Here is a 72,089-nt window from a genome sequence, read left to right as displayed (position 1 = left end):
TAAGAAATGAAGGAAACAAAACAAGAAGAGTGCTGATTTTAGAGTTCTGGCACCTTTTGGATATAAATTATAGTTCAACAACCACTTTTGTATGAGCTGTTTGTTTGTTTGTTTGTTGTTTATTTTAAGAGTTGCAAAGGGTTGTTGTAAAAATTAGAGATAATGTAATAGATGTTCCAGTATTTATAGAAATGAACAGAACTGGATCTGGTTAAGATGACAAGTTCTGGCAGCATAAAAATAAGAATTTCAGATAAATTTGTTGGAGGAGGCAAGAAGACCCAGAGGTATACAAGGAGAGGGCATCCAGGAGGTAAACAGGGCAGGGATTAACAGGAAGAACATAAAGTTAGGGGATTAATATTAGGTGGATATCATTGTAAGAAACAGGTCTAGTGAGTCCATTAGCAGGGAGAAAAAAAAAAAAAAAGACAGAGAAGAAATTGAGATCAGAAGTTTAATAGAACAGAAAATGGCACCCAGTCTCAGCAAATGGAGTTTCCAGGGCACAACTTAAGTATGAGGGTAAGACAATATGAAATCTAGCAACAAGATTCAGCTGATCCCAAGCCCCTAATGTATGAATAAATGTACCTTTGATTTTCTTTACTTAGGAGCCAGATCTGCTTCAGAGCCCAGCGATGGTAGAATCTACAGAGTAATCACATCTGGAATAAATAATATCACCCTGGGAGTGATATTTGGACTAGAGTAGATATAGGGATCCGATCTAGACTTCTATGTAATTTTCTCATTAAATTTGAACAGGACACACTAAGGTTTGTTAATGGTTTGGGGTTTATAATTATTCTTCTTATCCATGAAAGAGACTTCATATTCTATGTAGAGTCAAAAAGTCATATATATTCTCAAATATGGCACTATAAAGCAGTGGTCTATAGGGAAGAAGATAAATGTGTATCTAAGCTTCTAAACTTCATATCAGTAATGGAAATAAACACACACTCTTCTCCCTTCTCCACAATTAAGAAGATTTAGACCAAACTTATTTAACAAAATGCTTATTATCATCTGGGAACTTTTATTAACTCCATTTTACAGATGGGGGAACTAAGCAAAAAAATTTAAGTAACTTACTTTAGGTTGTACTGATAGAAAGTGGTATAGATAGGATTTGAACTTGGCAAGTTTGGCTTTAAGACTCCATATATTTTTTTAAGATTTTTAAATTTATTTTAGAGAGATAGTGAGTGAGTGGAGATGGAGAGCGAGAGAGAGAGACTCCCTAAGCAAACCCCCCATTGAGTGCTGAGCCTGATCCGGGGCTTGATCTTACAACCCAGGAGATCATGACATGAGCCGAAATCAAGAGTCTGATGCTTAACTGACTGAGTTATGCAGGCACCCCTAAGATTTCATATTTTTTAATCAGTATGCCATCTTGGTTGGTTCTATGGTAGTTAATGATTAAATAGTGCCCATCAGAAGAAAAACAAGATACCACTGAAAGCTTAATAAAAATAACTCCAAATGTATGTACTTTAGTTTTGTTAATATAATATGTATCATTTGTATAAAAAACCACCTCAAAACTTAGAAGACCTAGAACAACTACTTATTTTCTCATGATTCTGTGTGTCAGCTGCGTCTGGATCAGTTCAGCTGATCTCTATGGAGTACTCTCAGCTAGATGGTCTAGATTATCCACACTCACAGATCTGGCAACTGACAGGCTCTTGGCCAGAATATCTTCATTCTCTTTCACATGGTTTCACATCCTACAACAGGTTAGCTCAGGTTTACTCACAGTGTAGTTTAAGGATTCCAGCATGAATCCAGGATTGTGACATGAGAGAGCAAACACCAAAATGAAAGTTTTATCATACTATATAAGTGGTTCTCAATCCAAGGACAATTCCTCCTACCTGAAGGAGATATTCCACAATGTCTAGAGAGACATTTTTGAATGACATAGTCAAACGGTTGCTGTTGGCATCTAGTGGGAAAAGGGCAGAGATATTATTTAAATATCCTACAGTGAACCAAATGACCCCCCATCAACAAAGTATCATCCGGCCTAAAATGTCAAAAATGCCAGTTCAAAAAACCCTGATTAACTTGACTCACATTTGTTAACATTCCATTAGCCAAAGAAACTCAAGTGGCCTACCCAATTTCAAGGAGTTAAACAAACAAACAAACAAACAAACAACAACCAAAAAAACCCCAGCTCTTGATGAAAAGAAAAGAATTTTAGACATTTTGCAATCTGTCATTGCAATAATAATGTAGGCAATTCAAGAAGAAGAAAAGAAGGCAAAACAGCACAGCAGCAGCAGTAGCAACAGAACCTCAAGGAACAGATTGGGAGGGGACAAGAGGGTTAAAAATACATTCAGCCGGACAGCAGGAGGTTAGTCTTTTAATACTTTGCTTTTGTTTAATCAGACTTTATTCACTCATATATGATTATGTATGATCTTTGCATAGACTTAAAGAGATGTCTGTCTTTCAAATTTGGTTTTACATATTAAAAACACTAAAATAATCTACAACAATAAGATATAAGCCTATAAATATTGTGTGTGTGTGTATATGTGTATTACATATACACACATATATATACTATATATATATATATATATAATATATATACGTGTGTAGAGTATTTAAAATCTTGGTAAGAAAAACAACTATAATTGACAGATAGGTCTGTCCATGATAATAACTGAGACTTTCATATAGTTCATTAGTGATATATCCATTATTATATTTTTCTCTCTCCATAAATGAAATTATTCCTAAAGGATAAATTAAAATCAACATGTCTTACTAAAAGGTCAATATGTCTGACTATATCATAAATAGAGTCTTTCCTGAGGGAATTATTCCATTACATCCATTATCTTTTGAAAGAATTCCTTAAATCTTATTTTTTTATTTTTTTGTTTTTAAGAAGACATAGAGAAAGAATAAGGATAATTAACTACTTCAACTATCTACTACTCTTTCAGACACTTTGAGCACAAAATTTCGGTAATTGGATTTTTAAAAAATTTTCACATTTAATGATTTAGTTATATTATGTAAGATACCTGGCAATAGTGACTTAATATTTTGTCAATCTGAATGTCAATATATGTGAATTTTTATGCCAATTTTGTGAAAATTATGATAATTGATCCATATCATTATTAACATAAGTAATATAGAGTTTACCTAAAAACAACTAAAATTACAAAAATGGACAAGCTATATAAAATTATATAAAAGCTATATAATATTAAATAAATATATTTAAAAGCTATATAATATTAAATAAATATAAAAGCTATATAAAATTATTGATAATTTAACCATTTTATGTCTGTACAAATTACAATAATATATGGTTCAAATTAACATCACTAATTCAAGATAATCTGTATAATTTTAAAAATGTCTGGCAAATCTAAACATATTGCCTTAAAAATCTTGCTTCGTGATTTGGAGATCTTAAAATAACAGCTTTTTAAAATCTTTATCATGCCAAACATATGTGAACATGTCCCATGCAAATTAAGATTTAAAAAAAAAAAGCTAGACAGATATGACCAGAAAATTAAAAGTTAAAAAGCAGCTGTGGGAAACGTCTCTATTTTTTTAGCTCATAAATTGAATACCATGGGTTCATAATCTGTACATGCCTGTAATTCATCAACAACATGTGCAAATATGCCATTTTAATAAAGGATGAATTTGCTCATAGAAGTGTAAATATTACTTTTCTAGAAGAGATACAAGTTCCTCCTCAGAACATCTTTGACTCCAAATCTTAGTAAAAAGCTGTGCAGTGGGAAAAGGAGAGCCTCTGGGGCCACAAAGACAGACCTGACTTTTCATCTTTGTCCTGCTATTTATTAGCACTTGTCTAGACTCTGAATATTGATGAGTAAGTTCTCGGAGGCCGAGCTTACCATTTGTAAAATGGGATGATACTACTGTCTTGCATGCTGGTTATAAAGGATGAAGAATATGGTGTGTATAAAGCAACTTTCACTGTGATAACTTCTCATATTTGTTCAATTAATACAATTACTTCATTAGTTTCTATTATTTTTGCAAACATTTTTGCATTAGATGTCAATATATTTAAGTTGATTACATGGTGCTTTATCTCAGCTCTTTTCTAGCTCCCAAGATTTCAAATTTTTTACTGAAAGTAGAAAGCAAGAAAAGTATTCTGGGCTTCACGGACTTTGATTTGCCTAATTATGCTCACTCCTTTTGTTTTTCTCATCACCAACTTTTGTCTGCTCTAGATCTTCTTCCTGACTTTCCTATGCACATAACATACACTTTGATTAAAAATCCTAAACGTTAGACAAGAATTCAATATCTTTAACTTATACCTTTAAAATGAAATGTTTAAGTTAGACAGTGGAAACCAGATCAGGAAAATTTATCTGGATCGCCAAGCAGCCTGAGTTCCTGACTGAAATCTCATTCTGTATTTTGAGCACTTATGCCTGAAAAACAGCACAGCTTTGGCCAGCGCTTGGAAAATACTTTCTCTGTTTCCCCAATGTCAGAGTAATTTTTAACTTTTCTCAGATGTGAGAGATAACCAAAATGATCTTAAATAAAATGCCATGTTCATTAATTCTGTCCCTAAGGAAAATATGATGCATAGCCAATATTCCTTTCATTGATTACTTATAGTGTGTTAAATAGTCACATTATAAAACTTGAAGGACAGAATTATAGATACTTGCAGACTACAAATAACTCCAAAATAAAATATTTCTGCACAAATCTTTGGTGACTGGCTATGGCAAGAAGGCAATATGAATTGATGGGCTCATTTATCTCCACCTCTTCGGAGACCACTTCATATTTTTCACCGACTACATTAATACATTCTGCATGTTTGACTATGAATAGTCACTGCTATGAGATACCTTTCAACAGCCCAGAACAGTTTAATATTATCAAGGTTACAGCTGTACTTGTTCATAAATAATTCATTTAAAATGCATTTTTTAATTAAAAAAATAGGTCATATGATTCATTTTGAAGTCCTGTGGGTCGTTGGAAGATCATCTGGGGATGATTCATTAATACCTTCTCTAGAATCTGCAGTCTGCTATCCCACATTTGTTCATAAATGAACTGAGTAATATGCCTGTGATTCCCAGGCTTTCACTGCAAAATTCACAGAGGCACCTTTGACTAGCACCTCCATGGATTTAAAAACAATATGGGTTCATCATATTCCAATATACAAATACCAGCCATGTGGTACTTGGAAACCTTTGCCCATTTGTCAGGCTAAATTGTAGCTCAGATTTGGCAGCAAAGAAAATAGGGCATCATATTTTTACTTGCATATAACATTACTGGTAACTGTAAACTGACACAATAAAATAGAAAATAGTTTAGGATATCTGTGGTTATACATATCTATTCCCACACTTGAGGTCTTTGGGAGACATGATTTTAAAATGGAGCAGTTATTGAAAACCCTATATTCAGCTCTGTTTTGAAGGATCACTGGCTGAATAATGGTCAATAACCTGGCAGGTGAATGCAATTCTCCTAAATTTTGGCATTTGAGTACACACATAAACTATTTAGGAATCACTATAGTTCCACATAGCTCACTGCAGGACCAGTGGTATTCTAGTGACATCGATGGTTGATGCACTTTGAGAGCACAAGCCACTGGAGGAATTAGTTCACCTGCCAGCAATGCTGAAGCCATGGGTTTGATCCCTATAAAAGCTCCTTTCCTTGCAGAGAAAGAGAGAGAGAAGCTTAGTTCAAGCCGATAGATACACACACAAATTTATCTTGCAAGGTAACCTGGCTTGGGTAATACGGTTTATGCTATTTCACATGCATTTTCAAACTCTCCATTTTTACTGTTTTCTTTCTGTCTCAATATAGAAATATCTCCAAGAGTTGTTCATCTTGAAAATTTTAATTATAAAAATACAAATTCTCTTTTGACTTTATGTATACTAACTATGCGATTATCCTTTCTTCTTAAGATAACACAAGATGGTCTCCACTTCCTTACTCTTCAGCTTAGAGCAGTCAAACATCCATACCACATTGCTCCAAAGCACACTAAGGTCAATGACTGGTTTCACTGAACACTTGGTGGCATGGTCCCACTGTCAGTATTTGACACTATGATACATATCCTTTTCTGCTTGTGTGACACCATTATCTCCTTCTACTTAAATGTCTGTGTTCCCAACACTTAGATTATTTTCCCTAGTTACTGTGTATCCAAGACAGATATCCATATTCAACTTTCTTCAGAAATAAAGAGTTGTTAAATCCCAAATATTCATTTCCAAACCATAAACTATGCTAAGATATCAATCCATTGATCCAATTGCTTACTTGCAGATCTCTACTTAGAAGCTGGATATACCTCAAACTCAATGCTTAAAGTAGACAGCATCATCATTTCCTTAATCTATTCTTCCTCCTCTCTAAGTAAATGCCATTATCCCTCATGTTTTCCTGAACTACAGAGAAAGTGGAGCCATGTCTAGCTATTATCTGACCACAGACTACTTTCAGCCCTTACTAAATACAGATGAGTTAATTTCTCCTCCCAACAGTCCTTCTAAGTGACGAGGAATAGCACCCTCTTCTCGAGGCTCATGAGTGGCTTGTAAAGTTAAGATTATGGGGAAAATTCCACAAGAGATAAACTTGATGGGGCCAAGAAATAATTTCATTTAATGAAGAACTATAGATTGGCCCACTTCTGCTGGGTGGACATTAATCTGAGAGCTAACTCCTGATCAAGGGAAGACTCCATCAGGTACCTATGACCAGAACAGCTAATACAGGTCTGGGCACAGGGTGAACAGTTCCAAATGATGTTTCAGTTTCCAAATCGCTTTGACAACTGAAACAGGACTCTTCAAAGAGATCATTTACCAAGATGTTGTCTGTATAACCCATCACTTCTAGCCTTGTCTCTAAGGACAATGAAACATGCTCATCCCCTTTTCTCTTTTCTCTCTCTCCTCATCATAGTGTAAAACCAAAGCCAGGCAAAATGTGAACTTCCTTATGTTATCCTTCATTTTCCTTGTCTGATATGTGTATATAGAACTGGATATCTACTATAATTAGAGAAATGAGAAGAGCAGGAGGAAGAAAATCAGATAATATTTCAAAAGTAATTTTCTGCCACACTAGCAACGAGAATTACCCTAGCCTTTCTACTCCATATGCAATTGTTATTTCCTCCTTTTCTCTGCTGAGTGGTCATGATCTACCAACTTCTAGATCCCTCTGTCATCACTAACAACAGTTTGCACCCAAATGTCATTATCCATCTTACCCTTAACTCTTAATTTTATCGCAGGCAATTTCATTGTCCCCATAAATAGCTAATCCTAGGAAATTTTCTAATCCAAGACACAAGTGCAACTAAGAGAAATAATCCAGTATAAGGAATGGTCAGGGACATCTCCAAGAGGGAAGGCCTCATGAGGTCCAGAATTCATTAATTCTCTGCTCTTGAAATTGGCAACTCCAATCAGACCAGGGAGTTCTATCTGTGCTAACAGGTTGCCCCAGGTGCTACTTCACCCATTCAGACTATAGAATGGAATAGGCAAAACCTTTGTTGATATAACACTTAGTAAGATTGAAAATAGTATCATGTATTGCTAACATTCACATACAGGAAATGTTGTTTTACTAAGGCTCTTGTGATTTCTATCTCCACTTAGATTTCTATCACCAGCATATTTCTTTCATACGGCCATGGTCATTTTATTTTAGCAGAAACTCTTCTTCAATCTCCATTCACAATAGTCACTCACCACCATCACTCTTTGACCTTCTCAAATCTCAAATGATATCATGATGTATCATAGTCTCTCCTCTGTTTCTCAAAATGAGTTGGTGGGTTTTTTAATTTATTTTTGTTTTTCAAATCTTTGCCAGTTTGCTTATACTTGTCAACAACCTCACCAACAATGAATTGGCAATCATGGAATATATCAACCAGGTATTTGAAGATACTTCTGTAATGATATCCATGAAGTAGAAGGAAATGGTTTACCTCACCTCAAGAAGACTTTATAACTCAGTACATTTACACCACAACTTTGGTTTATATCTTTGCTACCTCTTTCTCAAAATGATACTCAGCAGAAACACAACCTGAAGAAATTACTAGCTACCAAAGGAGAATTTTAGGCACATTTCAGATCGCCAAGGACCAGATCATAGACTCTATTAAACACCCCAAGCATGGTAAAACAAACCAGAAACATTTCATTATTCTGCTTCAAATTCATATAAATTGCCCATCCATAAAGAAGGACAGAGGAATTCAACTTTTCTGAACTAAGATACTAGTTGCATGACCTTATGACTCCAATTCTCCTCCATCATACACTGCGCTCTACCATGTCTAAACCACTGAAAACACATAAATCCAATTCAAGATTAACAAAACAAAAAGTCTAGTAAGTTATACAGTTGAGCTAAGCAGTGCCACCTCCATCTCTGGTGCCTGTTCCATTGACTGACATACACAGGTTATAACAAACTTTCAAGAATCTATCTTTCAACCAAGGAATATGTAGGGACATACTTGTTTAAAAAAAAAAAAATTAGAGAGGAAAAAATTAACTTTCAGAGGTGAAAGCCCCCAAAAGAGGATTTAGTGTCAAGTCTAAAATGATCACTTGAAGCCCTGAGGCTATAAGCCATCGGTAGCTAAGGAATCACTTAAAGGGCCAGTCAGAAAATGACACTGGGATTCACCGCCTTCTCTCCACTCCTACAGTCTTTGTCTCTGCTCTGATTTCACCAGTCTTTGTAACTTTGCCTTCTTGCCTATAATTTTCCTTTTTATTTATATTACTCTTTGTTTGATGACTTGTTTGGAAAGTCTGCTTAGGTTGTGTTTTTGTATTTTTCTAGTATTGCTTCTTGAATTAGAGCCAATCTGGCTAATGAGCAGGATGCTCCATCTTCTCTCATTGTTCTAAGTGCATCTGCACATTTATCCACACAAGAAAAGACTCCACAATAGAGGACTATAGTTAAAGTTATTCAAATACCATGTTTCCTGACTAGATTTGAAAATTGAGTCCCTCACATTAAGCGATTGGCCCATGATCACAACATATAAAAAAAAAAAAGACAAGAAAAGAAAAGAAATAGAAAAGGTACAGCTAGTATCATTCATAGAGCACACTGATCTAAGGTTCTAAAGTTCAGAAAATATACTTATAAACTATGAGTAATGTACAAATCTGTCCACTACTGTCCTGTCTGATAAAAATTTCAATATGGGACTTGAGGATGATTATCAGATGGAAATAAACATGGACACATGTTAAATTTGAGTTTTAATCAAAACAGATAACTAGCAGAAATATCAGGAGGAAAAAGAATATCATTCCAAGAACTCAGAGAGTTTGACTTAAAAAGTCAATATTACTGTAAAATCTAAAATATTTCCAAAACAAAACAAGAAAAGACCTAATGTATGTAATAAGGAAAACTTAACTGTCAAAGCTACACTGCTATCATTGGCACAGTTTAGAGAGGCATCACTTGGTGGTGTAGTAGTACTCACTACTTCACACAGGAGAGAATCTGGGACACAGGACAATCTTATTAACCTGGAAGATAAACTCTATTACTGAGCAGGGATTGCTCATTATACTTCTCCTTGACTTGGATGAAATAGATATTAGAACCTTCCTCCAACCTGTCCTCTGAATCTAAATTCATGAGTAAACTTTCTGATATCTACTCCACTGTCATTCATATCAAAACACCAATAAAGTGGGTGACTTCATTAGAAGGTAGACATAGTTGCACCTTCTAAATTTCTTTAAAAAAAAAAATGTATGATTCATTGGACACACAGAAAATGTCATTCCCAAGGTCATGCTTTGTATGTTATACCAGTCTTTGGAATTTAATAAATATGTGAGTCCAACCAATTCTATGGCACTGAAAATATTACTTTTCTCAATATGCCAAGTGGAATACTAGAGATCTAAAACTGAAGTAACTTTTCTGAGAGGTTTTACTGCCTAGGGTAATGTAATTTGGTTTGCTTTTCTTAACAAACATGCCAATTTTGGGGCACACCTTTTCAACTACAATATAGCAGACCTAGATTCAGTGGAATTCATTTGAAAAAAAAAAATCTACCAAGTTAGTCAGTAATGGAACATTAATTGGTGAGTTCTAAAATAAATATCGAATCACAAGAAAAAAATATAACAGTCATAGGAAAGAATACATCTGGAAGCTGGTATGGGATTCTAAAGTTATTAGTGTAACATTTAAAAGATAATTCAAGTTACTCTGATAGTTGTTTATGAATATAGCAGGGTCATCAATTGCTAAAGGGTTTTAATTTGCTCTATGGCAATCTAAAGAGACAAAGCCAAGAGTCATTAGAAAAGTAAATGGGGAATAGATTTTCCCTGTTTCAATGACATGGGCTGCCCTATAGGATGATGAGTTTCCAAGATGTGAGCCAGAATGAAAGGCCGCCTTCACAGATATTTTAAGGAATTCCTATATTGAATGAAAGTTGGACTACATGACTTCCAAGTGACATTCCAACTTGGAAGATTCTATACTTAATGTGCTTAGTGGAAGATCAGTTAAGGATCCTACATATTAGGATTCCTAGTCCAACCTTCTCTCTATTATGTTTTCTTCTTGTCATCAGCAGTTGTAGGTTTTTTTTTTTTTTTTTTTTTTTTTTTTTTTTTTTTTAGACTATGGAGCCAATCCTCATTTACCGGCTTGTTATATATTCTTTTACATAATTGTGTTCTGATTTGAGGTGCATGAAAAAAAAGAAAAGAAAAGAAAAGGAGGACCTTCAATCAGGATTGAAAAAGAGCACCTTCAATCAACATCAAATTGTTATTACCCACACAAAACAATCACTTGCATGCCAGATAAGGAAAATGCCTCCTGAGTATATCTTCTTTTCTTACTTCTATGCAGTAGTGTTCGATGGCTGGTAATTGCATGTTTGAAAATTAACTCACACAAAATATTAGATCGGCAATACTAACGGTTCATTCAAGGATTTTTTTATTAATCTGCCACAAGCAACTCCATTCCCTATATGACAATTAGGGGATAAGGGGATAATTCATTAATCACACACTCTGGAGAAAACAGCTTATGTAGTCTGTTTTTGTATCGAACAAAGCAGCAAACACAAAAATGTTTACTGTAAAGTACACTTCCTCAAGAGAATGAAGAAAATGAGACATAAACTTAGCATTTTAATTTCTGTGGAATCCTCTTATATTTGAAACTGTCTTTATATTATCATCACTTCATGAAACACAAATCTTGAGTTCCCAAGTGATGGACTAATAGAGAGGGGGCACTAATCATGGAGGCACAGGCTATCAAAGAGTGAAAGCCAGGGTTGATGTGAACAAGTTAGCTGAAGTGAGTCATGCTAGTACTACATATCCAACACAATCCAGAAAATGGAGAGCAGGAATAAAATCACAAAAATGTTTATGTGATCTGTGCATTTGTTAACAAATTACATCAGAATAAACCTTTCTTTTTAATAGGCAAGTGTGACATTTAACTGTTTGATTCTAATGAAGAAAACATTTTTTGGTCTCTAAAGGTTATATGTATGTCTTGCCTTATAATTCAGTAGCTTTACACTATTTTTTAATGTTTATTTTAATCTCTATTTCATTAGGTTAATTTATACCATTGTGCTGGTGCCTGTGTTATTTTAAAATTCAAAAATAACATGCATTTTTTTAAATAGTATAATAAGGATTTCCTAAATTCCTTTTGATTTTGGATTAAAAATATCATTTATCGAAGTCTTATTTTGGTTAACATTTTATTATTATTATTATTAGTTTCAATTTTCCAACATATAGTACATTGTTAGTTTTTGATGTAGTGTTCAATGACTCATTAGTTGCATATAACACCCAGTGCTCATCATAACATGTAACAATTTTATTTTCATATCCATGCTATCCCTCAAGTTTGGGAAAATGCATTAATTACTTGACTTTAACATTCAAAAACCTTTAGGGGCACCTGGTGGCTCTGTGGGTTAAGCCTCTGCCTTCAGCTCAGGTCATGGTCTCAGGGTCATGGGATCGAGCCCTGCACCAGGCTCTCTGCTCAGTGGGAAGCCTGCTTCTCCTTCTCTCTTTGCCTGCCTCTTTGCCTACTTGTGATCTCTCTCTCTCTCTGTGTCAAATAAATAAATTAAATCTTAAAAAAAAACCCTATATATTAAGTAATTAGTTCTGCTGTTGTCAGAAGAACACACATATACACATGAGCTCACTAAAAGCAAAGAGCAGAATCTCCTAACTGAGCAATAATGACCACAGCTTCTGGGCTACTACAAAATTTATAAAATAGGATTTATAATTGTTTCCTCTATACTATTTTAGATAACCCAACAGTGTTCCTTGTACTGTTTTGTCCTTCTTTTCACATTCCACTTCCAGCTTTGGAAAACGGAAACAACCTACCTCCTCCATTACAAGTGTCCACTTCCAGTTCCACAGCCACTGCCCCAGCCTCTGCTCCTACACCACTGAAGGCCAGGATGGACAGTCCCTGGACACAGTTTTGAGCTTTACTCTCCTCTCCCTGACTCCAGCCCTCTCCTGCCACCCACTTCTGGTATTGGAGACCACCCAAGGCACACACCATCTCATTAATGTTCGGGTGTAGAGTAGCAAGGTGGCAAGACTGAAATGACAAATGTGATTGTGAATTGCACACTTTATCCTGTAGACTTCAAGGATCTATTGATCACTTTAAAGCAAGTGAGTTCATGATAAAAGTGGTATTTGGAAGGATGGAATGCAGGAGGGATTGGCTGTGAAGGTGAACGTGTATCGGCAGAGATGATAGCCCACAATAAACCAATGCTGTGTGGAAAAGATATAGCCGGATAATGTGCTCTGCACTGAAGTAGCTTATAATCATATCTGGAAGGCAGAACTAAGGCATGTGAAATCAGGAGTTACCTGGACACTGTCACTATGAAATAGTAGTTCATTTATCATATGACAAAAATAAGAACAATATACACACATGTTAATATTCTGAAGTGTGTGAATGAGAAGAATGCAACCTTGCTGAATGTTGGCTCTTTACCATAGATGCCAAATACATTGCAAAATAAACAAAACCAAAGAACAAAAGACAGTAAAGCCTTTGAACAATCCTGAAGCTCCATTATGGAATATTAGCCCTTTTACAAACCCAGGCATTTGTCTGGTGATTTCCTTCTGCATGCATTTGTTTAGGAGAAAGAAATGGGAAGCAGTTAGAGTTTAGGGTTACAAAAACAAGGCAAGGGGTTGATGGCAGAAGAGCCCATGTTGGATGGCGCTTCTGCTGACAGTGTTGTTGTCAGAATGTAAAGGGATAACAGAGAAAATCAGCATGAGAAAAGCAGTCTTGTCCACAATGCTTTTATAGAAGAATAGCCCAGGTTTGTGAATAAATGCTCTTTGTGTTTCTGTCTCAGCTATGCCTTGTCTGCTACCTAATTCAGCCCACATTTTACCTGCTGGCTGCCACCTTTTTCATACAGGCAAGTACTATTCCTTGGCAGTGCTCAGCTATGTAGCATTACCTAAGGCACCATTACAGTGTCAGTTTAGATGGTTAGAACAAAATGCTCAATAATCTAAAGTCACAGAGGGGTGGTTTAATCAGGCTGCTTGGCTTTGTACAGAAAACCTCTCCCCTGCAAGGCCTGGGGCTGTCCTTCATACCCCGGTCCCTTAGGGACAGTGGAATTATGCTCACACACCATCACTGCCTGGAAAGCCATTGAAAGAACCTGCTGTGACAAAAGGGTCATTTTAAGGATGTCATCCTGTGGGAAGCCCATATTATTTTTGCACTAGTCAAGTTGTTTGGAGGTTTGTTTGTCTTTGTTCCCAATGCTTAGCTGTAGCCTGTGTCCTACAATTTGAACAACTATTTGAATAATCTATTATAATATGCCTGCTTCACACATAGAGAACATTGAAAACCTCTGTAGCAGGTATATGCAATCACACCTGGTCCTGACCTTGTTTGGGATCCAGTATTTTTAGGTAAGGTCAAAGGTAATATTCTTAATGGCACTCTACAGGTGGCCAAAAAGCTCTATATGAGTGTTGCCCTATTTCTCAGTGCCCTAAAGAATAAAAAGGTTTGCTACTAACATCCTTTATAGACCCTTAGATTGGTTTAAAACTTGATGTTTGATTGACATCACACCCTGACTTGTACATTTCCACATGCAGGGACAGAAACACTGGATTGCTTCTTCGAATCTGAGGTGTTCACAATTTGCACCAATGTAGTTTGCCAATATGGAGGCATGTGGAAAAACCATTTTTCTATGAAAAGTCAATGGTAAATTTTAATTATTTATGTGGCATATTTATATACTATGTTTTGAAACACAGAGCCTTTTTATAAACACATTAATCATGTGTATAAACTAATTATGAAATTAAAAGCTCATAGAATTCTACCTATTTTATTGAAGAAAAACAGAGTTTCAGATATATTTGAACTCAACTATAATGGTAATACAAGGCAGGCAAATAGAGTCTGCTATTTTAAACCAGATTTCATTGAATAAACACCACTTAATCTTAGAACAAAGCTAATAATCCTAGTGGATAAAAATGTAAAATATATGGAGATAAATTAGGCTATGAATTATTATTCATTTTTGTAATCAGAGAACATTGTATATAGACTGTCCTGTGCATTGTCGTACCTTAATATGAAAGACCATATAGCCTACAATACTGGAATATATAACAAATATTTTTTAAATGCATGGTTGAGTTTGAAAAATATGTTAGGGAAATCATCAGGAAACAGGAACTGCAATAAAACTCTAAGGAAGTTAGAGAAAGGATTGTTAGTGTCAATACACTAAGATAAGAGTTGTTATCACAGAACCAGATAAAGGGGTGAGGGCTTAGGCAAGCAGAGTGAATTAGATCTAAAATCCACAAAAGAAGTTAAGAGTAACTGAGGGTCACTTCTGTAGAAACTTGTGGAGTAGAAAAGGGAAAAAAAAGAAAAGGAAAGAAGAAGAAGAAGGAGGAGGAGGAGGAGGAGGAGGAGGAGGAGGAGGGGAAAAAGAAGGCCAGCAGCAGAAGGAAATTTGTCTCTCTTGGGTTGGTCCTGCCATCATTCAAACCTACCTTCAGACCTGCTCTCATACAGGACTTTATTGTTGAAATACCTTTGTGGTTAGACCAAGAGTGGAAAGAGAAAAACCTTTGGAGGAGCTCTGAATTTGTTTCTGCCCAGTGTCCAAATACATTTATTCATCAACTCTCGATTACTATTACTGTATTTTTTCAGGCTGGGGTTAAGAAATTAGAAAATACATGAGCAATTTACCTTGAGCAAGTCAATTGAAACAGCTACCACAATATCATGGAAATTTAGTTTAATAGAATATTCATATAGAGACTTTAAAATAAGACAGTATGGGGGTGTCCAGTGGGGTTGGTCAAAAGAGTACACAGCTCAATTTCTTGTGAGCTGAAGCTCCATGTTGGGCATGGAGCTTGCTTAAAAATAAAATCTTTTAAAAAAATAAAAATAGAAAAGTAAGACAGTAAAAGTAAGAACAGTCAGCTTCGAAAAAGTCCAATGAATCTTTAGTCTTTGAAATTAAACACTCAATAGGTGAGTCAAAGAGCAGATTGGACGCAGTTGAAGAAAGTTTTAGTAAACGGTAGAGAATTTATTTAGAAAACACAGAGATAAAAATGGGAATCTATGAAAAGTAGATTGTAAGTCATGAAAAATAAAATGACAAATTCCAGTAAACTTCTCCCAGAAACCCAATAGAAGCAAATAGAAAATAGGGAAGAGGTAATACTTACAGTTATATTTCAGAATTGATGAAAGACCAGATTTCAGGATGAGTAAGTCCCAGTCAGATTAGATACACTTGAACACAGAATAATGACACTGAAGGACACTAAAAACAAAACAAGTTTGTAAGGGCAACATGCAAGAAAAATAATGTGGATTATCTATAGGAGAAGATGATAGAATGGGTAAAAGCTAGAATAATATATTCAAATGACATATGAGCAAAGACTTAAACAGATGTGTGACTTAGACACTTGAATTTCAGAGGGCAAGGTTAGGAGAACATTTTGGGTCAAGGCTAAGTCTCTAAGACGAGGGTCTGCCTTGTTTGCTCATGGAAAGGGTGAGAGTGGCCAGAGCATGTAAAGACAGATGAAGAAGGTAAAATCAAAGAAGAAAGAGGCTCAGGTTATTTGGGGCCCTGTAGGCTAAGTAAAAACTTTCTCTTTACTTTTAGTGAAGTTCGAGCTATGGCAAGCCTTTGAGCAAAGAAGTGACATGATCTGATTTACCCCCTTAAAATAACTACAGTGAGAGTTTTGAGAACAGTCTGTTACAAAACAAGGGTATAGTTAGGGAAACCAGGTAAGAGACTGTTGGAGCAATCCAGGCTTGGACTTTGGTATTGAAACAATGGAAGTGGTAAAATGTGTTTGAATTCTGGGGCCATTTTGAAAGTGGAGTCAATAGGATTTCCTGACTGATCAGATACAGAGTGTGGCTAAAAGAGAGGAGTCAAGGATAACTCAATGATTTGGGGCTTGAGGAGCTTAAAATATAAAATTGGCTTCAACTGTGATAAAGAGGCTGCAAGAGAAGCTCATTTGGACAGAGAGTACTAGTTTGGTTTTAAGCGTGTTCTGTTTGATAAGGTAGAATGGGATGCTTCACCAGCTCTTTCTATCACTTAACCCTGATCCCGCTTTTGTGAAGCCCCTTTCATGAAAATCTTTTCAGTTACCTTATCTGATAGTTTTGTTTCCTATTTCAATTGTGAATGATATAATCATAAAGTGAAAAACTGATTAATGTAACACAAACTCCTCCACCTGCTTGGGTCCTTAACGCCAGAATCTTTTAAAGTGTATATTTTGGAATAAATGAATTTTCAGTATTATAAAAAAAATTGACTAGATTTAATTAGCAGTATGCTACATGCATTTATCTTATATAAATTTCAAATAATGAAGATAACACTTTAATGAAATTACTTTCATGAAACTTTCACAAATAGTAAATGACTGAAGTTTCACATTTTTAATTCACAAGTCATGATCTACTATTTTAAGAACAATTATGAATAAACTATATGTATATTGGGGATGTTTTGCTTTACTTTGTTTCTTTCCCAGACTGAAAGCCAACAATGGCATATCCTTGCAGTTTAGGAATGTTATTGATCACATATCTAAAAAAAGACAAAGGCTAATGTACACAAGACCATGTCCAAAATTATAATTAACTGACAAGGAGATATTTTCACAACAGGAAGCATTGGATATTTGGGGAGAAATGGATGCAAAAATGTAGAATTTATCAACCATCTCTACAAAAATGAGAAACAAAACACGCTTAATCCTAATGGATGAGTAGACTCTTCCGAGAGATAAAGTACAACTTTATCTTCTTTTTAAATAAAAGTACAACTTTTATCTTCTTTTTAAAATTTTACCTGTGTACTAGTACCCACCTTCTGAGTTTCATCTTCCTCTCTCCTGTGTATGGGACAAAGTGTGAAAGGGCAAGGAGAGTGCCCTGCCACATCACTGTTCTTCTAAACAAACCGATGCAGCTCATGTTCTCACACCTACTCAAGCGATGCCCCTTGTAGGTGTCATGCTCCATAACACATTTGCCTTCTAAAACTCAGAATAAATTAAAGAGAGAAAGAAATAAAAGCCATACATTTTAGAACTATGTTTATATTGAAATTTAAATGCCCAACTGAAAGAGATTTACATAAAGGAATATGACCTACATAATATAATGTACATGAGTGAAAATTGCCTCTCAGTTCTTCATAAAATTTTAGCTTGACTGGCAGGTACAACGTAAAATCAATATACATTCTCTGCTTTCATTTACATTTTCACTCTCCCATGTCACATTGGATTATAAATTTTTTTTAGTGTTTTATCACAGCAATAATCACATCAAAGCATATTAGTGCTGTGTCCTTATGTGATATAAACAAATATGTGCCAGAACACCAAATTCTTGCTTTAACCCTTGATCTAACATGGTTTAACATAATGATATTTTTCCCTCATTCATATGAAGAATGTAAAATAGTGGTTTTGCACAGCACATAAACACACACACACACACACCATATCACATAATGACAACTATTCACATAGAGTAAGTCAATAATTCAATCTCTAAGAATTGGGAACTAGTGTCTTTACTTAACAATATACATTTAATTCTAATATGTGAACTTATAAATATTTACTAAGCGCCTAAAACATACTGACAGGAACTAAATAGAGGATAGCTTTTTTAAAGTACAGTTGGAAAGAAAAATACATAAATCATGAATGAGATATTTCCATATAGCATGTTAAGTGTTAAAATAGGTATAGACAGAGTGTGATAGAGAGGAGGCCTGCTTAGGTAAATCTGAAACTTCAAAGTAAGTCTCCTGAAAGAGATGATTTGATATTTTTTGCCAAACTGTCACACAAAATATACCTACGGTACTTTGGAACCCCCAAAATAACACTTTCTATTCTAGAATGTAGTTTCCCAGTTTATAAAATTTGAATAGTTTATTAAGTCTGATTCTTCATGAAAATTTATTCTTTCTTGAAAATAATAACCTTAGAATTAATGTGTAGAATTATTTTCAATGATTTATAACATAAACTGCTTTACCTTTGTATTATTTTAGTGATGAGATACATTTTTTATGGCTAAAAGTGGATATGGTAATTTATGGTATATTTTGCTATTAGAATTGGGTACTTCAGCAAGGATTTCTATAAGGGCTATTAGAAAAACTAAGGTGAGAAAACTGGTAAGCCTCAAACTAGGGCAGTAAATGTAAATGGACAACCTGACTGAAGTAATCATTTGTGTTTACGTGGGGGTGTGAGGTGCAGGACCCTGGTGTGACTCCCATGATTCTGGCATGGTGAATAAAGCATGTGGAAGTGAGTAATGTGGATGAAAGAGTAGCTTGGGGCATGTTGAAGTGAAAGTCAAGTTGGGCTATCTAAATCATCATATGTCCTAAAGCTCAGAAAAAATCAGAGCTCAAGGAATATTTAAGGTTGGGGCACCTGGGTAGCTCAGTCATTAAGCATCTGCCTTTGGCTCAGGTCCTGATCCTAGGGTCCTGGGATCGAGCCCCACATCGGGCTCCCTACTCAGCAGGAAGCCTGCTTCTCCTCCTCCCACTCCCCCTGGTTAGTTCCCTTTCTCGTTGTGTCTCTCTCTGTCAAATCAATGAATAAAATCTTAAAAATATATATATTGAAAGTTATCTACATGCATGGGGAGCCTGTGTGGTTCAGGAGGTTAAGTGTCTGACTCTTGATTTCAGATCAGGTCATGATCTCAGTATTTTGAGATCAAGCCAGCTCCAAGGCCAGTGCAGAGCCTGCTTAAAGATTGTCTTTCTCCCTCACCCTCTACTCCTCCACTCTCTTTCTTTTTTTCTTAAAAAAAGTTATCTATATCCAGATAGGTAATAATTAAAACTATGAGGGACATGAAACCATCTATAGGGGATACACAGAAGCAATGCAAAAAGCCAAGGCAGAAACCTAAAGAATTAACAATATTTAAAGAGCAAGCGGAAAGGAGAGTATGTGTTCACAATGAGCAGAGAGAACAAGAGGAAAATAGTACAGAGACACAAGGAAAACCTGGAGAAAACAATGCCATGGAAGTCAAACGAATAGAGTTTTCAGAAGAAAATCAGCACTATCCATTGCAGCAGAGATAACCAGCAACATTAAAGACAAGAAGGGACTATAAAATATCCCCTGAAATCCCCTGGGTAATGCAGCCCAGACTCCTGCTGCAGAGAATCAAAAAATAAAAATAAAAAGTTGGACTAAATGAAACAAAATGAAGTCATTGGAAATTTGATGATACAGTGAAGATACAGACAGTAAATAGAATGGTTAATTTTAGTCACTAATTTTGCCTACTTTCAATGCACTGTAAACAAATAGATACAAGTAACAAGATTTCTTATGGAAGAATTAATATCTTCTAAAGAAGCATGAGAGAATTTGAGGATTGAGGAAAACTTGCACTGATAATGTGCCATGAAAATTGTGAAATACTAGCACAGTTCAGTGTACTTCTTAGGTATTGCTCCGTTCTTTGTTTCTCTGAAGATAGGTATTGCTCCATTCTTTGTTTCTCTGAAGATAAGTGTGGTTAGCCTAGCTCTCACACATTACCACCAGTTTGAGAAACTGTTTTTTAAATCTAAAAATCTGAAAAAGGTAGCTTCAGAAAAAAAAAAATCTCAAGGAAGGAAAAATCCCATTGTTTATTATCATTGATGGTTGTAGACAACATCAACTCTTTAAATTGTTTTCAAACATTTTGCTCTTCTTTGTTGTTTTTCTCGATCAATAGAATTACCTTTCCAAGGGGACTATTTAAAAGATTGAATGCAAGGACCAAATAGAACATGTGTAGAAAGGCTAGTGCTGAGTGTAATATAGTGAACAAGCTTCCATGTTGGATAAATATAAAAGTGTTATTGTTCCATTTGATTTTGGGACATGAAATTCAGTGTTATTAAAAATGTTATTTTGTTACCTTAAGTAATGTTTTTCTAGACGCCTTAAGGCTTCTCCAATTTAGTTTGTTTTACAACAAATGGAATTATTAGTTAGGAGCAATGAATTTTAATATCCTTAAAAAGTAGCATTTTTTAGAATAAGATCAAGTTGGTTGTGATGCCATAATTCCCCTCCAAGAGCTGGTACTAATGTATATAGAACATGAATTTACATAGGAAACAAATTACATGAAAGAAGAAATAAATCAGTTTAACATTAAAAAAAAAAAAAAGCACCCCTACTTGGAGGGCTATGGAAAGATATGAGGGAATACAAGTATTTATACAATAGCAAGTATAAATAATAGGAAGTAAAAAGCAGAGGGGAAAAAAAGATGTCTATAAAATCTCATTGATAATTCAGAGACTTTTTAACTGGTATAATCCATTTATAATACATAGCATAAATGGTACACAGTTAAATGAAGAGATAAAAACATACGCCCTTTTTTTACTCCAGTTAATCCCTACTGATGGCTTAAATAACCATTTAATTGCCAACAACTCTCAAACCTACATTCTCTATTCTCTACCTCCCCTTGGCCAGTTAACTCCTCTACTTGCCTGTCTCAAAGGTACTTCAGACTTCATCTAATATCAAACTCATGATCCTTTTGCATAAAACTGACTCTTGTATAAAAGCTCCCATTTTCATGAATGGCATAACCATTTAATCTAGTTCAGCAAGATAGAAGTCTGGGGTCATCTTTAACATCCTTCTTCCCTTTTCTATTATTATAAAGTATTATAGTTAAATGGGTATTTTATTTCAAAAGTTATTAATGTTCTGCATTTGTTTTTGATATACCCAAATAATCATTAGTAAATTCTATTTCAATAGTTTCACGGCTCACAGCCAAGCCTAAATTTCGCCATTCTCAGTCTCTCTCTGTTCCATCTCTCCCTCACTTCACCCTACTTTCCTTCTAAATTCTTTTCATCCTCTCTTTCTTTCTTCTTTTTTAAATCTTTGTGGTGGCTGGAATCTTTTTAGCAGTTACATTTTTTAATGGATGGTTTATGGATCCATTCATTAATTTGTACATTCATTCAATACCTAAGTATTATGCACCTATTTTGTAGATTGTGTTATGCTAGGGAATTCATGTCTCAACATAAATTACAATTCCCCAACATAATTAATTTCCAGTAATTGTGTGAGACCTTATTTTAAAATAACGATTGGACTGCCTTTCCAAAGATGTGGATTCATTCATTCAACAGCCATAACGATAACAATTATGTGACCAATCCTGTATTGGGACTAGAATACAAAGATGAATACAACACAATTTATACTTACACTATAATACAGAGAAGCAAAACAATAAAAAAAAATGAAGAAACTTGGATGCTTAACTATACTGTGATAAAATGGACAATGCAAATAGGAGTCATAAATTCCCTGGAGAGTGAGTGGAAACACTTCATGGAAAAAAAAAAAAAAATGTTTTTCTCCGAAAGACTTGAATAGTTATTCAGAAGATTTTTCCCTCTCTGGAATACAATCGCAATACTCTTCTTTTCAGAACTAACTGAGCATTCTATTCTGAAACCAGTAATTTAGGATAGGTACAAAGTGTTGTTGGAAGTCTCTCTTACATTATCTGGTGAGTCAGTTGAAACAAAGGTTTTTACCTGGTTACTGAAAGAGCTATGGTGATTCAGAAAATGGATGCTAAATTTAACCTGTTGTGAACATTTTCTGTGACCATTACTACCAGTATTGGTAATGGTATTAGTAGTAGTAATGTCATTATTGTTACCCAGAATTGGAATTACCCAAGGATAGAACTTGGTTGTTGTTGTTGTTTTCCCCCCTCTTCTAAGCCATTGTAGAAATGGGGGAAATTGTCAAATTATCATTATGGTCAGAAATATGGAAGTCATATTGGGATAGGGAAAACATACCAAGAAAGCAAACTGAAGAGGGAAAACAAGGACCAAGGTAAGTGGGTCTGGATATGAAGCCAATGTTGGACCCATGTGAGAATGGATACAGGCTGTGGAAACCAAGATTAGAATATCCAAGACCAGTGTTGAGAAGGGCAGGGAAGTCACTCTAGATCTGAATGGTAGATTCAAAAGAAAACCACAAATTATTCATCAAAATAGAGGAAACACCTAAGCAACTTTTTCCCTAACTTTATATAGTGGTTCATCATTGTGGAAGAAAAGCCATTTTCATACCATCAGGTCTCAATAGGTCTTCTCCTAAAATCAAATTAAATACTTCTGCTAGTCACAGTACTTCATAAAGTAGTTTGATATAACTAGACCAATTTTCAATTTTAGACGTATAAACAATAAAAATTATATATGATAGATCTAAATATTTACTTTTAAGTTAAAAATTCAGTATTTTGAATACCCATCAATAGTGTTGATATTTGTGAGTGGTTAAACTGGGGAGCAATATTAAAGGTCAGCCCATTCCCTTATTTTACTAATTGTATAACCTAGATTCAGAAAGGTTAAGTGCCATGTGGGGGTCAACATGTAGCTAGTGTTGAGACCAGGATTAAAACCTCAGTTCTGTATCTTCTATGTTTTTCTAATAAATTCTTTACACATGAGTGTTTTAAGTGCTTGTGGACACAAGCATACTAACTACAGTAATATATGAATAACTGTGCTAAAAAGTAATTATAACAATGATTAAAATTAGTTTTAATTAATCTGTGTTAAAAAAATAAGTGTCATTTCATACTTTGCATGTACCACAAAACCCGAGTGGGAATATGCATGCAAAAATGTAAGCTTTCATTCAATGACCATTCCAGAAACGATAATATTGCTTAATTCCATCTTAAACATTGCTTCAAACTATATATTTGTTTTATACAAACACCTCCCGAGAAATACCCTTAAACAATAAAAGTAAATAATTTTTCCATGATACAAAATTTAAAAAAAAAAAGACTAGGAAATGATGATGAAGAAGAAAGATCAAGCTACCAAAGGAAAGCATTGTGTCCCTCAGTTACTCTGAGTCTGAAGGGAAGGAATGAATAAGTACAGAGGCATTACAAAGGAACCTCATCTCTTACCTCGCTGTCATCTCACACCTTCCTAAGATGGGACCCCCTCAGCTGCCAGCAGCTCTCGTGAAGGCAGACAAAGAGGGCAAAAGGATCAGCACCGCAGTGCTCCTCCTTGACAGGTGAATGTAAGTGGCACTTCTAATGCTGTTACTAATTTATTAAGTATTCCAAAGTTAGAATTTAATCAGAATATTTTTGTCACATTATCCATCACTAACTTAGAAGAGATGGAATTTTCTTAAACAGCCGCGTAGTGCAGCGCCTTAGGCAGGCTTTTAGTCATTTCAGTTTGTCACAATGGACTAGTTCCATTTTAATGATTTAGTTAATTGTGTGACAAGCTATGAAAAATGGGAGTGACCCAATGCCTAGTCCAAAGAATATGCCAAGGTCTAGCGGCTAAGTTACTGAGAACCACTCTTCGTTTGCAAACGAGAAAAAGGAAAGAAAAGTTTCTACTTTTCCCTTTTTCCTTTATAAATTTCAGATTTCATTTGTGAAGCCTTAGTCAAGTTAGAGAATAGCTGTTCATTTATATAAAGACAAGATGAACATAAAAAAGTCACATTAGCACTTTAAATGATCAAATTAAATAAGACACAATTTAGGTGAAAAGATAATTAAGTGTTGAAAATGTAATGATCCACTTGACAGTGAGAGAATATAGATGCAGAGAATTCCAAATACAACCTCCCAATTTAAATATCACACTTAGCATTCCTCACAAGAGAATATATGCATCTGATAGTACTGTGTTAACTTAATACTCAACCTATCACTTAATTAAGGCACACTGACATTCCATAAAATATATACTTTCTAATCAGGGTAGAGTAAGGGACAAGGATTTTTTTATAAAAATCATGCATCATAGAAACATCAATACAAAATATTAATAATAACTGTTTTTTCTTTACTGTGCTTTGATTTTGGACTGTCCTGTTAATTCTTTTTCTCAAAGCACTTAAAATTTTCACTCCATCTTGGCAGGAAAAGAGCAAAAAAGAAATGACTCTAGAAATAACTCAAAACATATTTGATAAAATCTTCACATTCAAATCTAAATATCGTATTAATCTCTATGGCATTTTGAAAATAAGACATTCTGTAGAGTCAAAAGATCTAGGTTCAAATAATTGATTGAAGCAGCTTGTGAAATCTCCCTGAGTTGTGGTTTCTGCATCTGTCAAGTTGGACTAATATTATTTACCGTATGTGGTTATTGTGAAGGAAAAATGTTAATTTATGTAAAAGCATTGATATGGGTCTATATTAGTAAGGCTAGATGTTATGCTGGCAAAGGCCAGGAAGTTAAACAGGCTAAAGGCAACCTGTCTGGCATATCAAAGGAGAGCAGCAGACAACCAAACATCACAAATACTGTATCGTAATTCATTCCAGGTAGGTATTATGAACTATGGAGTGACCATCGAATGATTCATTGAAGATACTATTGCACCATTCGGGGGAAAAAATAGCACTCATCCTACAGAAACTTCAAACTATTACATATTTTAAATAAAAACAAATTATAAGATACATTATTGAACCAGCAGGTAAATGGATTTGGTGAAATATCACATTTTTTGCTTCTCTATTTTTATAATGTTGAGACAGTCTCTGTATCCTCCCAGCACTTGATCACCATGCTCTAAAGACTTTTAAGTGGAATGAAGGTGCATTGAAATTCAATGCTAAAATATAGAGAGTGACCTGGTCACAAAAAACCAAATACATAACAATTCTATGACAGCCCACACATCATCAGTTTGCACTGTATATTGTGCTCACAAATTGTAGTGTTGTCTAAAAGGCAAAAACAAAAACAAAAACAAAAAACGAACAAGTCATATAATATTCTTTACTAGTACTAATGCTCTTTAATCAAATGATTTATATGAAAAGTAAAGTGGATGATGATATTTATTTATAGTTCCTTCTCTTTTTTATAATTAAAGCATTTATTCAAGTTATCAAATTTCATATACAAAATTTTTCTCTTAAAGAAAGCATAAAAATCACTATAGGAGACCGGACCCTCATTGTTTGACATTAAGCAATGTGGTTAGGCTAAAAAATATTTGAAGCTGTATTGCAAAGTGAATGTGCTCTAAAAAACAGATGTGGGCAACATCATTTTTATTTTTACAGTTTACAGGGTACTTCTCATAGAATGAATTTAGCTGTGTACACATAATAAATTAATTCGTTAGAATATCCACATCTGCATGCATGCAGTTTTCCTGAGTGCTTACAAAGTCTCCAGCTCCACTATAAAAATTATGTTGAAAAGTAACTCATTAATTACTCTTAATATTTAAGCATTCTCCTTATAATCTATTTACAGCTGACTTCTCTTCCAAATTAATTCAAATGGCCAAGTGTGATCCATTACTTATTATCAATCAATCAACCTACTATATATCCAGAACCTTCCAGATGTGCTTGTTTATGCCTCATTTATACCTACTGACCAGGAATCGTGTGTTCATGTACCAATTGGAGCATTAATATATAATTATTAATGATATCTCTGGTTACTACTGCTTAAGCCCTGACATCTACTGAGGATTTCAGTCACCTTTAATGATAAATTTATGGAATTTAGAGAAAGAAGTTTCTCTGTGGAGGATTTTGCATTTCAACTTTATTTTTTAGGTAGACCATTAAGCTACTGGATAAAACATTTCCTTTAGTATTTGTTTCTGGGAACCATAACTAAGCTGTTCTCATGTTATACTATTGATCTGTGTTCATCTTTTAGATGAGAGATCAGAGTAGGTAACATCCAAAACCTTCCCAGTTCAAAATATTTGACACTTAATCTGGGAGCAACCATCAAAGATCAAGTGAACAGAAACTCTTCCCCAAATTCTAAAGGCCTAGATTCCTACTTCATCTCTCTCCTCTTCTTCAATCCTTATTATTACAAAACACTGACAGAGTGTTTGGAATCCACAAACACCCAGAGATAGTTTCTCACTTGGTATCCCAGCTGACAGAATGAATTGTTTGGTAAAGGGAATGGCTATAAGAAAAGAATTGAAGAAATTACGTAGGCCATCTGTTTCTTTTCCCTTAGTGACATGGCATCAAAGGAAGAGGTGGTAAATGACACTGCCAACACCATGATAGAATTTCACCCCTCCGGTATGTTAGTTTGCTTCACTATGACTGCACTTTATGTCCCCAGTTCTGACTCACAAAACAATGTTTCACAGAAAGAAAATTAAAACAAATAAAAATAATTAAAACTTTCAGGACTCAAAACTTGATAGTGTATAGAATCAGCTCTGCAGATTGGAAAAAAAAAAAAAAGGCATTCTAACATACAGCCTAAATTCTATTTTTTTTCTGGGACAATGGAGAAAAATCAGAAAACTGTCAACAAGATGGAAATATAAGGAAGCTGTGAGTATCATATTGAGCAACTATCCCTTTTCCATATTACTATACACCCTCCTAAATGTTTTTAAGCCCCCACCGTCAGTCCTTACTCTTTTCCTCCACCTTGAGTCCCTTCGCCATACAGTTACCTAGTCACTTGTGTACTCAAAATTCCTGTCTTTCTCTCCCTCGCTCTCTTTCCTCCCCTTCTCTCTCTCTGTCCTCTCAGAATCTCCCTTCAAAACTACTTAGGGATTATTCATTTGCAGGATCTAGCTCTTTTTTTTTTTAAGATTTTTTTATTTATTAATTTGACAGACAGAGATCACAAGTAGGCATAGAGGCAGGCAGCGAGAGAGAGAGAGAGAGAGAGGGTGAAGCAGGCTTCCCGCTGAGCAGAGAGCCCGATGCAGGGCTCGATCCCAGGACCCTGGGATCATGACCTGAGCCGAAGGCAGAGGCTTAACCCACTGAGCCACCCAGGCGCCCCATATCTAACTCTTCTTAACTCATATCCATGAATGGATGACCTCATCCTTCCCTCGCCATAAATACAAATTTCTCCCTTTCTCATGGTTTCAGAATTTTCACGTCTCTTGTGCTGATGTGCTGAAGAGGTGGAGTTTTTCTCCACAATAGTTAGAGAAATATTTAGGCTGAGCATTTCCCTGAAGAATGGAACAACATTATACCAATATTTCATGTATCTCATAGCCACCATCACCACCAATACACAGGTGTGCATTCCCCTTCATGAAATTTTTTCATCTCTTCAATGTTTTAAGTATTTAGTAGAAAAATTTGCATTTTCTTCAGTGTCTTTTGTGGCAATGAATGGGAAGATAGAAAGTACATACTTTCTTTCTAGTTCACAATGTACCAAAAAAGTGAGAAACCTTCATGGAAACGTCAAGAAGTTGGTGGTGAAAATAGTGTATAAAGGCCAAACCCCAGAAAATCCAAATTAAAAAAAAAAGAAGAAAGAAAGAAAAAAAAAAGAAAAAGAAAAGAAAAAAATATGATCTCATAAGCTAAAAAAACTAGTTTCAGATCCTCTGCAGCTCACTGCTATGGCTTCCACATTCCTTTTCCATATTCTGCCAGCACCCTGGATCAGTCCTTCTCCAAATTCTCCTATGATGTGGTTAGAGATGAGGACTGGGTAGTTTTGAATACGGATTTCCAAACTCTGTTGCCAGGAAGTCAACAGAGGAATATGTGTTTCCAGAATCCCCAGTTGGAATTTCTGATTCATAATCCTGCAGACCCATCATGAAACAGACCAGGTGATCCGTGTAGCATCACGCATATAGAACTATACTCCAGTCACACATGTGGTTAGGCACATTTAGGCTGTGCTGAGATCCAAACTCAGTATTTTGTCTCTGGGTTCCAAACAACCAACATCCAAATGACTTTTGAGAATTCAATTCATTGACAAACTTGGAAATTTTTCTCTGCCTGTATTCATTATAAAATTATCAAGAAGACTAATGAGGTAGTATATTTGGAAGAACTTTGAGAACCTACTTAAGAAAGCATTACATAAGTGCAAAATATTGTAAAGAAGCAATGGTGGGAAATGTGTTGGCTGAGGAAATAATTGGCAATGGGGAGAGGCAACAATTCTTGCAGCTGGACAGAAAATGTTGTGAGGCAATACTGAGCCAGGTGAATGGGAAAAGGATTTAGTTTTATTGCAGGAGGATAACAAGTGCCAGCAACTTGGAAAGAAGTGGAAAATAGATTTGATTGTTTGGAAAACATTCTTTGAGAGTACCTGATGACATTTCCAGATTGTCAACTGAACACTGACCCTAACTTTCCCAAATGCCAACTCTTTGCCCTTGAATTTGAGTAGATATATGTTATTAAGGGGTATGCAAGTAGGTATTTACATTTTATGTGCATGTGTAAATTATTTATAAAAGCTAGAATCAGAATCATTTTTAAAATATCCAAAAAAGATGCAGAGTTCACAAAAAATAATGCTGAGAAACCAATAAACATTAGACTAAATAAAACTGAAAATTTTGATTAATTTGAATTGAATTTTCTTACTAATTAAAATTATATTGAATGGGTTTTCTTTTCTTAGACTTTTTAAAGGTTTAAATTGTTTAAAGCTGGTAACATAAATTGCTAATTGAAGCTTTATCTGCACCTGTGATATCATACTTTTAATTAACAATGATATATCAACCACTGCAATATTCAGGTATCAAAGAAGGATATGGTCCATGGTCAGTAAGTACAGATGAGAAGATTTCTCTCAGAAAATATAAAACACATAAAAAAATGTGGGCTTATTGGTAAAAATTGGAATGATGAGATATATTCATTTGCCAATTTAATTTGTATTTATATGAAATAATATTACTCTCAGAATTTTTAAAAATTCCATTTTATAACAACACATCAAAAGTTTTTTTAAGTTTCAATATTTGAGGATGGCATGGGAATGGAAACATTCTTCCTCATGCCCACTATCTCCCGGCTCCCATAAAGCTTATAGTACTAACCTGCACAGTAGTCCAGCTGTCTTCCTAAAACTACCCTTGCATAGAAATTTCCTTTGTTTCTGTGCTGTGCTGGACAATCTCCTTTATTCTACATTATTCTCTGTTTTAACTGTTCACCTCATATCAATGAAATAAAACTTGTGCAACCTCCTGGAAAAAGATGTATAAAATGTTAAAATATTAAGAATTTGTATGCATGGAATGTCTTTCTGCCATCACTCTTATTTCATCTTTTGGCATAATATAGAATTTTAAGTGAGAAATTTTTCTTAAAAGTTGAAAGCATAATTCTTTTTTTTCCAGATTTCAGTATTATATTTCATATATCTGATGCTCCTGTTTCCCAAATTTTTGCCTTCCCCACTTTTTCTCCTCCCTGGAAAATGTTGCCAACTTTCCTATATTCCTGGAATTTTGAATTTTAATGAAGTAGAATATTTTAATGGGTCTCCTAAATTGCTACTATGTTTATTATAAAGTAATGTTACCTTTTGATGTACAAACCCATGTCCTAACACTATGGATGATATTCATATCTTGTTTCTTTGATAATTTCTCCCTCTTGGTTTTTTCTTTATTATTGGAATTCCTTTTAAAGTTTATACTTCTTGGACAGTTATTTTACTGTCCTTATCTTTAAACTTCTGGGTTTTTTGTCACCATTTGTTTTGTTATTGTTGTTGTTATTTTTTATATATATGTTTATATAATTTTTCCTCAGCTTTTTTCCCCAAGCCTTCTTTAAATGTTTTGTATATACATATGTTAGATATATGTACATGTATACACATATATAAACATAGATATATATGTTAGATATGTATATATATGCATGATAGAAATATATCCATTTCATATGTATACTTATGTTCTTTGTGTGTGTGTGTGTATATATACATTATATATATATGTATATATTTATATATGAATTCCCTTTGACCTATAAATGTCCCTTTTTTATGGTGTCATGTTCTTATTTCATATGTAATAAAATGGTAATTTTAATAATAACCAAAATTTATTGAACACTTAATGTTCCAGTTATGGTTTTAGGAACTTTGTCTGAAATAATTTCATCCTTTTCTTTCTATGAGATAGGTTTTTTTTTTCCTTCTGTTTCGTTCACTGCCTTTGTGTTCTAAAATGCATTTTAAAAAATCTTTTTCCTGGGCACCTGGGTGGCTCAGTGGGTTAAGTCTCTGCCTTTGGCTCAGGTCATGATCTCAGGGTCCTCGGATCAAGTCCCTCATTGGGCTCCCTGCTCAGCAGGGAGCCTGCTTCCTCCTCTCTCTCTCTCTCTCTGCCTGCCTCTCTCCTTACTTGTGATCTCTCTCTGTCAAATAAATGAATAAATTCTTTAAAAATTTTTTTCCTTTTTCTTTTATTTTTTTCATTCCCCAAATCTTCAATGACACTTTGTATGAGGATTAAAAATTTGATTGGATACTACGTATGGAGCAGGGCTTGTCCACTGGTGAGCTAAGCAGAGAAATAGACTTCTCTTTGCAAGATGCCCCTTGTGACAGGCAGAATTATAGGAGGCCCTCCATGAATCTTTACTCCTTCGTGTTATTCCTGTATTTATGTTACATTATATTTTGTGTATATATATATATATATATATATATATATATACACACACAAAAAGGATATGCAGACATAATTAAGGTAAAAAATCCATTACTTTAAAGTGGGGAAATTAGAAAAAATAAAATGGGGAAATTATCTAGGTGCATCTAACTTAATCTTATGAGCCCTTTAAAATCAGACCATTTCCTCCAGCTGGTGGCATAAAAAGGGGTCAGAGAGATTTGAAGCATGAGAGGGATTTGCTAAGAAGGAACAGACCACGTGGAAAAGAATGGGGTGGACTCTAGAAGCTGAGGGCAGCCTCCAGCTGACTGGAGCAGTCTCCAGCTGACAGCTAGCAAAATTAGACCTCAGTCCTATTGTGAATAATGTTGCTAAGAACATAGGTGTGCAGATATCTGCTTGAGTCCTTGCTTTCACTTCTTTTGGTATCTACTCAGAAATGGCTTTGAAGGATATTATGGTAGTCCTAGGTTTAATTTTGGGGGAACCACCATCTGGTTTTCTACAGTGGCTGTGCCATTTTACTAAATTTATGTTGTTTTACAACACTAAGTTTCTGGTAATTTTTATTTAAGAACAGAAAATTAATACATTACCCTTCCATCAAGTGTTCATATCTACAGGATTTCCTGTTGTTGGGTGGGGGAATAGCTAGACAATTTTTACCAGAGAGTAATTAATTCCATGTTGAGAGAACAAAATGTTTGACAAATGAGTAGAAAATGTAGACCACATCCTTTAATTCTTCCATTTTCGATTTGGTTCATCTTTCCTAACATTTGTCATAGCTAGTACTTCTCATTCCATTTATCCACAGAGTAAAACTTGAGTGTTTTTCTTGAATGTGAGGAGTAACTTTTAAGTTGTATGAGATATTTAGAGGGTTATTTAGGATAATAAGGATATTTAGAGGGTTAATTGATAATTATGAAGAAAATTTTTAGAAATTTAATGGTTGGAAGGTGCACATAATTGCGTTAATCATATTCCTTTATTACAAAACACTGTCATCTTTGGTCCATGCACGGGCCTCTTATCTAACTATTTATCTATCTATCTATTTATCTCGAATAAGCATGCAAACATAAAAACCAAACCTTTGACAGTAACTTACAACTAACTGTATGGCCCTCCACCAACCCATTTCCTGGTATTCCTTCATCTGAGGCTACTATTTCCTTAATTCCCATGCTCATAATTATTTCCACTATAGCCATTATAAATGTCTGTATGTTTATAAATAAAAACATTTACATTTATAGATATAAATATATGTATATCCAATTATAAATATATGTATATTTATGTTTAAGTTTAATATCTATATATGTGCATATATGAGTGTGTATGTATATGTATTATGTACATGTGTTATATATTTGTGATATATAGATTTTATATATATGCATATATATATATCGCATATATATATGCGAGAGTTTGGCAAACTTTTCCTGTAAAAGACTGAATACAGCTTTGTGGGCCATATGGTTTTTGTCCCAACAACTCATTTTGCTATTGTGCTGCAAAAACAGCCACAGGTATAACATGTACTAACTAATGAGCTTGACTATGTTCCAATAAATCTTGTTATGGACACTGAAATATGTTTTTCAACCATTATCTGTGTAAAAACCATTATTAGCTCAAGGAACAACCATAGAAAAACAGGTATATTTGGTCCTCAGGCCATAGTTTGCTACCCATGGTATACATATAATCCTCTGTATATTTTTTAAGTTTATTTTAATTTTATAAGGAATGTTAAGCTCCTTGTAATCTTCTTATAATTCTTTCCATGTACATATTAATAAAATGTATCCATATTTATCTATTGTAGGTACTTTATTTTGCTCGATGCTTATTTCATTTATGAGATCATATCAGCATCCATTCACCTACTCTTCTGTTGATGGGCAGTTAGGTTCCAAGCACCTGGCCCCTCAAATTTCTGAGCATCTTCTGGGTTCTGTAGAAGAAATTAGCTGCTGCTTGAAAACTTCTGCCTTGGAATCTAATGTGTTGGTTTATGTCACCTGCTGAGTCCATACAGTTGCCATCTTCCAATGTTCCCTTGACATCACTTATCTGCTGTTATCTCCTCTCCTATTCTCTTTCTATTTAGTTTTTAGATATGTTTATTTTAGTTTCATTTCTGAGGAAAGAGGATACAGAGGTAAACACATTTTTTTCTACCATATTTAACTGTAATTTACTTGGATCCAGTCTTCATAGATGATTTCAGGAAAGATAAAAGGTAACCCAGAGGATTCACTTCTGGCCTTCTGGCATGATGGAGTGAGGACATCAACAAATTCTCTTCCCAAAAAGCAACTATGAAGGTAGGAAAAAGTGTCAAAACAACAACAACAACCATCACCATCATTTCAGCCCTCTGAAAATCACAGGCATACAATAAGCTAAGGAGAGTTTATAAATGAAAAAGGTTAAACTTGGCATAGAAGCAGCAGGAGTCTATGGTATCCTTCCCTAACACTGCTACTGCTGTCCTGTTCCCCCATCCCCCATGTCCCCCCAGTTCTGTTGGTGAGGAAGTTCAATCAAAGTAGAACAGGTCCCGCACCTTCAATCCCACCACAAGAAAACATTCAATTGATTTGGAGTCTTGTCATTTAAAGTGGAAAAGCCAACAATGGAAGACAGAAGCTCAACTAGCTGTAGTTTGCAGTACCGTGTGAGCAAAGAACAGACCTGCAAACAAATGAATGATTTAACTGGAAGTTCCAGAAGGTGTGACAACCATATAAACTTGATAAATTTCCTATCAATTTCAGGTTGATCATAGTCTAATATACTGCAGAGATCAGACTAGGTCAAAGTTACCCACACATCCTTGGCTGAAGGTACCTGAACATACATACACACACGGGGTCCAGCAGTAAATAAAAGTGAGACAGATCCTCAAAAACACTCTGATCTTTGAATGTACTTCTCAATCTATTGGGGTTTTTTTGTCTGTTTGCTTCCATTTTTGTTTGATTATTTATTTACTTGTCTGGATTAAATCTGTGAAATATATCTCCTTTAAACTGTGTGGTCATTGATGTTTTTGCTTGGAGTTTACTTGTTTTCCCCCCTTGATTTAAGTTTTAAGCCCAGCTTCCCAAGGGTAACCTTTATGTCTGCATAGCTAAATGTTCAACCAATGATAGTTCATAGATTTTGGTCAAACATCTTGAGGAAGTAGGATTTCTACACTTCAACTCTCAAGTATTGGAGAAGTTACAGAGAAACTGAAACATTCATACATTGCTAGTGGAAAAACAAGATTGTACATCTATTTGGAAAAACAATTGGCAGTTCTCAAAAAGTTAAACATAAACTTAACATTCAACCCAACAATTCCACTGTTAAGAATCTATCCAAAGGAAATGAAAATATATGTCCATACAAAGATATGTATGTGAATATTCATGACAACATTATTTATAGCAACCAAGAACTGAAAAAAAAATCCAAACATCCATTAAGTGGTAAATGAATAATCCAAAGGTAGTATATACATAGTCTGGAATACTATTCAGCAATTAAAAGAATAAAATATGTATATATGTTATAACATTAATAAGCCTCAAAGATATAATGTTATGTAAAAGAGGTCAGATACAAAAGACTATTTGGTAATTTAGAGTCTTAGTGGAAGTGTTTTCTTAAAATATGGTATTTACACAAAGGATGCAAAAATATTAATTCAAAAGGATATATGCGCCCCAATGTTTATAGCAGCAGCATCAACAATGAACAAATTATGGAAAGACCCCAAATGTCCAACCACTGATGAATGGATAAAGACAATGTGGTATGTACGTACAATGGAGTATTATTCAGTCATTAAAGAAATGAAATCTTGCCATTTGCAACATCATGGATGGTTCTAGGGCATATTATGCTAAACAAAATAAGTCAGCCAGAGAAAGACAAAAACGATATGATTTTACTCGTATGTGGAATTTAAGAAACAAAACAAATGAACATGGGGGGGGGTGGAGAAGCAAACCAAGAAGCTGAGTCTTAACTATAGAGAACAAACTGATGGTTACCAGAGGGGAAGTGGGTGGGTGGAAGGGTTAAACAGATGTTGGATTAAGGAGGGTATTTATTGTGATGAGCACTGGGTGTTGTAGGGTAAGTGATGAATCACTGAATTCTTCACCTGAAACTAATATTTTACTATATGTTAACTAATTGGAATTTAAATACAAATTTGGAAAATTAAAAAATAATAATAAAATAAAATCTCAGTCTTTAAAATCAAATAAAGAAGAAAGGGTAAACATTGACATTACATAGTATTTCCTACTTAATCAGTATAACTACAACTTACCACATTGTCTTTACTACTACAAAATTAGTGAATCATAGAGATACTATGAAAAATCTGACTTATTTTTTTCCTTTTTGCTTCTTTACATCCAAACAACAAATGATTATGATAGAAAAAATATTACAATGAAGAGATAATGATATAAAATTAAACTACTCTGTTCCCTATAATGTTAAAACTATGTTAGAGAAGGTGATAGAGACTCATTACCCTCACTGACCAAAGATAGGGTACACTTGAGAAGGAAATACATAAAATTTAAATATGAACAATTTACACAAATGAAGATGTATTTGGTCTCCACCGTGATAGTGAGCAGTGAAGGGAGAAAAAATGTTAAAAGAGATTACATTGATATTGTCATACATGGGGAACACACGATAACAAGAAAAAAAAAACAAACAGAAAAAGAGGGGATCTAGAGGATAATGGTGGAAAGGGGAACATAAGCTTTTGACACATTAAGGATGTACATATATTTTAACTTTAAAACAGGAAGGAAATTATAGATTTTAAGATGCACGTGAAAACTGAGCAGCTCTGTGTTGTCTATACTGCTTATTTATTAATGAAATTGTCACATATACATCTGTAACCTTTAAAATAAAGGATTCTAGAAAATTTCAGAATGTTACATTGAAGTAATTCAATTTAGGAGAGATTATCTTTGAACTTATACCTGTGAGTATGAAAATAGGAATATATCTGAGAACAAGGAGCATCAGTTACCTTATAAATTATACCTAACCACTGAACCTTTCACCATTCTGTAAGTTTTAATTAATTAGTTAGGTATGCTTTTACTTTATAACGAACATAAATTCCAATTCAGGTTCAGGGCTAATTTAGAGCATCTGCTTCTTCCCGCGAGACAACACAGATTGGTTCACCTGTGATATGTGCATGAGGCCTTAATCATGCTCAAGGAGGCTGCTTGTGAAAATAACTGACTCCATTCTTCAATTTGGCAGGAGTGGCTTGTGGAATAAAGACACATGGCCATCCAATGAGCTTCCTCTGAGAGGTAAACTCTATGCCAAGAAAACTATATCCAGCTTTGCTACAGAGATGTAGTGAGTAAACAATACAAACTAACTTGATTCCTTTTGTTCTCCAAAAATACTGCTGGTCCAAAAGAAAGCCTTCTTTTTTCTTTTCTTTTCTTTTCTTTCTTTCTTTCTTTCTTTCTTTCTTTCTTTCTTTCTTTCTTTCTTTCTTTCTTTCTCTCCCTCACATCTATATGAATTAGTATAAAGTCTTCAAATAAAGGATTATCTTTTCCATATGGCTACAAAGCATGTGAGGCTATGATTGGGAAGCAGACAAAATAAGTGAAGGGGATTAAGGGGTACAAACTTCCAGCGTTAAATAGGTAATGGAGCTATAATGTACAGCATAGGGAATATAGTCAATAATACTGTAATAATTTCATATGGTGACAGATGATAATCAATGTTATCATGGGGATTATTTCATAATGTATAAAATAATACATCACTATGATATACACACCTAAAACTAATAGGATATTGTATGTCAATTATACTTTAAAAAAAAAAGTATTCCAGATATTTGCCTGAACATGTGTAAGAGTTTCATTCTCTAGACCATGCAACCAATTCCCCTTTGAGGCATGATATTAGCTTCCTCTTGGTTCCTTGACATAAAATTACTAGTGTCAATGTGAAAACTTTCTCTACTTCTTCTGGAAGTAACTTTCTGAATCTCTTTGCCTCATTAACTCTTTTTCCCATTTCAAATGTCAACCAAATATATTCTATTTTTCATCTCCTGTGCTTCTTAGATTATTTTTCCTTCTGTTATATCTGTTTTTCACTATATACCTACATTACTCTATCTGCAAGAACTTTGGAGAACCTGTTTTTGCAATAAAATAAATCAGTTCTATGAAGTAAACAAAGAAACAAACAAAAACTCCAGAATGTACCATTGATCATACCAACTCACAGATAGCTTAAATCAATGTGTGACCAATAGAAATGTGAAATTCAATGAATCTTAATATATTCAAGACATGAGTTGAGATTCTCCCAGTGGAAAGTAACTGACATGAGTTACATAGTTAAGAAAAACTGAATTTTTAAATATATCATAAGAAGTTGAGATGGGGGCGCCTGGGTGGCTCAGTGGGTTAAGCCTCTGCCTTCGGCTCAGGTCATGATCTCAGGGTCCTCGGATCGAGCCCCGCATCAGGCTTTTTGCTCGGCAGGGAGCCTGCTTCCTCCTCTCTCTCTGCCTGCCTGTTTGCCTACTTGTGATCTCTATCTGTCAAATAAATAAATAAAATATAAAAAAAAAAAGTTGAGATGGTTTTGACCCTTTACACTGATAGGAGTTTATAATAAGCTATAAGGCACACACACTTGTATGCATATAGGATAAGTCATTCTGATAACTAGAAAGCAGATGCTCAGATAGAAGATTTCTGAACAAACATGTAGACTTACTAAACAATATTTGAATTTGTGTACTAAGAGAAAGTTAATATATATTATCACTTATAACTTTCTAATGAAAACCTTTTTGCTGATTATATACGTAAGATGTTAATTTCAAATATGTGAGGAGAGTATGTATTTAGCATAGAAAAACTCATAGTTAAATAGGTACTAGAAGTGTATTCCAATTATATATTTTGCTGTAACATTCACAGTCTGAGGAGCTGTTCCATCAGAAGACAACTCCCATTATGATGATGTGATATGCTGCTCAGATTTATTTTTCAAAATATGTCAGTATTTCTTAACAGACACTCATGCACCTTGCTAATTACTGCTTCACAAACACGTGTTGTATACTTTGACAATCATAAAAGAAGTGCAAATATTTACTCATTTCAAATGACATAGCCTCAAAAAGGGATGAGAAATAAATTCTGGCATGGAGAATGAGAAAGGGATGGTGGGAGAGAAGAAAGACAGAAAATTGCTACAAAGTTATAACGTGTCATTCTAATTAAGTACATTAAATGCGTTGTTTCTAGCATGCTATAGCCCCAAGCATACCTCTGGCTTAATCCCTTCCAAAATTAAATATAAATGTATTTCAATCTATTAAAGGAGGTTTTCTGTCATAGAATCTGTTTCTATTTTTTGAATAAGTTTAAAGCTAAATTCACGTTATAGAATGCCCATGACAGTTAACCATGCTGGAAAACCACTACTCCATCAAAAAAGGATATCTGTCATCTCACATCACTATGAAATGAACAAAAGAATAAATAATACCCATGATCTGCTGATTCTAAACATGAAACAGTTTTAAAGTTAACCAGGCTTACTTGGTCGCATGGCATTCCTGATAAGAAATTTTAAAATGCTAAATATCACTATACTTGGATGCACCTTTTAACTAGGCAGGGGAAATCCCCATGTTTTTACATTAGCCATGGTTCAAAAAAGAATGTACGAAATATAGAAAATGCAGTAACAACAATCGGTGTTTTGCTTCTTGATCTTCCTCAAAAAATATTATCAGAGAAAGTTACTTCAGGAAATATATGATATCACATTGTATATTTGCCTGCATTTAAGGGAAAAAAATTAACAAGAAAAATTTTGGGGAGTTCATTTAAATTCCACTGGTGCTCATTATAGTCAAAGCATCATTTTCATGGAGTTACAACTTATCTAAATGCAATGCACACTTATTTTAACTAACTATGTATTAACTGATGCTTTCCTTCAAAATAATGCATATTAATTAAGACAAGCATTTCTAATATAGAGATAGGATTGGCATTATTTTTTACATGTGTTTTCTATTACAGGTGCAATGATGGTAAAATTTGATATCACTAAAGAACTTACCGCTTTTAGGAGACTTTTAAAGCTACATGAAGATATCCAATATCAAGTAATCTTCCATTAACGAAGAAATTACTGGAACAGGCTTTCACTGGGATGTGGAGTCAAGCACACTGCTTACAGAACAACCCCTAACCAATATAAGGTCAGGGAATTAAAACAGGATGTGCTCTGAAAATGACATCTGAAGGATACTTAACTTGAGTGGCTCTTCGTCAAACTAAGATGCAATTAACTGTAATGGTGGAAAACTGCCTGATGTTTAGACTGTGGCACCGTCGATGTCCTACATGTACTTTTATTTGATTAGTTCTTTAAGAAACAAGGATGGAGAAAGGGTTTGGTGCTGTAACCCACTATGTGTGAAAATGGTTACATGGAATAGAAACCTGAAGATAATGAATTAAAAATTGAAACCTTAATCTAATGCAAGGTTTAAAAAAAATGAAACCTTTTGGAAAACACCATTACAAATTAATGGAGGAAAATACTCATTGCAAACAATGAGATTTGTCTAATGTTGCAATGTTTGTCATGTGCTCTCCCATATAAAATCTATTTATCTCCATATAAAGGCATATCTGGTGAGATTCCTTGTTCTTTGATAATTAAATCAATGGGACTCAACCCTCATTCAAGGCAAACTGCAATCCTCACCAAGATCACTACAAATTTCCAGGTGGAAGGGGAGAATTTAAGTTTTCTGGTCACTTCTTGTTTGACATTCCAATTCCCTTTTCTTAAGATATTTTTTCAAACTTAAAAATTTGCATCTAGATTTTGGGGCAAAGCAAAGGGCTTTGAATGAGACCAAGCTCCCTGTATCAGAATCTCCCACTATCCCACTACAGATACTCTCCAGCCACTTCTCTTCTACCCATGTTGCTGATTTCCCAGTGCTCTTTAAAGCCCTCATGTCACTTTTCCTTAGCTTGATACCCCCATCGACTCTGAGGCAAACTTTGCATATCCAAAATTTTATTAACTTGCTTTGCTACCCGTTCCATTCATTCTCACAGAAAGGCTGGCAGAGGCATTGAGAGAGATTGTGTGACCACTGGCAAAATGTATTTCCTTCCTTCTTTCCTTCCTCCCCTCTTTCCTTCCTTCCTTCCCTCCCTTCCTTGCTTCCTTCCTTTCCTCAAAAAAAAAAAAATATCTATCAAAAAAAGGGGACACTTGGGTGGTTCAGTCAGTTAAGTGACTGACTTGATTTAGGCTCAGGTCCTGATCTCAGGTCCTGAGTTTGAGCCCTTCCTTTGGGTTCCATGTTGGATTTGGAGCCTGTTTAAGATTCTCTGTCCCACTCCCCGACCCTTCCCCCATTCTCCCTCTCTGGGGAAAAGAAAGAAAGGAAGAAAGAAAGGAAAAAGAAAGAAAGAAAAAGAAAAAAAGAGCCTGGAGATTTCCTTCATCAATTCTTTAGTGCTGCCTGGATTCTATCTTCACTCATGGTTTATGCGTGTGTGCATACAGGGCAGAGTCATGGCAGAGTCATGGGGAATAACATTACATATGTGATGTGTCCCTTCCATTGTTCTTCTTCCCCAGCAAGATGCTGTGGTTCTGCTGACACAGAGTTGCAGCAGGACTGGGAAGACAGGAACACAAAATAAGCTGAATGATTCCAAAGCTGTCTTGATGACTAAACATGCTTGGACCTCTTCTCACTGAATGCAGATAATGCGTGTATTTTAATCCTTCCTATATCCCTTTGGATCTGTTCAGGAGGACAGAAAACATGATAGGTTTTCAAACTATAGAAAATTCAATTCAGACAAAATTTGGATAATTTAGATATGCAAATGAAAAAAGAACTGAGAATCCAATTGGACAGTTTATTTACTTTTTTTTTTTAAAGGTTTGTTTATTTATTTGAGAAAAACACACAGAGAGAGAAAGAGAGAGAGCAAGCACACTCTGCACTGAGCACAGAGCGTGATGCGAGGCTTGATCTCATGAATCTGAGATCACGACCTGAGGCAAAACCAAGAGTCCAGCACTTAATCAACTGCACCACCCAGGTATCCCTCAGTTGGACAATTTAAAGCAAGGAGGCAACTGAGACTAACAAGAGTCAGAAGCTAGAATACTCGATGGTTAAAGGAAAAGTGGGAGGCAGTGGAGCAGCCAAATCTGGAAGCCAGGCCATGTGGTTAGGCTGCCCAAGTGGGATCTGGGCCATGAGGGAGGTAAAGCTCCTTCTGCAGGCTGTGTGGCAGAGCAATGATGAGAAGCTCTCTCCTGCCCTCCAGTCCTCCTCCCTTATGCCCACTATGGAACTAGTCAAAACCCATTGGTCAATGTTTTCCTAAAATACCAAGCAGAGCAAAAGGGCGGGGAATGGAGCAAATGCAAATAAAAGGCACACTTGCCACAAACACCCACAGCTATTAAATACCACTACATTTGCCAGCTATAAAGCCAGTTAATGATTAAGAACTCTACAACTCTGATATCTTAGAAAAGATGTCTAGGATATAGCAGTTATCTTCTATTATCACATTGATAGTAGTGATTAATAAGCTTACTTTATTAATATAAGTAATTAATAATTACCTATTACTTTTAAGTAAAATAAAGGCAACTGTCAAAGCTTTCATGACCAGCATCTTGATTTTTCTCTTTAACATTTCTTCTTCCTTAAGATTTGTTAGCTATGATCTGGTCTTATAATACCCTGGCTTTAAGGGCTTTTCTTTAAAGATAAGTGATGATTCATTTGGTGTGGTTCACCAGGACGTCTCCCTCTCTTCTAAGAAATTTTCTCATCCTAAAACATGTCAGCATGAGTTTCTTGAAAACAGAAGCTGAGAGAAGGGATTTCCAAAGATAGAGAAGAGTCTGGGAAAGATAGAAGGATGCCGGAAGAGCCATAAACACTTCCTTTGAAATGTTACCTAAGGCAGATCGTGCCTTCCAAGACCAGACTAAAAGAGAAAAACTAGGCCCTTTTCTGAAGGTCTCAATAAGATCAAGAGTCATGGAGACCCTGTATTCAGAAACTGAAACCTACTTGCTAGGCACAGCCAAACCTGCTTGTGACACCTAATGATGCTGATGCCATGTGATGTGGGATATGAGCAGCCTCCTCCTGACAGATCCACTCCCTGGGCTTGCAACACAGGGGTCTTATAAACTGACCTCCCTCTCTCTTCCCCTGTACTGGTTCTGACCAAACACGTTATTCTGGTTTAAGAGGCATTGGGCTTGTATTTATCAAATAAAAATGTCTATGGGGAATTTTGTTCCTGTATAGCCATATACATTTCTTAAACTGCTCCCCAGTTGAGATAATTTTCAAAAGAGAGGCTACAGGAAAAATAAGAATTTACTAGGTTCCTTTGAATGGTTTTTAAATACGAAATATTTTCCTTATGAAAGAAGTTTTTATTAATCGAAACTGCTTAAAAGACATTCTTTTTTTTTTATTTTGGTATGAAATATCAGGTTTGAAATTGTTATGTAAACATGTCACTGAATCCAGCTGTGTTTGGGATCGTATGTGTCTTAAGTGATGCAGGTGGAAAACATTTGGGTAAATATTAGTAATATTTAATGTACTTCAGCATTCTCTGCTTTTTTAAACTTCTGTGATATTTAAGATGGTAAATTTCTTCCCTTTTATTCTTTCTACTATTTCCTTTAAGTTTCTATGTATCTCAGTCTTCCCATTGTAAATAACTTCGTCGGTCTTGGTCAACTGACCATGGTTTCATTTGAACAGCAGGATATATTGTGATTGTTATTATAATGGCTTACTGCCCATTTGCATGTTGCTTTTCTGTAAAGAGGTTAAGGTACGTTACTAAATCTAGAGATAATTTTTATAATTCTCAGTAGAGATGGGTGGAATACATTAAAAATCTTAATAGCCAATCAATCTATATATGTATTCCAATTTAATCCTTGATACCACCAATAATACCAGTGAGGTTTCCAAACTTGAAAATTTCAACTAGTGAATATTCATTTTAATTAAAGAAACAAAGGAAATAGAAAGTGAAATGCAATTTCACATTAAAACAAGTACTAGGGCTATGCCACATCTTGTAAACACCAACCTTGAACCTTGAAACAAAATAGATTATTAGGGATATGGTACTCAATATTTTGCTAACTAAATTTAGGGATTAACTCATTCTATGATTTGAGCCCACATTCTGGAGTATATCAAAATAGCATATTTCCTCTGTCTGGTCTTAGTATCTATTTTTTTTAATAATTCTTATTCTCAAATAAGAAACATACAAAACCTCATAAAACAAATGTGTAATTTACTAAATTATCAAAGGTAAATATTCTTGCAAACACCATTCAGGTTAAGGAATAAAACCTCTCCAGTTGCCCCAGGGGTCCCTAAGTAGCCACCAATTACAGCCCCTTCTCTCTTTACTGAGTTACTTCTCTAGATTTTATTGTAACTACCCCCCTACTTTATCATCAAACTGTGTTTTGATAGACATCAAAATTCAGTTTAGTTTAGTTTTCTTTTTTCTTCTAAGTATTTTTGATCTGTAGGATTCCCTCCATCACTTCTCTTTCCTGAAATCTATTAGTTAAAGAACCCAGGTTACCTGTCCTATAATTTTCCACGGGCTAGATCTTATTGATTGCATTCCTCTGTATTTTACTGTGTTCTACTACTTTGTCTCCAAATTTGTAATTGAATCTAGAGGATTATTCAGACTCAGGCTAGCATTTTTTTTTTCCCAAATCTACTTTACAGCCAGTATTGTGTTCCTCATGAGAGATTATGGGAGGTATTTAATGACCAATTGTCTCTTCTGATAAAATTAGAAGTCCCTAATCCCTAAATCCTTTAGTTAATTAGAATTTGCAAAATGTTGAAATTGCAATTCTGTTGTTCTTTCTTCCTGTGTTTTTATTTTTTTTTTTTAATGTTCTTATGATGACACACTTTCCTTCATCTGCTCTTTGGTTACCCAATTCTATAGTTCATATACGAAAAGTAGGATAAATGTATGATTCTTTATATACATACATATATATGTGTGTGTGTGTGTGTGTGTGTGTGTGTGTGTGTGTGTGTGTGTTTATGTTTTGAAGTTGTGCTGGCTGTAATTCTCATATACTTTGGAACACAAATTCTATAACTCATCTTTAAATACCACAGCTGTGCCTTTCAAAAGAGAAAAATGCTTATTTCAGTTTTGGCCACATATCTGAGTTATTCAAAATTTTCATTCAAGATATTACACCCTGAGATATATAATGCTATCCACTTCTTGTAAAATTCCACCTTCACCAGATGTAAAACTCCACCTTCACCTTCCACCAGAGTGGCCAGATAACCACTCACTTTAATCCTCTGATTTATGGATATTCTCTTATGCTTTGTACTTTCCTTCATGTTACCAATATTAAAATTTTGTTTTCTACTTCCAGTCATTAGGTTGGAATTATATTAGAAGCTTAAAAAATTATCTGTTGTAACTAAATTAAGGGCTTATTTTTTCCTGAAGTTTTCACATTTTCATTTAAATCTCAAAATGGAGAAAGTTTGACCTAGAATTCCTGTGTGGATCAGACTGAACCCTTGACCAAGCTGATTGACTCTTACTCCTTCTGTTTTGTTTGGCTAGTTCATCTAATAGATCTCAGTGTCACAGAGAGGTGAATAAGAAACTAGAAATGGGGGTCCTAAGAGACTGTGTGTGACTTCTTGGGGAAGATGATCCAATGCTCTGTCTGGCTTATAAATGGGATTAAGCTGTTCTAACAAAATGTGGGCTCAGAAATAAGTATGTCCATTTGGAGTGTAAAAACCTTGAAGCTGGAAGGTATGCAGTGTATGTCCCTTTAAGTTAAGGAACAAATTTTAACATTTTCTTGGATAACTTTCCTTGAGTTTAGTGCCCTGGCTAACACAATGATAAGTTGACAGTGTCATTAGTACTAGACTCTTTTAAATATTTAAAATAATTAGTGGAACATTTTAATATAATTAATGTTTCTGAACATAAAAAAAAAAAGAGGAGGAAATAAGGAGAGCAGGGATTAGATAATGCAGAGACTTATATTTTAATGGTAATGTTATTTACTCTTAAAGCAGTTCTTTTTATGCAAGAGAGATGGTGATTACATTTCCTTCTGAGGATCACTGTAGCTATGGAAAAGGGCCTAGAAGAATCAAGAATGACATGGGGAAAGATGCTAAGGGATGATGAAACAATCCAAGTGATAAACTATGATAAATTTCACAGAGTCAAAAAGAATAACATTTATATATTAGAGAAATATTTAGTGTTCATTTTGCTCTGGCAAAATTAAAGGTTAAATTTGCAGTGTAGTCAGAAACTAAAGGTTATTTTTCTTCTACAGGATGAGGTCTTCACAATGACTTATTCAGGAAGTCGAGGATGGATCTCTCTCTCTCTCTCTCTTGTCTCATGTTTTCCTCCTCCATCTTCAGAGCTCCTGACACTGTCTATGCCTTGTTATAATTCAAAACTTAGAATTTACATATACAAGGACACACAACACAAAACATTAATCTGTCTTTTGTTTGGTCTATAAATAACATGTATGTGGCAATATGACCTGATGTAGTGATGTATACTATTCTTGGATTTTTTTTTTTCTATTTTTCTATTAAGGATCTGATCACTTAGGAAAGAATTGTGAATTTGCCCTTTTACTCCACTTCATGAAAATTAGAACAACAAACACTTTTAAGACCTTATTTTGAATTAGGATTGTATATCCTGGGGTGCCTGGGTGGCTCAGTAGGTTAAGCCTCTGCCTTCAGCTCAGGTCTGAGCTGGGATCAAGCCCCATATGGGGCTGTCTGCTCAGTAGGGACCCTGTTTCCTCCTCTTTCTCTGCCTGTCTCTCTGCCTACTTGTGATCTTTCTCTCTGTCAAAAAATAAATAAATAAATAAATGATCTTAAAAAAAAGATTGTATATTCTGTATGTTTTGTCTTACTTAATCTTCCTGATAATCCTACATATCTACTTTTGCAGATGGAAAAAAAAGCAAACTATAAAGAAACTTAAGTAACTTTTTTAAGATTCCCTTGCAAATAAAGAGTTGGGATTCAGACTAGATGTATCTAACTGTCCAATCCAATTGCCAAAAAACACCAGACAATATGTTACTATGCATTGTTCTTTGATATGTCAAAACGACATGTTTGTATTTTTTACTTACAGATGGACATAATGTGCCTATGTTTCCCTCATATTGGTGATGAGATGTAAAAACCCACTTGCATTCACTGGCCTGGCCCCTTTTATTTATGTATTATTAAGACAATCTTTTAGAGTAGTTTAAGGTTCACAGCAAAATTGAAAAGAAACTATAGAGATTTCTCTGATACCCCTTGCCCCTGCACTTGAATAGCCTCTCTTTTATCAACACCCCCCACCAAAGGGTATATTTGTTATAATCAATGAACCTACCCAGACACATCATCATCACCTGGAGCCCATAGTTGACATTTGAATTCACTCTTGGTGTTGTGCATCATGTGGGTCCGGACTAATGTATAATGCAGTATAACCATCATTATAGTATCATGTAGAATATTTTCACTCCCCTAAAACTCACTTGGGCTCTGCTTGTTCATCCCTCCCCAAACTCCAACCTCTGGCAACTACTGCCTTTTTACATCTCCATAGTTTTATCTTTTCTTGAATGTCATATAGATAGAATCATACAATATGCAGCCTTTTCATATTGGCTTTTATTCATTTAGTAATATGCACTGAAGCTTCTTCCCCTGTCTTTTCATGGTTTGATAGCTCATTTCTCTTTAGCTTACAAATATGTAAAATCATTATATACATATATATATATATAAGAATATATATTTTTCTCAACATAAAAACACAGAATATATAAATGATACAGTAAATAAAGAAATGATTAAGAGTCACCTTTACCTCACTACAGAGTTAACATTTTTAATCATTACCTTTAATTTTTAACTTTTTTAAAAACAGTTTAACTCAAGAGGTCCTGAAACAGATAGACAAATATTTCTTTGCATCTAATATTCTACCCCAGAGGGCATATCCTTTACAAACTTAAAAGAGCCAAGAACATTTTTCAATAATGTAATCAACACTGCATAAGTTTCTGCAAAAAACAGAAACTTATTCAACTAGCTTAAGCAAAAGAAAATAATATTGGATGACAAGGGGGTCTAGTCTATCACCAAACCCATGTCAGAATCAGAGGATTAGTGACTCATAAGGGCCTGGAGTTAGAAACTGGAAAGCCTTTTGGAAACCAGCCTGTATTATACCCTTCTTCTTCTCCCTAATTCTCTCATTTTTCCTTTCTATCCCTGTCCTTTTTCCTCATTTATTGGTTTCTTCTTTTAGCTTCGCATCCTTCATCTGTTATCTTTTCTCTCTCTTTTTTTTTAACGTAGATTTATTTATCTGAGAGAGAGAGAGGAAGGGGGAGGGGCAGAGGGAGAGAGTCCTAGGCACACTCCCACTAAGCAGGGAGCCAGACCTGAGGCTCAATCCCATGACCCTGAGACTACAACCTAAACTGAAACCAAGAGTCGGTAGCTTAACCAAAGGAAACGTCCAGGTACCCAACCCCCATTTGGGGGTTTGAAAAATTTTTTTTAAACTATCTAATAATTTTGGAGGAACTATCCTGTCCCATTCTCAGTCCAGATGGTTCAATGGTCCTGACATCATTCCGCTGTAGAGGTAGACATGTGACCTAGGCCTGATCAACAGATTACAGTAATTAGTTCAGCTATGAGTATGTGAAACATTGATCAAAATCACCAGATTTGGGATATAATTGCTCCAGTTCAATCCCAGCTCCAACACTCACTAGCAGTAAAACCCTGTGCTAGTTGTTTCTCTTCCATGAGATTTAGAACAAAATCAAACAATTAGCAAATGATAAATACATGTTAGCTATCATTTTCATTAACCTAATAGAGGACAGTCAGTGTTGGGATTATTTGCAGAACTACTGAATTATAATGGGACTACTGGAATTTTGGGCTGCTTGGTGGACTGAACATAAGCTTGGTATTCTTTGTGGCCATTTTGCCATTCTGTAGACACATTAAGCTTGAAAATTAAATTTATACCAAGATACTATGAGTCAGGAACTGATGGTATTATGTGAGAATCAAGGTCCAGCCCACTCGTCCCTAGACTGCTCAGTGAGGTGAGACAATGCTGTTTTGCTTAAGACAGATTTATCTTTCTTGCAGTTATAGTGGCTAGTATTCTGGATTTCATTATCCAGATAATCATATGGATAATTATAAACATATATATTATGTACACTAGTATGTCTGAGTAGGTCCACCCATGTATAGCTAATCCTTGAACACTGTAGGAGTTAGAGGACCCTACCTCCTGTCCACATATAACTTTGACTCCCCAGAAACTTACCTATTAATAGCCTATTGCTAACCAGAAGCTTTAGAGATAACATAGCCGATTATCACATGTTTTGTATATGTCTTATATACTACATTCCTTTTCTGTTATATTCAGTTAGCTGGCATATAGTACATTACTAGGTTTTGATGTAGTGTTCAACAATTCATTAGATGCTTATAACACCCAAAGCTCATCCAAAAATAACTTCCTTAATATCCATTACCTGGTTACCTCATTCCTCCCTTCTATAACCCTCAGTTTGTTTCCCAGAATCCAGTCTCAAATGGTTTGTCTCCCTTGCTGATTTCTTTCCATTCAGGTTTCCCTCCTTCCCCTGTGGTCTTCCACTCTATTCCTTATGTTCCACATATGAATGAAACCATATGATAATTGTCTTTCTCTGCTTGACTTATTTCACTTAGAATAATCACCTTCTTGCAAATAAAGTTAATTAGAGAAAGAAAATGCTATTAAAAAAGACTAAGAAAGAGAAAACTCATTTACAATACTATATTTATTGAAAAAAATCTGAGTATTTGTGGACCCACTCAGTTCAAACCTGTCGTTGTTCAAGGGCCAAATGTAGTTACAATTTCAAAAAGTAAAACAACATATAAAATGGGAAGGCTCACAGAGGCACCTGGGTGGCTCAGCGTGTTAAGCCTCTGCCTTCAGCTCAGGTCATGATCTCAGGGTCCTGGGATCAAGCCCCTCATTGGGCTCTCTGCTCAGCAGGGACCCTGCTTCCCCTTCTCTCTCTGCCTGCTACTCTGCCAACTTGTGATCTCTCTCTCTGTCAAATAAATAAATAAAATGTTTTTTCTTTTTTTAGAAATTTTTTAAAAGATTTTATTTTTTTATTTGACAGAGAGAGATCACAAGGAGGCAGAGAGGCAGGCAGAGGGAGAGAGGAGGAAGCAGGGTCCCTGCCAAGCAGAGAGCACAAAGCAGGACTCGATCCCAGGACCCTGAGATCATGACCTGAGCCAAAGGCAGAGGCTTAACCCACTGAGCCACCCAGGTGCCCTAAATAAATCGGATCTTTAAAAGAAGAAAATTAGAGCCTTAAATGACACACGGCACCAGATGGAAACCACAGATATACACAAAACATTTCATCCCAAAACAACAGAATACACATTCTTCTCTAGTGCACATGGAACATTCTCCAGAATAGATCACATACTCGGTCCTAAATCAGGTCTTAACCAGTATCAAAAGATTGGGATCATTCCCTGCATATTTTCAGACCACAATGCTCTGAAGCTAGAACTCAATCACAAGAGGAAATTTGGAAAGAACCCAAATACATGGAGACTAAACAGCATCCTTCTAAAGAATGAATGGGTCAACCAGGAAATTAATGAAGAATTGAAAAAATTCATGGAAACAAATGATAACGAAAACACAACAATTCAAAATCTGTTGGGCAAAGCAAAGGCAGTCCTGAGAGGAAAATCTATAGCGGTACAAGCCTTTCTCAAGAAACAAGAAAGGTCTCAAATACACAACCTAACCCTACACCTAAAGGAACTGGAGAAAGAACAACAAAGAAAGCCCAAACCCAGCAGGAGAAGAGAAATCATAAAAATCAGAGCAGAAATCAATGAAATAGAAACCAAATAAACAATAGAACAAATCAATGAAACTAGGAGCTGGTTCTTTGAAAGAATTAATAAGATTGATAAACCCCTGGCCAGACTTATGAAAAAGAAAAGAGAAAGGACCCAAATAAATAAAATCATGAATGAAAGAGGAGAAATCACAACTAACACCAAAGAAATACAGACAATTATAAAAACATACTATGAGCAACTCTACACCAACAAATTTGACAATCTGGAAGAAATGGATGCATTCCTAGAGACATATAAACTACCACAACTGAACCAGGAAGAAACAGAAAACCTGAACAGACCCATAACCAGTAAGGAGACTGAAACAGTCATCAAAAATCTCCAAACAAACAAAAGCCCAGGGCCAGATTGCTTCCCAGGGGAATTCTACCAAACATTTAAAGAAGAACTAATTCCTATTCTTCTGAAACTGTTCCAAAAAATAGAAATGGAAGGAAAACTTCCAAACTCATGCTATGAGGCCAGCATCACCTTGATCCCAAAACCAGACAAGGATCCCACCAAAAAAGAGAACTACAGACCAATATCCTTGATGAACACAGATGCGAAAAATTCTCACCAAAATACTAGCCAATAGGATTCAACAGTACATTAAAAGATTATTCACCACAACCAAGTGGGATTTATTCCAGAGCTGCAAGGTTGGTTCAACATCTGCAAATCAATCAATGTGATACAACACATTAATAAAAGAAAGAACAAGAACCATATGATACTCTCAATAGATGCTGAAAAAGCATTTGACAAAGTATAGCATCCCTCCCTGATCAAAACTCTTCAAAGTGTAGGGATAGAGGGCACATACCTCAATATTATCAAAGCCATCTATGAAAAACCCACCGCAAATATCATTCTCAATGGAGAAAAACTGAAAGCTTTTCCGCTAAGGTCAGGAACATGGCAGGGATGTCCATTATCACCACTGCTATTCAACATAGTACTAGAAGTACTAGCCTCAGCAATCAGACAACAAAAGGAAATTAAAGGCATCCATATCAACAAAGAAGTCAAACTATCACTCTTCGCAGATGATATGATACTATATGTGGAAAACCCAAAAGACTCCACTCCAAAACTGCTTGAACTTGTACAGGAATTCAGTAAAGTGTCAGGATATAAAATCAATGCACAGAAATCAGTTGCATTTCTCTACACCAGCAACAAGACAGAAGAAAGAGAAATTAAGGAGTCAATCCCATTTACAATTGCACCCAATATTATAAGATACCTAGGAATAAACCTAACCAAAGAGGCTAAGAATCTATACTCAGAAAACTATAAAGTACTCATGAAAGAAATTGAGGAAGACACAAAGAAATGGAAAAATGTTCCATGTTCCTGGATTGGAAAAAAAGTATTGTGAAAATGTCTATGCTACCTAAAACAATCTACACATTTAATGTAATTCCTATCAAAATACCATCCATTTTTTTTCAAAGAAATGGAACAAATCATCCTAAAATTTATGGAACCAGAAAAGACCTCAAATAGCCAAAGGAATATTGAAAAAGAAAGCCAAAGTTGGTGGCATCACAATTCCGGACTTCAAGCTCTATTACAAAGCTGTCATCATCAAGACAGCATGGTAATGACACAAAAAAAGACACATAGGTCAATGGAACAGAATAGAGAGCCCAGAAATAGACCCTCAACTCTATGGTCAACTAATCTTTGACAAAGCGGGAAAGAATGTCCAAAGGAAAAAAGGCAGCCTCTTCAATAAATGGTGTTGGGAAAATTGGACAGCCACATGCAGAAAAATGAAATTGGACCATTTCCTTACACCACACACGAAAATAGACTCAAAATGGATGAAGGACCTCAATGTGAGAAAGGAATCCATCAAAATACTTGAGGAGAACACAGGCAGCAACCTCTTCGACCTCAGCCACAGCAACATCTTCCAAGGAAGGAAACCATTAACAAAACCAAAAGTCAACTGACAGAATGGGAGAAGATATTTGCAAATGACATATCAGATAAAGGGCTAGTGTCCAAAATCTATAAAGAACGTAACAAACTCAAGACCCAAAGAACAAATAATCCAATCAAGAAATGGGCAGAATACATGAACAGACATTTCTGCAAAGAAGACATCCAGATGGCCAACAGACACATGAAAAAGTGCTCCATATAACTCAGCATCAGGGAAATACAAATCAAAACCACAATGAGATATCACCTCACACCAGTCAGAATGGCTAAAATTAACAAGTCAGGAAATGACAGATGCTGGCGAGGATGCGGAGAAATGGGACCCCTCCTACACTGTTGGTGGGAATAAAAGCTGGTGCAACCACTCTGGAAAACAGCATGGAGGTTCCTCAAAATGTTGAAAATAGAACTACCCTATGACCCAGCAATTGCACTACTGGGTATTTACTCTAAAGATACAAACGTAGTGATCCGAAGGGGCACGTGCACCCAAATGTTTATAGCAGCAATGTCTACAATAGCCAAACTATGGAAAGAACCTAGATGTCCATCAACAGATGAATGGATAAAGAAGATGTGGTATATATACACAATGGAATACCATGCAGCCATCAATAGAAATGAAATCTTGCCATTTGCGACGACGTGGGTGGAACTAGAGGGTATCATGCTTAGCGAAATAAGTCAATCAGAGAAAGACAACTATCATATGATCTCCCTGATATAAGGAAGTGGAGATGCAACATGGGGGGGGGTTTAAGGGCGTGGGAGAAGAATAAATGAAACAAGATGGGATTGGAAGGAAGACAAACCATAAGTGACTCTTCATCTCACAAAACAAACTGAGGGTTGCTGGGGGGAGGGGTTTGGGAGAGGGAGGTGGGGTTATGGACATTGGGGAGGGTATGTGCTATGGTGAGTGCTGTGAAGTGAGTAATCCTGGAGATTCATAGACCTATACCCCTGGGGATAAAAATACATTATATATTTATAAAAATATAAATAAATAAATAAATAAATAAATAAATAAATAAATAAGAAGACTCACACCCAAGTCCTCCAACACTCCTATCCCTAGTCCTTTATGTTTTCTAATCCAATTCTTCCATGATTATAATCTCTTCTGTATTTATTGCTTTTGTCATGTTTGATTTAACATTAGATATGTCTTTGATTCTCAATATCTGTTATTGTTTTAAATAATAGTGGTAAACTTATATATTCTGTTTTACACTTCTATTTCCTTAACCTATGATCTTTAGAGATTTTCTACTGACTTCATAGTATGTAAAATAAAGGAGTGGGCATAGGCGTACATCCCTCATACTTACTTCGTTTTCCTATTCCTCTTATTTGTGTAATCACATTGATGTTTTCAGAGTTGCTGAATCTGTTTGCTTTTCTTATTTTCTTACAGTTAAATCTTCAATGCCCTGTGCCTATTGATTGATTGAATTGTGAAAGCTACTAAACATTTATAAGTATAGAAGTTTTTAATTGTACAGTACTACAGCTGGAGCTTAGGAAAGGGTTTAAAATCTCTACCCTAAACTTTGTTTTTCAAAGAATTGTCAAAGCATCAATGTCAGATGCATTCTCCTTTCAAATGCTCATGAACTGTATCATATTCTAGTTTGTTTCTTATTAAGGTCATAATTGTTTTGTTTTTCTTAGCTTTAATTTGCAATTCTGCCTTTTTGTTGTTGATAGGAAAGATGCATGAAGAGCTAGCCTCTTAACAAAATATTTGTTGTTGTACTACACTTTCTTATTAAAGGTATTTATTATCCATGAAGACTTCAACTTCCTGTTTTAGGTTAAGCAGTAATACTTCCTGGGACTATGTACAGTTATCTTCTTTGGATATCTTTTCATGGGAATAATGTTTCATATATCTCACATATTCTTTATAATATTCATACAATATACTGTAGTATATATTTAATATTTTCATTAGATCCAAATGGATGCCTTGTTACATATTAAAGTGTTTGTATTGAAATGTTTTAATGCTACCTTGTTCTTCATTAATGAGAAATTCAGTGTAAACATCTACCTTCAGGAAACTTTTCCTTCGGTCCTTTGAATGCCTTACTCCAATGTGTTTTCATATCTGGCATTTTTAATGCTAATTTAAAGCCAATAGGTTCTCTACTTATTACATGATTTGGTTATTTTGTTTTTCTCTTTTGGTAGGCTTTTAACTTCATTCTTGAAATTTTTGTTTTACCAACTAGTGAGTATGTGTTTATTCATTCATCTAACTCATTAAGTACTGAGTTGTAAATAGTAATAGAAATCTTTATATAGCAATGAATGCCTTATTTATTCATTTATTTATTTCTTTAATTTATTAATTTATTTTTTTTTGGTAGGGTTAGGGTCAGTTATCTTTCTTGGAATTCCCAAGTGGTTGTTTGACATTCTTATTCATTCCTTCCTTGATTCTTAAGTTTTTGTCTCATTTCATAATTTTTTAAATAATTGTTATAAATTTGTTCTTTCCCTTGTTCTGAGAAATCTCCACATTTTGATCTTCCAGATTACTTATTTGGCCTTCTGAAATTCCATTTTTTTTTTTCATTTCTAGTGACTTGAAATAATTATCAGTCACATTTTAAATTTCCACCGACACCTCCTGGTCTGTTCTTCTTTTGCACCTTTCCCATAGAAGTGGCTATTTATTCTATGAATAAAATAGTCTGTTGAATTTTTATATATCATGAGAGAATATGAATAAAAATTTGTTTTTCTTATGTTTTTCTTCTGACACTAAATAATCACTTTCCTGTGAGAATATTCACTAGATCTATGTCTCTCCGTTCTCTTTTGCATTGTTTTCATCAAACAGTTAATGATGCTTCCTGAGTCATCCATGTCTACAAAATGGACTGGGTTTGCTGAAGAAAGGCTTCTTTGGGCAGTTTTACTTCCTAAAGTTTACTTCCTAAAGTTTTCTTCTCTGTAAAAGAAGGTTCAAAATGATTTGGGGGTCTGTTAAGGGGCTTTTGTGTGCCTAATTCATTTTTAGAAAGTGAAGTTAGGGAGAGTGGAAGGCCGTCTTGGACTTGCCCCTTCCTCAGCATCACAAACGAGAAACCGCAGAGGGCAGGAGGTAAGCACACTGGCTCTGGAACCAAGTCTGTTCGGTTCAAACCCTGGCTCTGCCACTGACAAGTTCCATGACTTGGTCTAATCTACTTGATCTCTCTGTGCCTCTTATCTGAAAAAGATAAATAATGTAATCTTCAACACAGGGTTGTTGTGAGTTACATACAATACATTTAGACCAATATCTCACACAAAATAAGGGCTCAAAAATGGTCAGCTTGAAAATGAAAACATAGTGACAAATTTTATTTTAGTATAAAAAATATTTAGTATACTATTCTCTTCTTGCTTTCTTTTCTTTGTTTTGGTCTGGTAGAGAGTTCTAAAATTATGTCAATCCCTTTTACTGCTTCTCTTAAAGGCACACCCATTCTAAACCTCCCAGGAAAGTCAGCTATTATCTTCACAGCTATGCTCCAGGTGTAGCTTTAATGTTTCTATTGCCTGACTCTTTATATTGGCTGTGAAAGTGGGGAAAAGAAGAGAAGGAAGAAAGGCTGACTGGCCTACTTGTTTCTTTCAATAATAATGATAATTATGAATAGTCAAATGGATGCTGTTCCTAATTATCATGACGGGCCGCTTCCACAATCTCTTAACTTATTTAGTATTTGAGTTTCCCTACTGTGCCCTTTGATGTGTCCAAGTCTTGCAGTAGAAGAATGTCTCTTGTGTTTGCTGCCGTTCTTTGCCTGAATCGTGTTTTTAGGCTACAGTGTACTTTATCTATCAATGCAAACCTATCCCCTGTCCTCATTTCACATATTAGACATACTATAGAGTTAAGTATTACCACTGTTTCCCATTCCATGGGTTCATCTGTCTCTGTATTTAATCTTAACTGTCATCTTGAGTATGAAGCAACAGTCAATTTCTGCATTCTGGAATTTCCAGACTAGGTTTGGTATCAATTAAATTCCTTACTTCATCTTTATGTATTATACATGTATTTGTGTACATCTACTCTTTGCTCCTAGTTTCCATTTTTGCATTTTGAAATAAACATTAGCTTTTGTATTTTTAAAAAATTTTATCTGAGTAATGACTAAATAGGTATTAAAATATCTATCTGTCTATCTATATGTGGCTGTACCTTTTAATACCATTTAATATATTAACAATTCTTTGTGTTAATAAAGTTTTGAATGGAATACACTTTCACCAGGGACAATCTAACTTAACGTGCATTCCCACTTGTTGTTATTAAATTTTAAAATATTTTTTCCTGTGTAACACCTCACAGACATTAAGGATTTAGATTGGTTCTCTACTGTTAATAATAAAATCAGTCTACCTTGAGAAAAATGCATTCATTCATAGACCATATTAACTAATCAATAATTTATGGCCCTTGTTTACACATAAGATATTAAACATATACAATGTAAATCTTTAACTATGAACAAAGAAATGAATACATCTTGATTAAAAAAGACTTGTGAAATTTAACTTTGGAAACATTTCACTTCTAAGGTCAAAAGGTTGCTATAGCTTAAGTAAGGGAACAGATTTACCTGTGAAGAAAAAAGACTATTTACTGAGATGATCTAAATCATGTTCTTTTTCAGCCTTCTGCTTCACAGTGTGGATTGTAAGTAAAACTTCCAGTGTGGTTGAGCTAGGAACGAAGAGAAATCAAGGCTCTCTAGTATGACAGTGATCCTGATGGCTGTAAATGATGGCAATGCTCCAATTTTTTAAATTGTTTCATTTAAAAACTAAGCATTGGATTCCACACTGTGTTATAAGATTCTCAGCCATCTTGGATTCAATTTAGAGGAAACATTTATGGAGCTTAAATTGTTCCTGGCAATTCTATGCTCTGTAACATTTTAAACAAATGTATTTTATACCAAACTCTCCCACATAGAATGTAGATAAAGTCTAAAAATACACAATCAAATCCCGTTCATGAACTGGTTTTAGTTTTTGGTGGGTTTGGTTGTGTGCTCTCTTAGCAAGAGGAGAATCAAAACTGATAAAAAGTGAAATTTAAAAATTCTTAGCTTGTGTCTCATATAAGATGACTATTTAAATCTAAAAACAAAAAAAATAATAAAATAAAATAAAATAATAAAATAAAAATATCTGGAGAGCATGCAATTCAGATCCTGAGGCTGGATACCTAAGCTCCACTTTTCCTTTTATAATCAGATATAAAGTGAGTTTGAAAAGCTAGGATTTGATTCATCAACTGCTTTGTTTACTCTTTTTATTTCCTTTATGGGTATAAATATAATAAAATCAAGCAGCCATGTCTTAATTAAGGAAAACTGGTGCACTTTAATGTTGCACAGATTATTCTTGACCTGAGATTTGACTTGTTTTGTTGATTAGGAAACTTACCTCTGTCATTTTTTTTTTTTAAATTTCATTCTTTAGCTTTTACAGCATAATTACAAAATACCTATGGGGGCCATGGCATAGATGATGAATATGTTTCCACTTCTTTCTACTTGTTAGGAGATTTGGGTGACAAAACACTTCTGGAAGTGTTTCATGATCCCCAAATTTGATACTAAGTGGTATTTTAAAAGGTTATTCTGGGGATATTTGGTTGCTCCTGGGTTGATTTCCGTTTCCTTGAGGATCTTGGAGGAAATTAACTCTTCCACCTTAGGGCCTTCAAAGGTCTTCACATCCAGCCCCACTGTGCAGTGATTGGCAGGACCTCCAATTACCAGAATTTCACTAGTCAGGTGAAGAGTTACCTTTTATTATTACACTTTATGAGCTGACTGAATTAAGTTAAACCTGTACATCATTTTTCTTTCTGGAAATTAAAAAGATTTACACTCATGTTTTGAACAAGTAGATTTTTGCTTGCAGCTGTCAAAACAAGCTGTCATTTCAATTATCTAGAGTGCCTATTAGTCAATTTTTAATAAAGTTTCCACTACTTTTTCCTGTTTTTTTAATGAATGGTGTCCCTCACACACCTTTTAAATATATGTTCCATGGCCTCTATAGAATTCTGAAATTAAGTAGAAAATATTAAGTAATTTAATCATAAAATCCTTTATGTTTTTTCATGGTTGCCTAGAGCACACTCTATTTTAGCAGTTTTATTTCCTTTACAGTTTCTCCTTCTTAGAAAACAATCAAGCAGCAACCATAAAGATTATAGAATTGATTAATTCAAGACACCATTACCTCTTGTTCCATGGAGCAATATGTAAAAAACTCATGTGTAATATATCTATTATTTACCTTCCTGTCTATAATCTGTTTATCCTTCTATCTTCATATCTATTCAATTTATTTTCAAAGATACAACTTTCTTTTCCACCTGACTGTAAACTCCAAAAAGTAAATTCCATATACACAGGCAGCTGGAATATGAACAGGGGAACAAGACAGCTATCAGTTATCAGAGTAAAGCAAATATTGCAAATATGAAGGGAATGTTATGGTTCAGTGATGATGGAGATGTCTAGAGTTTTTTTCCTTGATGTCCAAAATAACAGCCTTAGAGTAATAATGATAACTCTTAATACCCTTCTCCACTACCTCCACCATTGAACTTCTGAATATGGTCTTGCTTGGTCAGAATCCAGAAGCAAAACAATGCTGAACCCAGTAATGAAAGTTATTGATGACTCTAGATGACTGAGTTGAACGTATAAAAAAACAGAATTAAATGAGAAAATCAATCACAAATGCCTGACAAGTTATCTGTGTTTTACACACTACTTTATAACCGAGATCTAAACATGCTCCTGGTTAGCACAATCGTGTCTCATGCCTGCCTTGCATGCAATGGGTGTTTAGTACTGATGTGTGAATTGAGTAAGTGAATGAGTAGTTAAATGGACCCTCTCTCTCTCTTGCCTTTTCTTTGATGACAGGAGTATATAATAGGTATGTTGGGTTGCCAAATTGTCATTTTGTCATTTTTTGAGTGTCATTTTGAGTTTGAATAAGAGTGGCATTTTGCCAGATAAAGGAGAACACTTGTAAATGATTAACCATCTGTGCTTTGCAAGATCCACTCTGTATAGACACACAGACTTCAGTAACAAAAAGTGGGTAAGACCATGTCTTCTCCTTCCATTTCTGTCACTGGTTATGGGTCCTGGAAACTGCTAACTTGCATTCTAAATATGAATATTTTCTGAATTTATCTCAGAGGGAGACTGAATATCAAAGCTTTGTTTTATTTATGAGCTAAGCTTCCAATTACTTCCATGATGCTTACTATTCTCGAATGACTTAGAAGAGGTAAAATCTTTGCACTCATTAGTAAATTTGTGGCAATTTCCATCTTTCTTAAATTTTTTTCAAAAATTTATCTCAAGAATTATATGTCTTTTTGAGTCTTTTAGCTCCATTTTAACCAATAATTTCTCCATAACTTTAAATTATGACATACTAATTTTATTATTTAGAAATTTATCTTAGACATATGAATGCAATGAGAAGGGGTATGTCTTATTTATTTTATTCTTTTTTTTAAATGTTTGGTTTGGAAAAATTCACAAATCCTATGGCATCATAATGCCTATAAAGCAAAATGTTTAAAATGAAATTTCTAGTGTTTCAATTACATTGAAGACCCAAAACAAAAGTTGCCACATTCTAATTTGAGGTGTAAAATCACTCCATAGGATGTAAAAAAAGGAGAAATCAGAATATTAGGGGTTTTTCCTCTTAGCAGACTATTACTTTCAATCTATAAAAGAGGCTGGAAAAGACTGAGAGGGACTGGACATTTGGAGAAGATCTTTAAAAAGAGTTATTGGTACCATACAGTCTTGAGGACTACAGCTTTGTAATACAGCTTGAAATCCAGAATCACAATGTATCCAATTTTATTTTTTCTTTTTTCAGAATTGCTTTGGGTATTTTGGGTCTTTTGTGGTTTCATACAAATTTTAGGATTGTTTGTTTTAACTCTATGAAAAATGTTGGTGATATTTTGATGGGGATCGCATTAAATGTATAGATTGCTTTAGGTAATATAGACATTTTAACAATGTTTGTTCATCCGGTACATGAGCATAGAATGCTTTTCCATTTCTTTGTGTCCTCTTCAATTTCTTTCATAAGTATTCTATAGTTTTCAGAGTATAGATCTTTTACTACTTTAGTTAGATTTATTACTAGGTATCTTATTGTTTTTGGTGCAGTTGCAAAAATTCAATTCCTTGATTTCTCTTTCTGTTGTTTCTTTATTAGTGTATAGAAATGCAAAAGATTTCTGCACATTGATTTTATATCCTGTGACTTTCTGAATTCATGTATGGGTTCTAGCAGTTTTTTTGATGGACTTCTTTGGGTTTTCTACATAGAGTATCTTGTCATTGCAAAGAGTGAAAGTTTGACTTCTTCCTTCCAACTCTGGATGGCTTTTATTTCCTTTTGTTGACTGATGGCGAGGCTAGAACTTCTAGCACTATATTAAATAGTAATTGTGAGAGTGGACATCTTTCTCTTGTTCCTGACCATAGGGGAAAGGCTCTCAGTTTTCTCCCATTGAGGATGATATTAGCTGTGAGTCTTTTGTACATGGCCTTAATGATGTTAAGATGTTCCCATCTATCCCTATGTGGGTCAGGGTTTTTAATAGGAAAAGATGGCACTCTGTCAAATGCTTTTTCTGCATCTATTGAGAGGATCATATGGTTCTTATCCTTTCTTTTAATGTGGTGTATCACATTGATTGTTTTGTGAATATTAAACCACCCCTGAAGTCCCAGAATAAACCCACTTAATTGTGGTGAACAATTCTTTTAATGTCCTGTTAAATTCAGTTTGCTAGTATTTTAATGAGAGTTTTGTATCCATGTTCATCAGGGATATTGACCTGTAATTTTCCTTTGTAGTGGGGTCTTTTTCTCATTTTGGAATTAAGGAATGCTTGCCTCATAGAAAGCATTTGGAAGTTTTCCTTCCATTTCTATTTTTTGGAACAGTTTGAGAAGAATGATTATTAACTCTTCTTTAACTATTTGGTAGAATTCCTCTGGGAAGCCATCTGGCCCTAGACTTTTGTTTGTTGGGATATTTTGATTATTGATTCAATTTCTTTGCTGATTATGGGTCTATTGAAGTTTTTATTTCTTCTTATTTCAGTTTTGGCAGTTTGTAAGTTTCTAGGAATTTGTCCATTTCTTCCAGGTTGCCCAGTTTGTAGGCATATAATTTTTCATAGTATTCTTTTATCATTGTATTTCTGTGGTGTTGGTTGGGATCTCTTCTCTTTCATTCATGATTTTATCTATTTGGTTTCTTTCTCTTTTCTTTTTGATAAATTTGGCCACAGGTTTATCAATTTTGTTAATTCTTTCAAAGAACAAGCTCTTGGTTTCATTAATCTGTTCTACTTTTTTTGCTGTTGTTATTTCTATATCATTTATTTCTGATCTAATCTTTATTATTTTTCTTCTGCTGGTGGTTTTAGGCTTTATTTGCTATGCCCTCCTTCAGAAGTAAGGTTAGGTTGTGTATTTGAGATTTTTCTTGTTTCTTGTTTCTTAAGTTAGGCCGGTACTGCAATATACATCCCTCTTAGAAGTGCTTTTGCTGCATCCCAAAGGTTTTGGGCTGTTATGCTTTCATTTTCATTTCCTTCCATTTTTATTTTATTTTATTATTTTTTTGTTGTTGTTAAATTTCCTGGTTGACCTATTCATTCTGTAACAAGATGTCCTTTAACCACTATGTATTTAAGTTCAGGCACAAAAACAAACACATAGATCAATGGAACAGAATAGAGAACCCAGTAGTAGACTGACAACTATATGCAACTAATCTTCAATAGAGAAGGAAAGAATATCCAATGGTAAAAAGACAGGCTCTTCAACAAATTGTGCTGGAAAAACTGGACAGCAACATGCAGAAGAATGAAATTGGACTTTATTACATCCTACACAAAAATAAATTCAAAATGGATGAAAGACCCTAATATGAGACAGGAATCCATCAAAATCCTGGACAACACAGGCAGAGACCTCTTTAACATCACCTGTAGCAACTTCTTACTAGATATATGTCAGGAGGTAAGGAATACAAAAAACAAAAATGAACTACTGGGACTTCATCAGGATAAAAATCTTCTGCTCAGCAAAGGAAACAATGAACAAAACTAAAATGCAGTCTAAGGAATAGGAGAAGATATTTGCAAATGACATCTCCAATAAAGGGTTAATATCCAAGATCTATAAAAAAAATTATCAAACTCAACACCCAAAAAACAAATAACCCAGTTAAGAAATGGGCAGAAAACATGAATAGACACTTTTTTCAAAGAATACATCCAGATGGCTAACATTCCATATGAAAAGATGCTCAACGTCAGTTATCATCAGGGAAATACAAACCAAAACCACAATGAGATACCATCTCACATGCATTAGGATGGCTAAAATTAACAATACAGGAATCAACAGCTGCTGGCAAGGATGTAGAGAAAGGGGGATCCTCCTATACTACTGATGGGAATGCAAGCTGATACAGCCACTCTGGAGAGCAGTATGGAGTTTCCACTAATGTTAAAAATAGAACCATCCTACATTCTAGCAAATAAACTACTAAGTATTTACCCAAAGGATGCAAAAGTATAGATTCAAAGGGATATATGCACCCCAATGTTTATAGCAGCATTATCAACAATAGCCAAACTATGAAGAGACCCCAAATATCCATCAACTGATGAATGGATAAAGAAGATGTGGGGGGTGTGAGAGAGAGAGAGAGAGAGAAAATACTACTCAGCCATCAAAAAGAATGAAATCTTCACATTTGCAATGTCATGGATGGAGCTGGAGTGTATTATACTAAGTGAAATAAGTAAGTCAAAGAAAGACAAATACATATGATCTCATTTATATATGGAATTTAAGAAAGAAAACAGATGAACATATGGGAAGGGAGAAAAGAAAAATAAAAGGAGAGAGGGAAACAAGCCATAAGAGATGGTTAATGATAGAAAACAAACTGAACATTGATGGAGGGAGGTGGGTGGGAGTGGGTTAGATGTGTGATGGATATAAAGGAAGGCACTTGTTATGATGAGCACTGAATTTTGTATGTAAGTGATGAATCAATGAATTCTAATCTAGAAACCAATATTGCACTGTTAACTATCTAAAATTTAAATTAAAAAAAAAAAGAAAGAAAGAAAAGAAAGCACTATGAGTGTGCTGTGAGTCTCAACAACACCTCCAATGGACAGGGTTGTGTGGAGGGCATTCTCATCTCAAGTAAAGAGATGGACTTTTAAAAGATCTCTCAGAGAGCATGACATGTGTGTCCTGAAATTTTAAAGACACATGGCTTGGTACTTGTTTTATCCTTGAGAAATATAAATGGTAAGTACAATCGTAGAGAAAATCGCAAACTGCAGTTGGGAAGATGGGGAAGAAGGGTAGGACTCTAGATGGGAAAAGCAAGAAGTAGACCTGATCCCCAGCTTTCCTTACACTCAGAAGCCAGGCCACTTATAGCCCTAATTGTAGGACCAAATAATACTTGATTTCAGATTCATTTTGAAAATGTGCTTATTACCACAAACCAGGAATAACTTTCCTAAACTGAATCAGTGTTTCTTATGACAAGTAACTGAAGGTATCAAAACATGTGAGATTTAGGGGTTACATGTGTCCCCAAAATTTACATGTTGAAGTTCTATCTTCCAGGACTTCATAATGTGACTATATTTGAAGGCAGGGCCTGTAAATAGATAATTTAATAAAAATAAAGCCATTGAGTTGAGTTCTAAGCCAATACGACTCATGCTCTTATAAGACTAGGAGATTAGGACATGCAGAGAGAGATCCCAGAGAGATCCCAGACCCTGGAAACACCTTGATCTCGGACCTCCAGAAAGTTGAAGAAGTAAATTTCTGTTGTTTCAGCTGTCCAGTCTGTGGTATTAGTTATGAAAGATGTAATAAACTAATACAGAATATGACTTAACATGTTGGATAGAGAAAAAGTCACTGCACAAACAATATCTAAAACTATAGTAGTGATTGATAAATACATGCCATATAAAAATCATCCCATTTAAGTCTCATGGAATTATACATATTCAACATATGTATAATTTGAAATTATTTACTTAATAAGTTCTTAAAAATTAGTTTTATTGTAAAAACTTTTTTTTAAAGATTTTATTTATTTGAGAGAGACATGAGTCAAGGACAGAGGCAGAGGGAGAGAAAGAAGCAGACTCCCTGCTCACCAGGGACTCCTACACGGGACTCAGTCCCAAGACCCTGAGATCATGACTCGAGCCAAACATCATGACTGAGCCATCCAGACGCCCCTCACCAAAACTTCTGATGACAACACATTAAATACAAAAATCTTGCCCAGTTTACTTGAGTGATCAGCAAGCTGAGGAGAATGTGTAGCAAAAAGTAAAAACAAATAAATAAAAAATTACAGATTTTCTTAATTGTCCTGCCTGATTATCCTGGTAGACTTCTACTCCCTCCCCACCACAGCCCTTGGTAGATTTGTTAGAAACTGTAGAGCAAAGGGATAGAGGGGAAAAAAAGACTAGGTATTGGTGGTTGATAACTTTTTAGCATGCATACACACACACACACACACACACACACACACATATGCACTAATATATAACATATATAACTGGCATATCAATATAACACCAAAAGCACAAGCAAGAAAAGCAAAATCAAACAAGTAGGACTACATCGAACTGAAAAGCTTCTGCAGAGCAACAGAAATAACTGACTGGGTAAAAAGGCAACCAGCACAATAGGAGAAAATATTTGTAACCTGTATATCTGTTAATTTCCAAAACATATAAAGAACTCCTACAACCTAATAACCTGATTAAAATATGGGGCAAAGGGCGTGCCTGGGTGGGTCAGTTGGTTAAGTATCCTACTCCTGGTTTCAGCTCAGGTCCTGATCTCAAGGTCGTGATCTCAGGGTCATCATATTGAACCTTAGGGTGAGCTCTGCGCTGCACAGAATCTGCTTAAGTTTTTCTTTCTCTCTCCCTCTGCCCCTCTACCCTCCTGCATGCGTTCTAGCTTGCTCTCTCTTTCAAGTAAATAAATAAATCTTAAAAATAAAAAAAAAATTAAAAACTGGGCAAATGACTCAAGTAGACATTTCTCCAAAGAAGACATACACATGGCTGATAGGTATTTAAAAAGATTCTCAACCTTACTAATCATCAGGGAAATACAAATCAAAACCACATGAGAAATCTTTAGGATGGTTGTTACTTAAAAAAAATAAATAAATAAAAATAAAAATAAATAAAAAGTGTTGTAAGGATGTGAAGTACTTGGAACTATTTCAGGTAACTTTGTATATGGAGTGAGGTTTAAATTAAGTTCTAGTTATGAATGTATTGCCTGTAGGTATCTAATTATTCCAGCACTACTTGTGGAAAAGGTTACCTTTCTTTTGTTGAATTGCTTTTGCGCTTTTGTTAAAAATCACTTGCTCAAAAAAAAAAAAAAAATCACTTGCTCGTGTTTGTGTAAATGTATTACAGGATATCTATTCTGTTTCAGTGATAGATTTGTCTGTCCCTCAGCCAATACTACAATCTTGATTACAATGGCTATATAGTAAGTATTGTTATCAGGAAGACTGATTCCTTTCACTTTATTTTTTTCTTTTCAAAATTATTTTAGCTACTCTAGTTTCTTTACCTATCCATATAAAGATTAGAATAATCTTGTCTACACCCACACACACACATAAAAATCATATTGGAATTTTTTTAAGAATTGTATTAAAGCATTGTATCAATTTGGGGATGATTGATAGCTTTACTATGCTGAGGCTTCCAATTTATGAATATGGTATTCCTCTTCATTTATTTAAATATGCTTGATTTCCTCTATTAACTTTTTAAAAATTTTCCACATATAACTTGTGTACATGTATTGTTAGATTTATATGCCTCTCATTCTGTTTAAACAATGGTCAATGGCATTGTATTTTTAATCTTGTTATTCATATGCTCATTGCTAGTATATTGAAATGTATTTGATTTTTGTATGTTTGTCTGGTACCCTACATCCTTGCTGAATTCATTTATTTGTTCTAAGAGGGATTTTGTTTTGCTTTTTTTGTTTGTTTTCTATAATACTTGAGATTCTCTACAAAGATAATCATCAATCATGTCATCTGCAAGAAGGGACAGTTAGTTTTATTTCAATCTTTCAGGTTCATATGCCTTTATTGCATTATTTTACTGGTTAGAACTTCTAGCACTAAGTTAAATAAGAGTGCTTATAGTGAAACTCTGTACCTAGTTTCCACTAGTAGAAGAATAGAAGTTAGTCTTTCACTTTAAAATATAATGGTAAGTATAGTTACTGAGTGTATAGTGTTGAAAACTCCCCCAATTTGGCAAAGGCCATAAACACACAGATTGAAGAAGCTGAGGTAATCCCAAACAAGATAATCCCAAAGAAACTCAAACCAAAACACATCATAGTCAAACTTCAAAAAGTAAAGACAAAGAAAAAAAAATCTTGAAAACAGTGAAAGAAATGACACCTTACCTACCTGTGGGGTAAGGGAGGTGGAGGAGTGATAGGACTGGCATTGTTTAAATAGCAATGGATTTCTCAGCAGAAACCATAGAGGTCAAAAGAAAATGGCACGACATTTTTCAAGTGCTGAAAGAAAATAGCTATCGATACAAAATTCAGGAATCATATTTAGGATTACAGAAGGGAAGGGGGTGGGGGACTGGTGTGACCAGGTGATGGGTATTAAGGAGGGCACGTGTTGTGATGCGCACTGGGTATTATATGCAACTAATGAATCGTTGAACACTACATCAAAAAGTAATGATGTAATATATATTGGCTAACAACAACAACAACATAGTAATAATAATAAATACAGAATCCTATATCCAATGAAAACTACACTTTATCAATAATGGGGAAAGCAAGTCACTCTCAGGTGAAGAAAAACTAGAATTCATAGCTAGCAAATTTATCTGGAAGTAATGGCTTAAGGAAGTTCTCTAAACATAGGAATATTTTCTTCATCCGAATAGTTATACACATTAGCAGACACTTCTGTTACCCCCAGTTCTAGCTCTAGGCAACCACTCATCTACTTTTTTTCTCTATGCATTTGTCTATTCTGGACAGTTCATATGAATGGAATCATACAATATATGGTCTTTCGTGAGTGTCATCTTTCACTTAGCAAAATTATTTAAAAATTCAATCATGTTTTAGTGTATATCAGTATGTCAATTTTTTGCCATGTAATATTTAATTGCATTGACATATCATTTTTTTAAAAGATTTTATTTATTTATTAGACAGACAGAGATCACAAGTAGGCAGAGAGGCAGGCAGAGAGAGGAGGAAGCAGGCTCCCCGCTGAGCAGAGAGCCCGATGCGGGGCTCGATCCCAGGACCCTGGGATCATGACCTGAGCCGAAGGCAGAGGCTTTAACCCACTGAGCCACCCAGGCGCCCCTGACATATCATTTTTTTTATTCCTTTGTGACTTGAAAGACATTTAGTTTGTTTCCACATTTTGGCCATTATGAATAACATTGCATAATGAACATTCATGTATTAATTTTTGTGTGTATCTATTTCACACACTTACATTTCTTTTAGGAATATAACTGGAAATAGATTGCTGGGTTATATGGTAACTCTGTGTTTAAAAATTTCAGGAACTGCCAAGTTCTTTTCCAAAGCAGCTGCTTCATTTCAAGCCATGTATGGGGGTTCCAATTTATCCATATCTTTGTCAACATCTGTTACCATCTGCCTTTTTTTTTTTTGTTTTTTTTTTAACTATAGTTACCTTAGTGGGTGTGTAATGGCATCTCAATACATTTTTTATTTTCATTTCCCCAATGACTAATGATGTTAATCATCTTTTCAGGTGCATATTGGCCATTTGTTCAACTTTTTGGAGAAATGTCTATCCATATCCTTTGCCCATTTCTGAGTTCGGTTATTTGTGTTTTATTTTTGAACAGCAGGGATTCTGAATATATTCTTGGTATGAGTCACTTATCAGAAATATGATTTGCAAATATTTTCTCCCATTCTGTAGATTTTTATATTGATCTTGCATACTGCAATCTTGTACATTTATCAGTTCTGATAGTTATTTTGAGGATACCTTAGGATTTTCTATATACAGCATCATAATATCTGCAAATAAAGATAATTTTACTTTTTTCCAATCTGAATGTGTTTTATTACTATTGTCTAACTGCCTTGGCTAAAACCTTGGGAGCTATGTTGGATACAAATGATTACAGACACCATTATTTACTTCTTTCTTTCTTTCTTTCTTGTATTTTTTTTTTCCTCATTGCAGGGGAAAAACATTTATTTTTTCACCATTGAGTATAACGTAAACTGTAGAGTTTTCATAGATGGCCTTTATCAGATCAAAAAATCCTAGTTCTTTGAATCCTTTTATCATGAAAGGGTATCCAATTTTGTAAAATACTTTTTTCTGCATTCATTGAAAAGATCACATAGTTTTTGTCCTTTGTTCTATTGATATGGTGTATTATATTGGTCAATTTTTGGATGTTAAACAAAACTTGCATTCCTACTTGGTCATGCTATATAATTCTTTTTATATGTTGTTGGATTCCGTATGCTAATATTGTGTCAAGAATTTTTGCATATATATTCATAAGGGATAGAATTGTGTTGTTTTATTTTCATGTGATATCTTTATCTGGTTTTGATAAAAGATAATGCTGGTCTCATATAATAAGTGGGAATGTATTTTTTTTTAATTTTTGGGGGGGAGAATTTATAAGGGGTTGAAATTAAATGTTCTTGAAGTGTAGATTTCACCAGTGAAGTTTCCTTTATAGGAAGTTTTGTATGTTACTAATTCAAACCTTTTATTTGCTAGAGGTCTATTCAAAATTTTTTCACATTCTTCCTTTTTCCTTTTTTTTTTTTTTTAGGTGTGTCATCTATAAACACGAGCTAGCTGGATTTTCTAAATCTATTCTAATTTTCTCGCAATTCAGTCTTTAATGGGCTTACTTAAGCCATTAATATTTCATTAATAATATGTAGGATTTTACTATATCTTAAAACATTTTGATATATTTTCCTTCTTTTTTTTCTTTCTTGCTTACTGTAAGATTGATAAAAATTTCTTTATTCTTTTCTATTCTCTCAGGGGCACTTGAGTGGCACAGTTGGTTAAGCATCCAACTCTTGGTTTTCGCCCAGTTTGTGATCATCTCAGGGTGGTGAGATCAAGTTCGCATGTCATGTTGGATTCCACACTCAGTGGGGAGTCAGCTTGGGATTCTCTCTCCCTCTTTCTCCACCCCACCAAATCTGTCCAACTTAATATATGGAGATTTACATTTTTCTTTTATTAAACTGCTATATAATACTTTGTTGTTTGGAAATCATATAATTTTTTCTTACTAGACATTTTATTACTAAAAATACACAATTTAAAAAATAAACAGTAACAAAGGCATAACATGAAAATAGAAGACTTTAGCTAAAAGAACACTCTTATTATGATTTAGAAAGCCCTTTCTAATGTGATTCCCATTTATCCCAGCCTAAGCGAGTGACAATCCAATATGATAGCTCAATGTTTTGACGAAATTATCAATCTCCTGAATCCAGGATGTGTCAGGTTCTCTCTTTCTCTGTGACCTTTGTACATTGCCCTTATTCTATTCCACCTATAACTAGCCTAATTTAACAAGCTTAATCCTAATCCTCTGATTCTCAATATAGATGTTATTTTCTCTAGAGAGGACATTCTGACTTTCTAGACACTCTCTAACTCTGGATTGCAAGCCCCTTCTAAGATAACCTATATCAACATCAACTTCATTATTGCACTTATACACTATAAGTAGAAATTTTCCTCCCCAGCTTAAACTGCAAACTACATGAGACAGAATAAGTCTGTTCAACTCACTATGGTATTCCAAAAGTTCAGCCCATGAAGTAGGTACAGAACAAATATTGGTTAAATAAATGAAAGAGGTCATTAATATCCCTTTCATTATTACATTTGGGGTTTCCACATAGTATTTTCTCCAACCAATCAGCACAGTAATAGGAGGAAACATAAATCATAAAATTAATAATTCTGCTAAGATTACTTGAAATTATTTGAATTTTTGACTTCAAGAAGTAGTCATTTTTGAAAATATTATTTCCCCTTTCTAACTTACCCATTGTGAGAGCTTAACTTATTTGTATTATAGTTCTATATGGTTCCATTATGATGTTACAAGTCTAATAATACAATTGTATTTAGTTTATATATCGCACTTATGTTATTTACTTAAAAAAAAAAAAAAGAAACGAAAGAAAAGTTTTGTCTTAGGGAAAATTTTCTGCTTTATAAATTTCTTCCCAGAAACTTCTTCTGGGAAGAAGAAACTCATTAGATGATTTGCTAAATCTTCTCACTCCATTTAGGATTTTAAATTGAGGTGAACTACTTAAAATTATTGTAGGACAGTTGGTTTTAGTTGACTAGTTGCTATTAACACTCCTACGTCAGTTCTTTTGCTTCCTTTGGGGATATAAAAAATTTGTTTTTTGTCTTTTGTCTCTCCATTGAAGATACTATCATATTACTGTATCTACTCAGACACTGGAAGTAACATTCTTTTTTTTTTTTTTTTAAGTCAATTTTGAGGATATTATTTATTTATTTGACAGAGACAGAGATCACAAGTAGGCAGAGAGGCAGGCAGAGAGAGAGGGAGAAGCAGTCTCCCTGCTGAGCAGAGAGCCTGATTGCAGGGCTCAATCCCAGGACCCCGAGATCATGACCTGAGCCAAAGGCAGAAGCTTTAACCCACTACCTACCCAGGCGCCCCTGGAAGTAACATTCTTAACCCCAAATTTCCTTAACCAAAACATTTGACTCAACACCAACTGCTCCTAATCCTCACCCTAAAATATATTAAAGATAAATCCATTATCTTTCTTCCAAACCACAAATGCACCTCAGTTCCCTGTCATCTCTTGTTTGGACTCTTACAAAACTCAAGTAACTGACTTCTTTATTTCTGTTCTTTTCCTTATCTAAATTATGCTTCTACCACTAAATTTCTAAAACAAGGCAAAAATAAGTCTTATCATGACCCCCTTCCCACAACACATACTTAAAAACCCGCAGTTGATTTCACTTAATCCTTTGCTAAAAGCCACTTGATTACACAGTCCAATAAGAAATATAATGTGAGACACAGAATGGTATGTGCTAGGTGAGGGCTATGAAATGTGTAAGTCTGATAATTCACAGACCCATACCCCTGGGGCAAATAATGCATTATATGTTAATTAAGATATGTAAATCAGAATGTTAATTTACTAATTTATGATAATAAGTGAAACCAAAGACAAAAAAAAAAAAACACAGATTTTAAACTTTCTAGTAGTTACATTAAAACAGTAAAACAAAATAGGTATAATATTAACAATACATTTTATTTAGCCCAATATATATAAAATATTATTTTAACATATAATCAATATTGAAAGCTAAATAGTGATTTATTTTACAATCATTTTTCAGGCTAAATCTCTGAAATCTGATGTATCTTAATTTAGAGCACATCTCATTTCCAATTAACATTGCTGCCTTAATAAATACTA

The sequence above is a fragment of the Lontra canadensis genome, unplaced genomic scaffold, assembly GCF_010015895.1.
Source record: "Lontra canadensis isolate GAN:19392208 unplaced genomic scaffold, GSC_riverotter_1.0 scaffold14, whole genome shotgun sequence".
NCBI lineage: Eukaryota > Metazoa > Chordata > Mammalia > Carnivora > Mustelidae > Lontra > Lontra canadensis.
The sequence above is the reverse complement of the archived record's forward strand: the minus strand, read 5'-3'. Positions refer to the sequence as shown.